We start from the raw sequence: 72089 nt of genomic DNA, 5'->3' as shown, positions 1-72089 counted from the left end.
GGCTAGTGATGATGTGGCGGTCAGCGGTGATGACGTGGCTGCCGATGGCAATGACGTGGAGGTCGACGGTGATGATGTGGCGGCCGGAGACGATGACGTGGCACCGGCGGTGATGACGTGGCATTGGTAAAGCCAATTCTTTTTAGGCATTACTTTCAGCGGCGACAAAAAAGTCGCCGCTGAAAGTGTTTTCGGCGGCGACATTTGTCGCCGCTGAAACTTCTAAAAGTCGCCACTGAAAGTATCTTTTAATGGCGACCTTTTTAGTCGCCACTGAAAGTTTTCAGCCACGGCTGCTACGGTAACGACTTTTTAGCGGCGACTTTTGTACTTTCAGCGGTGACAAGAAAGTCAATTTTTTTGTAGTGCTTTCTTAATATGCTTCAGTTAGTTGAAAATATTTTAGTCATTCTTCTGAAATAAACATATTGCTAAATGTTCATTCACAATTATTAAAGATTCTCAAGCGCTGGGAACATAAACAAAATGAATATAGGCACTAAAAATAGATTAAAAAAGTCCCCCTGAAACAGGTGTTGAAATAAGAGATAAAAAGAACTGGACATTAAACTATCTTCTTCAGTGATAATTTTATTATCCCGTGCAGCAACACGCAGGAACACACACACATATAAACATAACACATACACTACATAAGTTGGCAGCAAAACAAAAACCACTAAAATAACAAAATAACAATGCTCTTAATCCTGAAAACAACTCATGCAGGATACCACCATTTGTCTATTGCCGACAACAAGAGGCATTAATTGGCAGATACAGAGCAGCAGCAGCGACTTGTTCACTTCCTGTTATTCTTCTTACGACATTTGTTGGCAATCTTATCGGCAATCCAGATGAGAAAGCGCATTGTGTTAACAACACAAGTGGAAGAACAAACCCACAAGTCCAGAGAAGAAATGCCCAAACGGCCACGGGCCGTAAATAACCACCAGAGTAGACCAACATGTAGACGGCAATGTTGTATGCAACTGCAAGACTGAGGACAGAGAGAGACATGCTTATAGCTAGAATCCATATGGCGGCACTATTCCGCAAAGGAACTCCACTTACAAGCAGGAGGGTGACAGAAAGCGATGCATAGAAAGAGATAGTAATACAAGCCGCATACGACAGAAACTCTCCTTGTCGACGAAAGGATGAGACTGCTTGTCCGGGACAAAGCTCTTTATTATCATCGGTTGGCACGCAGTTGAGGGCCCCAGATGGTGAGGGGGCATCTTCTTGCTTTGCCAAGTCTTGTTGAATAAAGCTTCCTGGTGGATTAATTAAGGCTTGAAAGGTTACAGATGCCATAAAAATAGATGCCGCACTCAGATTCCCCCTCACTTCTTCTATCCAACTAGTATCAACCCCACGCTTCAACTGCCTTCCCATCCATTTTAAAATCATCCTACTCTTCGACATCGATGTTTCAGATTCTTCCGTGTCGGACTTTGTCAACATGAGTTTTATTTCTTTGATTTTCCAGTCTTTCGGACTACGTTCCAGGATATCCAGAGGCGTAAGGCCATCTTTGTTCTTCGTCTTTCCTAGTTCCCTTATTTCTGGAATTGACAGCAGATACCTTACAGCCTAAATACAAACACGTTAGTAAGGTAATGCGATCGATCAACTGCGATTTGTGAATGCCATGTAACTTTTTCTATGTTGTGTTCATAAATAATCACTTTCTTGTCAATATTAGAACTAGCCAAATGTTAAATGTTAGCATACAGTAACTCAAACTCCTAAAAGAGCAAGACAATAAAAACAATATTAGTGTTTCTTCATAACAGGATAAAGGGAAATAACAGCACACAAGAGGTCTTTGAACAAAAATTTATACATACATATTTTTGTTCTTGCTAAAAATTTGATAACACTTTTAAAGGTAAAACACTACTAAGACTCGCCGTTAAATAAAGTGTATCAAAGCCATTAGCATTAGATACTACTGGCGAGTTCATCAAATGGTAATAGTGATGAAGTGGCTTGTGAACAGGGATTTCATAAGTTTCAAGTCATCCTAATATAATAAAAATAAATAGCTAGTACATGCAAGCTTTCTTTCTTTTTTTTTGAAAAAAAAATTAAAAGAAAAGAATAGAAGAATAAAGTATTATGTACCTCATCTCGCTCATACATGATGGCCAAATGGAGAATGGTGTTCTCAGCGCGATCAACGAGCGCAAAGGAAGGAGCACGAGGTGCGCCTGCAGTAACATCGGTAGTGGCATAGTGCAATTTTACCAATGCTTGCAGAGTCTTGAAATGGTTGTATATGACACACAAGTGAAAAACACTGTTCCCTTGTTGGTCAAGACAACCTAGAGAATCTGGCCGCGCTATGACCAATGCTTCCACAACCTGTGGCCTCCCCCTCATAGCTGCATAGTGCAGAGGAAGTCTTCCTTCTCTGTTAGCAACCAAGCATGGCTCACCATTAAATTCTAGCAGTGTTTGCACGGCCTCCAGGTTATCCTCTGCAGAAGCCAAGTGGAGGGCTGTTCTTCCAGCAGAATCCTGTCTAGTGGCAAGGTCACGATTGCGATTGAGAAGAGCCTCAGTGAATGAAGCATGATTTAGCACTGCAGATATGTGTAAGGGAGTTTCACGGCCGTCATCTGGAATGTTGTCAAGGATTAATGCGTTTTGCTGTAACAAATGCTCCAAAGCCCGTACATCCCCACGGCGTGCTGCCTCATAGAGAGCACTCTGTTCATTCGTTTGCTTGTTACTTACGCTGATGACGTGTTCCATTTCTCGTGTTAGATAGCCCACTAGCTAGCTATATGGTACCCTTTATATAGAGATGGCTTATTATAACTTGTCTTAATCATACTCTTCATGTCCTAAATATAAGATCCATTTTATAGTATAATTTACACTACAAAGCCAGCGTTATATTTAGGACCGAAGGAGTACTACAATGTGGAATATTTTCTTACTATGCTTTAAATAGAATTGCCTTTAATATAAGAACACGTGAGCAATAAAAAAAGTTAAAAGTACCAGTGGAGTATATTAATAGTCCTGAGTTCGGGACCTCCAAATAGTCTTGGTTAAATAGTGTTTATTACATAAGCAGTATTGGTTTACAGTCACAGAGTCATGCATATGGTCAAAATAAAAGTTGCTGGAGTGGATTCCCTTGTTTGAGAAAAAGAATGTTAATTCTAATGATTCAAAATTCTAATGTTAAATTAAATAACAAGGTCTCAATTCCAATAAAATAACCTACAAAAACTAAAATTAAAGAAAATTCTAATGAGTTCTGTGTTAGTTTTTTTAAAATCTAAAACAAAAAACGACACAGGGATCATTGTCGATGAGTTTGTGCTAATTCGGATGATTATGAAATAACATCCAATTTCACATCGGAAAACGGGTCCCAGCAAAGATTTGGTTGTAGAAAGTTGAAAGATTTGGTCGCAAGAAAAGTTGGAATTGAATTGATAATCCTCAAATAATGGATTACCAAGTGAAAGGTCGAGATAATTAATGCTCATGAGGATGAACTCCAACGAAAATTTGCGCTCCTACAGTCTCTATTGTATTCCCGTGACCTTGCTTTTTTTATTAGAAATATAGTTTTGATAATGAAATAAATTGGCGTACATCATGGCTATGTGTTTCTCTTATTAGAAATATTCCACTAAATATAAGCACATCTCTTAATAAAGATTCAAATATTGATTTGTCATGCTATGAGAGGAATTTTACATGAAATAGTGACCAAATGATTCCTTGTGCTTGACTGCTTTCGAATTGGAAGCACAGCCTTTACTTAGCTTCTGCAGAAGGCCATACCACCATCGTAAAGAGTTATTGCTAATTTAATTAACATTATTCTTGATCTGTGGCAACCATGTTGAAGCAAGTTAACATAATTTTTCTAATTGTATAAATTATCGCATAAATTATTAACATCTATATATATATGCCGAAAATTTATAATGATAGTTTACGTTTTATAAATAGCACTTACCCACGCGCTTCTAAAGCTAAATAACATTCATTTTCATTATCCTACAGATAGCAACTGGCAAAGCTAAATAACATTCATTTTCATTATTCTACAGATAGCAATTAGCAAGATTATTCTTTTGGCGATGGCAAAAACAAAGGTTATTCTTTTGACGCGTTTGTGGAATATTTTTTATACTTTACTGCTTTACTTCTATAAATTCACAGTATTGTGGGTTTGTCTGCAATAACCCGCCCCGCCAAGTAATTATGGTAAAGAGATTAAGCAGGACAGCAACAAATTGAGACAACCATATAAGTATGCTAAACTTTTCATTCTTTTAAAAGTAAATTCTCAGTATTAGTACACGATTAGCCTCTTTATTATATGAAAGTAATTAACATTCTTTTTCTCAAACCAGGAATCCACTTCAGCAATTTATTGTGGCCATAATTTTCATAATGCATGATTCTGCGAGCGCAAAACATACCAATAGAACAACAACACATACACTTTATCGAAGAGTATTGGGAGGTCGTAATTCGAGACTATTTAATATCTCCACTGCTAGTTTTAAATCTTAACCTAATTTCCATACAGCAGTTTAAAAATTTTCAAGAAAAAGATATGTTAGGGACTTATCTCAAAGTTTGGATTCAATAATACATGAATTTGTATAATGAAACGTTTGGATCTCTTTTTGTCTGTGATTTTTCACTTAGACTTTCCTGATGAATTAATCCTCAAATTATATAATGAGCATGATTTCTCAATTAAACGATGAGTTTAAAGTTTTTTATTATAATTTTTTCAGATGCACGATCTGGTTACGTACTATACTAACTTCCTGTCCTTTATCATTTTGTGATTGAACCCAAAATAAGTTAGAATATGGCCCCAGCACTTTTCTTCATTTCTGGTTTTCTTTCCTTTCTTTTTTTTTTTTTTTGGTGATTTACTAGCATATCACCTTAGTTGCCACGTATCCCATGTTTTATTTTAATTATTTTTTAACTTATTAAACAGTACCAATGACTTTGTGATTTAGTAGCATAAACTTCTCCCGTAAATAAGAGGTCGTGAATTAGATTTGTAATCTTAAATTATTAGTGGTCCGTCTTTCTAATTAAAAAATTAATTTAATTGACGAGTTAATGATATAGTAATTTATTTATATTATTATTGTGGAGTAATGCTGTGGAGTCCCAATCATACGGGGTTTAGCAACCTTTTCAACCATGTGATTGTGCCGGGCAATAATTGTATTCCGTTGCAATTTTTTCATGTTAAATTGTCATTGGTAAATTTGCTCAAAAAAAAAAATGTCACTGGTAAGAGAAGAACAGGGAAAAATAGAAATTACAAATAAAGGAGAGTGAGGAAAATAAAATGAGTCAAAGAAGAAGAAGCAAAGATGCACTTCCCTCCAATTACACATTGATAATAAGCGTCAGTGTGTCAACTAGTGTCATTTATTTTCAATATAATTGAGGTGATGATGTCATCGCGCGTGTGAGTCATGTAGAGGATGTAATACTAATGAGCTAGTATGCTGTTGTTTATTTAGACTTTTCAGACCAACACTTAATTTGAAACGACTTGGGAGCATTTGAAATGGTTTATAAGTAATTTTTTAATAATAATTTACAAAATATGAAGTAAATTGTAAAAAAGTTTTATCTTAATTTATATAAATGAACTTATAAATACTTATATAAATGATAACAAAGATAATCTGAACTTTCATTAAACATTAACTAGCTATATCCAACAACCATATTCCTTCCACTAACAAACAGAGAAGACGACAAAGAAACTTGTTTTGTATTTTTGTGGGGTAACAGGTCATAAAAAGAAGGGTGATTGATATTATGACAGGCATAACATTGAAATCCGGATGGAGTTGGACCCAAAACCGGTCACTTGGCCGGTTTGGTCAGCCCCAATGAATCGGGAAAATATGACCCGAGGGTGACCCCCGGATCAACCGGGGAGCAGCCCAATTAATCCGACCAATTTAGTGAGTTAGCCTAGTGGCCTCTCTCTGTTTTTTTTTTAAAAGGAAAACTATTTTGATGAAAACTGTTTTTTTTTTCAGTTGTTAATAATTTTAGTTAGTGATTAAATGATTATAGGGAGAAATATTTTGTTATCATATATCTATTTTGATATTTTGCTGGGATGAATATTTAGAGATTTTAGTAATATAATATTATGACTTCAATTTGTCAAAGGAATCACAAAAAAAGTTGGAAAAATTATGAGTATATCATTATTTTATTAGTAACTCAAGGGATTAAATTGATATTTAGTCTTTAGATGGTATGATAAAAATTTAAATAATTTTTTAATTTTTAATTTTTTTATTTTCACTGGTTTGATTCTTGAATTGACTCAGATCTGACCTATTGACGTTTGTTTAGTGACCAGTCCAGTTTTTATTACCTTAATGATAGAACCAACCTAACTTTATACTTTCCATTACCTTATCCGATGAGGCCCCCACGTTGCCATGGACATCACCTTCCAATATGTTGGTACATAGGAATAATATTCTTTATAGAGGAATGGAAAACTAATTTTTAGATCATTAGCCCAAAAAAAAAGAAGAAAACCACAAAAAAATCTTAAAAATAGAAAAATTACAAATAAAGACCCCGTTACCATCTTAGTATTGGTTTTGATAACAACTGATAAGCGAATGACAACAATTTTTATGAACGGTCCCTATATACAATTTTTTTTAATTTTCAGGATTCTTTTTTTCCCCCCAAAAAACCCCATTGTTCTAAAGGAAGAATAGATAGTAGTCAGTTTTATTTGGCAAAAAAAAAAAAAGTAGCTTGCTATAAGTGTATGAGAAGACGCAAATTGGTTTTGTTAAGTTATCTTATTTATCCATTTGCATTAGAAATTACTCTTCCAATATTATTTATGTCACTTTTAACATGTTTTATAAAAAGAAAAAAATATTACCTTATTAATCTTGTTCTAAAATTTATAATTTCTTAATTTCACTCTTATTTAATATATACACTTTCTAAAAAAATAATAATCTATACAATAATAAATGAATGACAATATTGTGTATTAATATAAAAAATTTAATAGCGTGATTTATAAATAGAATTATTAGAGTATTCTATTGATGAAAACATTTACTAGACATGCGCAAACAATAGAAATAATTTAAGAGAAAATTATAATTCTGAAATGTAAAAGATTATTAGAATTTTATATTTAAGATTAAAGTAAATTTTTCAACTAAAAGCATATCCAACATTTCAAACGAGTCAATATAGTAAGGGCTGGGGCCTCTGTCTCCAAAAGAATTCGTGCCAAATAGGTTGTCGTAGGAAACTTGTAGAATAACAGGACTTAGAGAAGATGTCATGTCATATCATATCAAGGGCTCCATTACATAAAATAAAATGATATTAACATAGATATTCATTTTAATGATATTAATTATCAATTATTTATTCATTAAATTTCAGTTAACATAAATAAAATTCTGAAGTGAATGAAGATGCCTTTCTAAATCTTGTTGTTGTTGTTATTCTCTGAGTTTTACGCCAACTTGTTTCCTTATCAAAATTCTATATTTATAACACACAAAAATGTCGTGGGAATACAATAGAGACCTATACAGGCCCTAGAAAACTTAGTAAAAGAGACCTATATTGTGTAGATTTTCGTTTGGAGTTCATCCTTATGAGCATTAATTATCTCGAGTTTTCACTTATTCATTCTTTGTGATCTAGAGATTATTCCCCCTTTCTAATTATAGTTAATTTTACTTCAGTTTAATTAATTTTAGGTCTATTGTAACTTGCTTGGTCACCATTGAGCTCGTTTTGGGAAATTAGAATTGAACTTGCCGAAGGAAATTAGAGTAAAATTAGATTAATTTACACCTCATGTAATTGTGTGAGGTATTACATGATTAATTGAGGTAGAGTTATAAGTGGACTGACAGGCATTTATAGCTATTAAAACTCTAAATTAACTAATTAAGTTTAAGTATAACTAATTTAGTGGGGATAAGATCTAAGAAACAAACAATGGATTAATAACTCAGAGTTGTTCTTTTTTATATTTATGTTTGTTAATTTGATAACTCTTATTTATTTAATTTTAATTACACTTCACTCAATTCAAATCATTCCATCTTAATTTTTCATGTTAAATGAAAAAGAATTTTTATTATCTAATTGCTGGTTAGCTAAGTTGTCTGTGAAATCAATCTTGATTTATGACTATCTATTTTTAGGGCCTGTACACTTGTGGTATCTATATATATAGTTAGAACTTATGAGGAAAATGTGCCATCTTTTTAGCATTGTCCTATTACATTCAAATGTTATGGGAGAGTAAAATACACACAAACACATGTATTGTTGATGAATCACTGATATATATATATATATATACACATGATGGTTTTTCCATACCTTGTCTTGGGTTTTTAGCACTATAATACTATCTCTTGTCCTTAATATAAGAGATCATTTGATTTTTATTTTGGTCCTGAATATAAGACCCCAATTCACTCTATCTATCTCTTTTTTTTTTTCCCAAAATGGTCCTTATAATAATAGTAGTTCTAGCCAATACACTTAATTAGCAATGATATTTTAAAAAAGATAATACCTATTTATTACAAGTAACTAATGTAACTAATTTTCTTAGTCTATTCAAATTAGCTAACTAGTTTTTATATTAAGTATCAGAGATAGTATGGCTTAATTATAGTAATTAGAGATTATTGTACCTGAAAGACCAAAAGTGTAAACAGATGACAAGCCTGGGCTGATCAATCCGTGGCATACCCATTCATTTAGAGAGAGAGAGATATACATACATATATATATCCACTTGTTCGGAATTTCACTTGGACTCCCTCGGTTTTTCTCAGTTTCACACACATCTCCGTCTCGATCTTCGCCCTCTTTTTCACTTCTCCCATTCTATTCTTCGCCTTCATCTTCATCTTCATCTTCACTAGCTGTTACGGTAGAATTGCATCAGAGCCACAGTACGTGGAACTTCATCCAAGTCCATGAGTAGCTAATCGATTAAGCCAAGTGTTTCAGGCGAGCACTTCTCATAGGAGGGCATGCGAGGTTTAGCTATTGTAATACATAACTTGACCACTAGCGACAAGTGAGATCGCCATGTACTTTCTAAATGTGATCCTTTATTATTAAGAACTTTTGAAGGATTTTCTTAATCTTATTTATAAGGAAAAAAACTCCAGTTTAGATTATTTATTATTCTTTTTCATGAAAATGAAATATTTAGTAATTGGATCAATTATTAAAAACAACCACTCAATTATTAAATGAGAATATTCTGGTAAAAAAATTTACAATTTTGACATATTTATCAAACCCAACTGACCTTAAGGATGGCCTTAAACTCACAATTATGCAATCTGAATGCTGAATTTCAGAAAATTACTGTTCACTATGTGTTTTTCAGATTACAGTCCAATTTTAAAAAATTATAATTAATTTTAGAATCGTATGGAGGTGTTCTAAAATTCTACGGAAAGCTGTTTAAGGAAAAAAATATTAAACTAGATTTGTTTCATGCCAATTCATTTACAAATTAATTATTCTTCACTTATGAAATAAAAGTGGAGTATGTGCAGAAAATTAAGAATGAAGAAGTATTACAAAAAGACAGAAGTATAATTAATTCAGTTCTTTGGATAAAACTCCATTAACAAATACTTCGACATTCTTCTTTGGCCTCAGCCATATTATCCAAGAGCTCAAGATATATAATAATTCCATTAGCAAGAGTGATTAATTCGTTTTTTTTTGGGGCCATATGTAGGAGCAATGATTACCTCAAAACAAGCATTTTACTAAATTCTATCTACTCACACACGTGTGTTTGAATTAATTGTAGGACGAATAAATTTTGGATAAAATTTATTGGCAAAATAAATTGTCTTGAATTATGATTCATAAAATGATTATAAAATTGATTCATAACGATTATTTGAAACTTTTTTTAACAGCTTATGGCTAAATCGAAATTTTAACTCAAAAATAGATTTTATCATCAAGAGGGGTGGATAGATCATCTTTAACAAAAACAGAGTTTACTAGATCCAAACAGGCATTTATAAGAGTCAAAATTATGGTTTTATTAAAAAAAAATACCAAAAGTCTTCTACATGCTAAAATCAATAATGAACTCAAAACCTACATGACAAATTAAATATTAGTAAAAAAAACTATGATTATCTTATAAATTATTAAACATTTATATATGCCAACAATTAAATTCACATTATTGTGGGTTTGTCTATGAAAAGACCCACCAAGTAATTACGGTAAAGAGGTTAGGCATGGGAAGGCAATGAACGGAGACAACCATAAAAGTATGCTAAACTTTTTGATTATTTCAAAAAGTAAATTCCCAGTTTTAGAACACGTGCCACTTCTTTATTATGGAAGTAATTAACATTCTTTTCCTCAAAATCAAGGAATTCCACTTCAACAAAATTTATTTTCACCATAATTATCATAATGCATGGTCCTGTGCGAGCGTAAAAAAATAACCACCATTGATGGCAGGGAAAAAAGAAAAGAAGTAAAACAATGCCACTATTATAATAAACGCATTTTATCGAAGATACTTGGAGGTCCCGAATCCGAGACTATTTAATATGCTCCGCTGGTAATTTTAAATTTAACATAATTTCCGGACTATATATTTATTAGAAAATACAACAGATTAAAAAAATTTCAAGAACGAAGAAGATAAGTTGGATCATCTCTTTCTGTTTGTGGATTTTATGTTCACTTCAAGACGTTCCGGATAAATTAATTAATCCTCAAATTATATAGCGTAAATGATTTCTCGATTAAACTGCGGTGAGTTTCATGTGCATTAGATGATTAACATTATTCTTTGGTGGAAATCTCTTATAATAAATAGAAATATTTTGAGAAAAAAAATGAAAGACAATAGAAATTGAGATATTATATTTAGGATTAAATCCAACTTACAGTTAATTCTTATATTAAGTATTATATAGTATTATTGTTGAGGAGTAGTGGTGTGGAGTCGCATTCGTACTGGGTTTATTAGCAACCTTTTCAACCATGTGAATGTGTCTGGCAATAATTATATTCCATTGTATTTTTTTTCACGTCAAATTGTCATTGGTAAAAAAAAAAAAAAGGTAGGTAGGATGAGAAATAAGTTTTAAAATAAAAGATAACAACATGTTTAGGATAATCACTTGTCACAGAGATTTTCTGGTAATTAAATTTCTTTCTCATGATCTTTTAGTAATTCTCCCTATCATTTCTTTTCAACATGATTGAGGTGATGCCATCGTGTAAGTCATGGAAATGATGTAATACTAACGAGCTAGGACGCTGCTATCTATTTAGACTTTTGACAAAAGATCACTCTATGATCATTAATCAACATTTATAATTAGTTTGAAACTACTTGGAAGATGATGTGAACTTGCATTAAACAATAGTTATATCCAACAATTATATCCCTTTCACGCAAGAAACAGAGAAGACAACAAAGAAACTTATTTTGTATTTGCGTGTGACGAGTGGGCAAAAAAAAAGGTGATTGATATATGATTGATATCCTTCTTGCATGAGGCATGTGGACCCCCGGCGGCCATGACATGGCCATTGAATATGCCGGTAAGTACATGGGGATATTCTTTATCAAAGAAAAAACTAATTTTTGAGATCATTAACCAAGAAAGAAACCCCAATTATTCTCAAGGAAGAATTAATAGTAGTTAGTTTTATTAGGCCAAAAAAAAAGTAGCTTGTTATATATATAATGCGAATTGGTTTTGTTAAGTTATCTTGTTTAATCATTTGAATTAGAAATTAGGAAAATCACCCCAAAAAACTGTGAAAAGTGCAAAATCGCAAATTGGGACCCGTTACTAACACTTTCATTGGTTTTGATAACAATTGGATTGCAAATGACAACAAGTTTAAACAAAATACTGATTTGCAATTTCACAATTCCACAGTCTTTTCTTTCTTCTTTTCTTTCTTCTTGCAATTTGCCCTCGAAATTACTCCTCTAATTCTATTTATGCCGCTTCCAGTATGTTTTATAAAAATCATAAAAATCTTATCTTATTAATCTTTTTTTAAATTTATATCAACTTTCTAATTTTTTATAAAAATCATAAAAATCTTATCTTATTAATCTTTTTTTAAAATTTATCAACTTTCTAATTTCACCCTTATTTAACTTTTTTTTTAAAAATAACAATCTATACAATAATAAATTTCAATTAATATATATGAAATTCTAAAGCGAATTGAGATGCCTTTCTAATTGTTGTTGTTGTTATTATTCTTTGGTTACATGTAAGAAAGCAGACTTATAGCTTACGCTGCCTTGTTTTTTATCAAAATTCTACACTTTTTGCCATGTATAGGTATTCTTTTATTAGAAATAATCTTATTTGAGGTACAGTCGAGGACTTAATATGTACACCTCTTTTATTGAGAATTTAAATTTTGATTCTTCATATTATAAGAGACTAATTCCTTCTACCAGATCAAAAACCATTGGTAAATTTGACATGCCTTAAAAAAAAAAAACAAGGCCCTGGGAATACGATAGAGACCTATACATATAGTCCCTACAAAACTTAATAATAGAGACACATATTGTGTAGATTTTCAGTCTGTGGTTCATATATCCTTATGAACATTAATTATGTCAAATTTTCACTTAATGATTCATTCTTTGAGAATTATTAATTTAATCCCAACTTTTCCTAGGACCAAATCTTTCAACTTTCTTTGATTAAGGGGGTGTTTAGATATCCCCATAAGTGCTTTTTAAAATATTTTTCGTAAATCAAGACAAACTCATTTACATATTTACATTGTATGTTGTAAAATCACTTCTAAAATCATAATTTGGTTTTTGTCCAAACACCTCCCCAAATCTTTGTTGGGACCCCTTTTTGATGTGCAATACTGGTGGTTGTTTCATAATCACTCAAATCAGGACAACATTATAGCCAATCATACCTGTGTCATTACTTGTTTTATGTATTTTAAGTGATTATAATTTATATCAATTTTAAATCAAGTAAATCATAAACGCCTCCGAGATTAAGGTCAATGCGCAGGAATCTCCACCCCATCGGCCACCTTGAATTTACAAAATTCCTTCTCACTCACAAACCCAAACTTGCCCTTGAGTTTAACGTCCACGTTGTGAAGGAGTTATTGCAAGCTTGTGACCAATTCCACTGCATGATGCAGTTATAAGAGGGAGAACAAATATTGCGTTAGAGCTAATTAGTGCAAAGCCAGAGTCATTGTGGACCCTTGATCAGGGGAAAACTCTTTTCCATTTGTCTGTACACAGTCACTTAGATTTTGTATGAAGGATAAATTTTGGATAAATTTTATTGGTAAAATAAATTTTCTTCAATATGATTCAGAAAATGATTATAAAATTGATTTGTAACCATTGATTATTTGAAACTTTTTAATTAACAGCTTATGGCGAAATCAAAATTTTAACTCAAAAATAGATTTTATCATTAAGAGGGGTGCATAGATCATCTTTAACAAAAACAAAGTTTAGCTAGATATAATTTATTATAGACTCATTGGCAAAAAACCAAATTATAAACTCTATCCAAACAGGCATCATAGGAGTCAAAATTATGGTTTTACTAAAAAATATACCAACATTCTTATACATGCAAAATCAATTATGAACTCAAAATCAGCATGCCAAAATTAACTATGAATTAAAAAACTATGATTATCTTATAAATTATGATGCATTTATTTACTCCAAAAATCAATTATGATACTTTACTTTTATAAATCGGTACGTATACCCACGCGGTTCTAGAAGCTAACTAACATTCATTTTGATCATCTCATGGATAGCCAAGTTATTCTCTTGACATGTTTGGGGAATATTTTTTATACTCCTCTTATACTTAATATAAGACTTATTTAATTAATTTGGTTAGATTAAGGAAGTTAGGTAAGTTAGTTAATTACAAAAAATATAACATGTTTTTTCTAAAACACTATAATCATCTTTCTTAACATTCTCTCCCCTCTTTTACTTGATTATGGTTGAGGAAGTATCAATAGGAGTAATTTAGAAAAAACTGATAATATAAAAAATAAATCTTATAGTTAATATCAAAATCAATTCAATAATTAGATTCTCTATTAAGGACCGGAGTACTTGACTTTTATAAATTGACATTATTGTGGGGTTTGTCTATAAAAAGACCTCCCAAGTAATTATGGTAAATAGGTTTAGGCATAGGAAAGCAACGAATTGAGACAACCGCATAAGCATGCTAAACTTTTCCATTATTTCAAAAAGTAAATTCTCAGTTTTAGAACACGTGTCACTTCTTTATTAAATCCCACTACGACAAAAACAATACCCACTATTAAATCCCATTATAATACAAGCATTTTATCGAAGAATATTTGGAGGTTCCGAATTCAGGACTATTTAATACTACTTCTGGTTCTTAATATAAGAACTAGTTGATTCCTTTAAATAGATTAAGAAGATTAGTTAAGTTAGTTATTTATAATAAATAGGTATTGTCTTTTCTAAAATATTCTTACTAATCAAGTATACTGGTTAGGACTACTATTATAACAAGGACTATCTTAAAAAAATAGATAAATATAATAAATAAAGTGGATTAGGGTTTTATATTTAGGATACAAATAAAAGTCAAACAAGATCTTATATTAAGGATTGGAGGTAGTGTACTCCACTGGTAATTTTCATTTAACATAATTTCCAGACTATATATTTATTAGAAAATACGAAAGATTTAAAAATTTTCAAGAAAGAAGAAGATAAATTGGATCCTCTCTTTCTGTTTGTGGATTTTATTTTCACTTCAAGACGTTCCGGATAAATCAATTAATCCTCAAATTATTTAATGTAAATGATTTCTCAATTAAACCGAGGTGAGTTTCATGTGAATTAAATTATTAAAATTATTTCTTGGCAGGAATTCCCTTACAATGAATAGAAATATTTTGAAAAAAAAAATGAAAGACAAAATTAATTGAGATATTATATTTAGGACTAAATCGAACTCACAATTAGTTTTTATGTTAAGCAATGGGGTAATATTATTGTTGAGTAGTGGCGTGGAGTCCCAATCGTACTGAGTTTACCAGCAACTTTTTCAACCATGTGAATGTGTCTGGCAATAGCTATTTCCATTGCATTTTTTTCATGTCAAATTGTCGTTGGTAAAAGAAAAGGTAGGTAGAAGAGAAATCACAGATAAAGGAATGATGAGGACAACAAAATGAGACAAAGAAGAAGAAGAAAAAGATGCACATCCCTCCAATTACACCCTGATCATAATAAGAGTCAATGTCTTAGGTGGTATCATTTAAGAAGAATTAAAATCAGGTCTTAAGGAATAGATTTAATTACTCTAAAATCTATCAACAAGTGAAGAGTATACAATGACAAGTTTTAAAATAAGAAATGACAATAAGTTTAGGATAGTCACTTGCCATTAAGATGGTTTGGTAATTAAATTTTTTTGTTAGAATCTTTTAGTAATTTTTCCGGCCAGTTATTTTGAAGATGATTGAGGTGATGCCATCGTGTGAGTCATGTAAACAATGTAATACTAACGAGCTAGGATGCTGCTGTCCATTTAGACTTTTGACAAAAGATCACTCTATGATCATTGATCAACACTTACAATTAGTTTGAAACTACTTGGAAGATGAAGTGGAGCAGAGAAGACGACAAAGAAACTTGTTTTGTATTTGTGTGCGATGAGTGGGGAAAAAACGGGTGATTGATATTATGACATTACCAACCCACTTGTTCCTCCCCGAGGGCTCTTATCCAATGTGGCCCCCGTAGGCCATGGACATCGCCTTCCAGTATGTTGGTACGTACATAGGGATATTCATTATCAAGGCAGGTAAAACTAATTTTTGAGATCATTAAACAAGAAAAGAAACCCCAGTTATTCTCAAGGAAGAATTACATAGTAGTTAGGTTTATTGGGCAAAAAAATATAGATATATATATATATAAAATGCGAATTGGTTTTGTTAAGTTATCTTATGCAATCATTTGAATTAGAAATTAGGAAAAATCACAAAAAAATCGTGAAAATTGCAAAATCGTAAGTTGGGACCTGTTATAACATTTTCATTGGTTTTTATAACAATTGAATCGCGAATGACAACACATTTTTAACAAAATATCTGATTTGCAACTTCACAATTTCCATAGTCTTTTCTTTGTTTTTTTGGCAATTTTTCGTAGAAATTACTCCTCTAATTCTCTTTATGTCACTTCCAATATGTTTCACAAAAATCATAAAAATATTATCTTATTAATCTTGTTTTAAAATTTACCAACTTTCTAATTTCACCTTTATTTAACATGTTACACTTTTGCAAAACAATAACAATCGATACAATAATAAATTTCAGTTAACATATATGAAATTCTAAAGCGAATTAAGATGCCCTTCTAATTGTTGTCATTGTTATTATTCTTTGAGTAACATACTAGCAAGCAGACTTATAAATTTACGCCAATTTGTTTTATTATCAAAATTCTAAATTTTTTTTGCTATGTATAGGTTTTTTTTTTATTAGAGATCATCTTATTTAAAATACTATCAAGTACTAAATATGTGTACTTCTTTTGTTGAGAATTTAAATCTTGATTATGAAATACTTACTCCTTCTATCATACCAAAATCCATTAGTAAATTTTACATGCCTAAAAAAAAAAAAGAGATAAGGTCATGGTAATACAATAGAGACCTATACGGGCCCTATAAAACTTAATAATAGAGACCTATATTGTGAGCATTAATTATGTCGAGCATTATTAATTTAATCCCAACTTTTTCCACGACCATATCTTTCAAGTCTCTCCGACCAAATCTTTGTTGGGACCCGTTTTTGGTGTGCAATACTGGAGGTTGTTTCATAATCACGCGAACTAGGACAAAATTGTTGCCAATCATGCCTGTGTCATTAATTACTTGTTTTATGTATTTTAAGTGATTATAATTTATATCAATTTTAAATAAAGTAAATTATAAAGGCCTACGAGATTAAGCTCAACACGCAGGAATCTCCGCTCCATCGTTTCTCTTATCAAAATATGTACACTGCACATATAGTGAAATATATAACCAAGAAATTTTATATGGTTAATAACTACATGTCGTATCTGTACTCTTTAAACGACCACAGAAGAATGATGGAGACTTGATTTTTTTTTTAAAAAAAAAAATTTGTTGACCTGATCGAAAAAGGGACTTCCAAAAGAAATTGTTTACGGCTCACTGAAACAACGAAGAAGTTGACTCCATATACAGTGGGGGGAAAAACTTAGAAGAATATTCCGTTAAGGGGCACGAGACAGCAATTATAAATTGGAACACAAGGTTATCCTAAACTTGCATCACGCAGTAACTAGACCAACCATATAATGATGAAGCAGATTTTCTTTTTCATTGTTTTGAAAAAAAGAAAAATTAGCCCGAGGGTTTTACATGAAAAATCAATAAATATATTAAATTGATATAAAATTGGTTGATTGGCTTCAAGAAATGTAAAAGAAATTTTAAAAAATTATATAAATGAAGTATGCCAAATGGACTTTTCTTCCTTTTGGATAAAAGGACAAATTTTGTTTCCCAAAGCCGAAAAGATATAACCCGCATATATTATGGCACCGCAAGTAACGAGTCAAATGGCCCCACAATCACAGGCATGAGCAGCTTATCTCGTCGGGCTGCACGCTGATTTAATAATCATTTTCTTTTATTTAGTTTTTTTTATTATTCTTTTATTTGTTTTAATATTTTAGGGCAAATCTAGCAAACTCGTTTCCATCGAACGGTCAGACTTCGAGTCAACAGGTTTGAATATAAGTTGACAGCAGAACTTGGATTTGGATCAGTAATTTATAATCAAATTAAAATCTTGCCAAGTAACCCATTATCATATCCTTGCCCATCTCTTTACACGCTACCTCTATTTCAACATTCTCCCATGTACACCTAAAAACATATTTATTAGTTATGGCTAAAAGCTTACGCTTAAAAAGTAAAATTTTTTAAATTTTTTATCTAACTTTGATGCATGACTTATAACTTCATTTTCTTAAAGATTTATGCTATAAAAATAAGAACTAAATTCATTCTACATATACGTGGCAGCAACTTCTATTTATACAGATGTTACTTTGAAGACTTGTGATTTATGCTATAAAAAAAAGACCTAAAGGCATGACTTATATCTTCTAAATCCGCCGTAGTGCTTATCCCTGCACAACTATATGTTTTGTATTGTAACTTAAATTTTAACGTATATAAAAAAGAAGACTCGTGATTTTTGACTAGACTTCGACTTGGGGACCTGTTTGAAGAGTTCTCTGTTAGGATTTGGAGATTTTGAGACTTGGGAGCTTTAAGCTTGAAATTTGCAAGAGATTTGGAGTTTCTTTCTTTATCTTCTTTGGTTTTCTTCTTCTCTTCTCTTTTATTTATGTAATGATTACAAAATACCCTTGTATTTGTGGCTCTTTGCTGAACATGCCTAGCTAGAGTAGTCATTCTAGGATTATTTTGATCCATTGTGTGGATTAAGACTTGTTTTAACTCTTTTTTTTAGTGTTAATGTTAATGTTATGTTGTCTTTACCTTGAACTTAGTGCTTTCTTGTGATTGGCCACCACTTGGAGTGATTTGTTTGATTGGTTAAAACTTGAGAAAGTTAAATCAATTATTAAACTTGGATAAAAACATGCTAAATAGGAAGTTTATGCTATTAAATGGATGGTTTATTGATAGAATAGAAATATATCTATTGACCTAGTATTGTCCAAAAGAGTTTTGATTTTCAAAGTGTAATTTTTTCAACAAAAGCAAGAAATTGTGAAGTTTATTAAGATTACAAAATTTGGTTTTGACTTGAGAAAGTTTAATCAATATTTGTGAACCTCGAGCTAACTTAACTTATCATTAAAATACTAAATGAGAAGTTTGTAATCAAGTTTTATGAAGTACAACGGTGAAAAATAATCCTAGATCTTTATTTGTCTTAAAATCAGGTTTATTTTGCTTCGATTTTTAAATTTGCCTTCACAGTATCTTAGACAACTTCATTTGCACATTAATTTCACTTAATTCAATCATGAATATAATTACGATTTTTAACTCGGATCTTAATCTCTGAGGAAATGATATCTTTTATACTATTTGCAACCTGTGCGCCTGTGGTTAAGCTAAATGGTAGACAGTAATACAGCTTAATTATAGTAATTGGAGATTATTGTACCTGAAAGACCAACAGTATATATAGACGACAGGCCTCAGCTGATCAATCCGTGACGTACCCATTCATTTTATATATATATATATATATATATATATATCCATTTGTTCGCAACTCCATTGGACTCCCTCGGTTTTTCTCGGCCTCGCACACATCTCTGTCTCGATCTTTACCCTCTTATTTCACTTCTCCCATTTTTCACCTTGAAAAGTGTTTAGGTAATTTAGAAAGTGATATTAGAAAGTACTTTTTATAAATCAGGACAAATTTCTCTGTTTATTTACTTCGTATACCAAAAATGATTTGGTGTTCAACATCGTGTTCATCTTTATCTTCACTAGCTGCAATGGTAGAAATTAGAATTGCATCAGAGCCATAGCACGTGGAACTTCATCCAAGCCCATGAGTAGCTAATCGATTGGGCCAAGTGTTTCAGGCGAGCAATTCTCGTTGGAGGGCATGCCAGGTTTAGCTATTGTAAAACATAATTTGACCACCAACGCCGAGTGAGATCATTATGTACTTCCTAAATGTGATCCTTTATCAAGAACTTTTGAAGGATTTTCTTAATCTTATTTATAAGGGAAAAAACTCCAGTTTAGATTTTTATTATTATTTTCATTAAAATGAAATATTTATTAATTGGATCAATTATTAAAAACAACCACTCAATTATTAAATGAGGATATTTTGGTAAATTTTTTATTTATTAAACCCGACTGACATTAACTACATTTCTTAATTTTTATAAATCTATTATTCTTTTCTTATGAAATAAAAGTGGAAGATGTGCCGAAAATTAAGAATCAAGAAGTACTAAAAATAGACAGAAATATAATTAAAAGAAAATAGGCTTTTTATTTTTCAGTTCTTTGGATAAAACTCCATTAACAAATGTTCCGAGATTCTTCTTTGCCCTCAGCCATATCATCCTAGAGCTATAGATATATAATAGTTCCATTAGCAAGAGTGATTACTTCGTTTTTTTGGGCCACATATAGGAGCAATGATTACCTCAAAACAAGCATTTCACTAAATTCTATCTACTTACACACGTGTGTTTGAATCAGTTGTAGGAAGAATAAATTTTGGTTAAAATTTATTGGCAAAATAAACTGTCTTGAACTATGATTCATAAAATGATTATAAAATTGATTTATAACGATTATTTGAAACTTTTTTTAACAGCTGATGGCTAAATCAAAATTTTAACTCAAAAATAGATTTTATCATCAAGAGGGGTAAGTAGACGATCATCTTTAACAAAAAGAAAGTTTAGGTGGATCCAAACAGGCATATATAAGAGTCAAAATTATGGTTTTATTAAAAAAAACAAAACAAAACTCTTATACATGCTAAAATCAATAACGAACGCAAAATCTACATGACAAAATTAAATATTAATAAAAAAAACTATGATTATCTTATAAATTATTAAACATTTATATATGCCAACAATTAATGATGATACTTTACTTTTTACAAATCGGTACTTATACCCACGCGCTTCTAGAAGCTAACTACCATCCATTTTGATCATCTTATGGATAGCTCGGTTATGCTTTTGACACGTTTGTGGATAATTTTTTATACTTTACTGATAACCTCTCAAAATTCCTACTGAATTAAGCTGATTTAACGTTCTTTTATTGGGTTTATAAGTCAATTTTGCAGTAAACAAAGCCTGAGGAGAGTAAAGAATGGAGAAGAGCTAAAAAGAAGCCATCCGCCGCGGCCTCTGGAAGAAAATGCCGTGGCAGATCAAACAAAAAGGGAGGACTGCGCCTCTGTGAAATCCGCCGCGGTGCCCAAGCTACCTCAGAAGAAACCTATTCGGTGAAATCCGCCGCGGCCGATTATCACGTGCGCCGCGGTGCCTGAGTCACAATGCCATTCTGTAATAGGCACCGCGGCGCCTTGCTGAATCCGCCGCGGCACCTGGCCCCTCGCAGCTATGCGTTTTACTTGCTAACTTAAAAAATTAGGGCATATAGAGGGGGATACTGGGTTTTCTGAAAAGGGGTTCGACTTTTGGAGCAATTTTGGAGGTTGGCTCTGCTAGGGTTTGGAGTTTTGGAGGCTTGGAACCTTTGGGCTTGAAGCTAGAAGAGATTCAAAGCTTGTATCTTGAATTTTCTGGGTTTCCTTCTTCTTCCCTTCTTGTTTCTGCTATGACTACTAGATGCTCTTATAGTTGTAGTTTTTTACTCGATATGTATAGCTAAATCCGTTTTTCTAGGGTTATTTTGATCTATTGTATGGATTGAGACTTGGGTTTTACTATCTCTTTAGTGTTAATGATAATATTCAGTTGTTTTTACTTTGAGCTTAATGCTTCCTTTTATCTGGCCATCATTTGGATTGATTGATTGATTAGTTTAACTTGAGAAAGTTAAACTAATTCGTGAACTTTGGTAAAAACATGCTAGTCCAGAAATTTATTTGAGTGAATAGATGGTTTGTCGATTGATCAGAGATGTATATTGACCTAGCATAGACTAAATGGGTTTTGGTTTTTAAAGAGCAACCTTTTCAAACAGATGCAAGAGATTGCTGTATTTTAATTGTGTTTGCAACATTTGGTTTTGACTTGAGAAAGCTTAATCAATTCTGTAAACCCAGGCTAACTGAACTTATTGTAAATCACTACTTGAGAAGTAATTAATCCAGTTTCATGAAGTACTTTAGTGAAGAATAACCCTAGTCTTTTAATTGTTTCAAGGTCAATTTGATTTTATACTGCTTTAAACCATTGTTTTCTTAGCTTTCATTTCACAAACTCTTTTACAACAATTATTTCACTTAACCTAATCAAATACACAATTATGATTTTTCAACTCATCTAGCCTTAGTCTCTGAGGGAATGATACTTTTTATATTACTTGCAACCTGTCCACTTGCGGTCAAGTTATTTGGTGAACAAGTTTATAAATTCACTCTAATGTGGGTTTGTCTATAAAAAGACCAGCCAAGTAATTATGGTAAAGAGGTTAGGCATAGGAAAACAATGAACTGAGACAATCATATAGGTACGCTAAAGTTTTCCATTACTTCAAAAAGTAAATTCTCAGTTTTAGAACATGTGCCACTTCTTTATTATGAAAGTAATTAATATTTTTTTCCTCAAAATCAAGGAATCCCACTTCAACAAAATTTATTTTGACCATAATTATCATAATGCTTGGTTCTGTGCGAGCGTAACACAATAACCACCATTGGCAGGGGAAAAAAAATGGTAAAACGATGCCTCAATTATAATAAACGCATTTTATCGAAGATATTTGGAGGTCCCGAATTCGAGACTATTCAATAGGCTCCACCTCTAATTTTAAACTTAACATAATTTCCAGACTATATATTTATTAGAAAATACAACAGATTAAAAAAATTTCAAGAACGAAGAAGATAAGTTGGATCATCTCTTTCTGTCTGTGGATTTTATTTTCACTTCAAGACGTTCCGGATAAATTAATTAATCCTCAAATTATAAAACGTAAATGATTTCTTGATTAAACCACGGTGAGTTTCATGTGCATTAGATTATTAGAATTATTTTTTGGTGGAAACCTCTTACAATAAAAGGAAATATTTTGAAAAAAAATTGAAAGACAATAGGAATTGAAATATTATATTTAGGGTTAAATCCAACTTACAGCTAATTTTTATATTAAGTACTGGTAGTATTATTGTTGAGTAGCAGTGGTGTGGAGTCCCAATCGTACTGGGTTTATTAGCAACCTTTTCAACCATGTGAATGTGTCTGGTAATAATTATATTCCATTGCATTTTTTTCATGTCAAATTGTCATTGGTAAAAAAAAAGTAGGTAGGAAGAGAAATTACAAATAAAGGAGAGATGAGGAAAATAAAATGAGGCAAAGAAGAAGAAGAAAAAAATGCATACCCCCCCAATTACACACTGATCATAATAAAAATCAATGTCTTATGTCGTATCATTTAAAGAGAATTACAATCAGGCCTTAAAGAAGGAATTAAATTACCTTAAAGTCTATCGATAAGTAAAGAGCATTCAATGATAAGTTTCAGGAAATAACAAGTTTAAGATAATTATTAAGACTTTTTGGTAATTAAATTTCTTTCTGATCATCTCTTAGTAATTCTCCCGATCATTTATTTTGAATATGATTGAGGTGATGCCATCGTGTGAGTCATGTAAATGATGTAATACTAACGAACTAGGACGCTGCTGTCTATTTAGACTTTTGACAAAAGATTACTCCATGATCATTGATCAACACTTATAATTAGTTTGAAACTACTTGGAAGATGAAGTGAACTTGCATTAAACATTAGTTATATCCAACAATCATATCCCTTTCACGCACGAAACAGAGAAGACGACAAAGAAATTTATTTTGTATTTGCTTGTGATGAGTTGGGGGAAAAAAGGGTGATTGATATATTATGACATTACCAACCCACCTTATCCTTCCTGAGCCTTCTTACGCGATGTGGCCCCCGCCGGCCATAAACATCGCCTTCCAATATGCTGGTACGTACATAGGGATATTCTTTATCAAAGAATGAAAAACTAATTTTTGAGATCATTAACCAAGAAAAGAAACCCCAATTATTCTCAAGGAAGAATTAAAAGGAGTTAGTTTTATTAGGCAAAAAAAAAAAAGTAGCTTGTTGTATATATAATACGAATTGGTTTTGTTAAGTTATCTTGTTTAATCATTTGAATTAGAAATTAGAAAAAATCACCAATAAAACCGTGAAAATTGCAAAATCGCAAATTGGGACTTGTTACAACACTTTCATTGGTTTTGATAACAATTGGATTGCAAATGACAACAAAGTTTAAACAAAATACCTGATTTGCAATTTCACAATTTCCACAGTCTTTTCTTTCTTCTTTATGCAATTTTCCTTAGAAATTACTCCTTTAATTCTATTTATGTCATTTCCAATATGTTTCATAAAAATCATAAAAATCTTATCTTATTAATCGAACATTTTACACTTTTTTAAAAAAATAACAATCTATACAATAAGAAATTTCAGTTAACATATATGAAATTCTAAAGTGAATTGAGATGCCTTTCTAATTGTTGTCGTTGTTATTATTCTTTTAGCTACATATAAGTAAGCAGACTTATGGTTTACGCCACCTTGTTTTATTATCAAAATTCTACATTTTTTGCTACATATAAGTATTCTTTTATTGGAGATAATCTTATTTGAGATACTGTCAAGCATTTATTATGGACACCTCTTTTATTGAGAATTTAAATCTTGATTCGTCGTATTGTAAGAGACTAATTCTTCCAATCAGACTGAAAAAGCCATTGGTAAATTTGACATGCCTGAAAGAAAAACAAGGTCCTGGAATACAATAGAGACCTATATATATAGGCCCTAAAAAATTTAATAATAGAGACCCATATTGCGTGGATTTTCAGTCTGTGGTTCATCCTTGTGAGCATTAATTATGTCGAATTTTCACCTAGTGATTCATTCTTTGAGGATTATTAATCTAATCCCAACTTTTTCTAGGACCAAATCTTTCAACTTTCTTCGATTAAGGGGTGTTTAGATATCTCCAGAAGTATTTTATAAAAGTATCTTTTTACAAATCGAAACGCACTTCTCAACATATTTATTTTATATATCGTAAAATTACTTCTGAAATTATAATTTAGTTTCTATCCAAACACTTTCAAATCTTTGTTGGGACCCCTTTTTGGTGTGCTATCCTGGAGGTTGTTTCATAGTCACTCAAACTAGGACAAAATTATTGCTAATCATACCTGTGTCATTACTTGTTTTATGTATTTTAAGTGATTATAATTTATATCAATTTTAAATCAAGTAAATCATAAAGGCCTCCGAGATTAAGGTCAATGCGCAGGAGTCTCCACCCCATCTCCCACCTTGAATTCACAAAATTCCTTCTTACTCACAAACCCAAACTTGCCCTTGGGTTTGACGTCCACATCGTGAAGGAGTTATTGCAAGCTTGTGACCAATTCGATTGCATTATGCAGTTAAAAGAGGGAGAACAAATATTGCGTTAGAGCTAATTAGTGCAAAGCCAGAGTCATTGCGGACTCTTGATCAGGGGAAAACTCTTTTCCATTTGTGTGTACACAGTCACTTGGATTTTGTAGGAAGGATAAATTTTGGATAAATTTTATTGGTGAAATAAATTTTCTTCAATATGATTCAGAAGATGATTATAAGATTGATTTGTAACAATTGATTATTTGAAACTTTTTAATTAACAGCTTATGGCGAAATCAAAATTTTAACTCAAAAATAGATTTTATCATTTAGAGGGGTGCATAGATCATCTTTAACAAAAACAAAGTTTAGCGGGATAAAATTTATTATAAACTCATTGGCAAAAAAAATATTATAAACTCAATCCAAACAGGCATTTATAAGAGTCAAAATTATGGTTTTATTAAAAAAAAAAAAGACCAACATTCTTATACATGCAAAATGAATTATGAACTCAAAATCTACATGTCAAAATTAACTATGTACTTTACTTTTACAAATCGGCGCGTATCCCCACGCGCTTCTAGAAGCTAACTAATATTCATTTTGATTATTTTATGGATAGCCAGGTCATTCTCTTGACACGTTTCGGGAATATTTTTTATACTTTACTTTTATAAATTCACATTATTGTGGGGTTTGTCCATGAAATGACCCGCCAAGTAATTATGGTAAAGAGGTTAGGCACGGGAAAGCAACGAATTGAGACATACCAAGAATATTTGGAAGTCCTGAATTCAGGATTATTTAACATTATCTCCGGTCCTTAATATAAAAACTAGTTGACTAATTTAAATAAATTAAAAAAATTAATTTAGTTATTTTTAATAAATAAGGATTATCTTTCTTAAAATATCCTTACTAATCAAGTATATTAACTAGTACTACTATTATTACAAAGACTATCTTAAAAAAATAGATAAATATAAAAAATAAAATGGATTGTGGTTTTATATTTAGAATTAAAATAAAAGTTAAATAGAATCTTATATTAAGGATCAGAAGTAGTATACTTCACTGGTAATTCTCATTTAACATAATTCCCAGACTATATATTTATTAGAAAATACGACAGATTAAAAAGTTTTCAAGAAAGAAGAAGATAAATTGGATCCTCTCTTTCTGTTTGTGGATTTTATTTTCACTTCAAGACGTTCCGGATAAATCAATTAATCCTCAAATTATGCAACGTAAATGATTTCTCAATTAAACTGTGGTGAGTTTCATGTGTATTAAATTATTAGAATTAATTCCCTTACAATGAATAGAAATACAACAATAACAAACCTTATCCTACTAGCTGAAATCCGCTACATGAATCACACGACAATGAATAGAAATATTTTGAAAAAAGATGAAAGATAAAATAAATTGAGATATTATATTTAGGACTAAATGGAACTCATAAGTAGTTTTTATATTAAGTAATGGGGTAATATTATTGTTGAGTAGTGGCGTGGAGTCCCAATCGTACTGAGTTCACCAGCAACCTTTTCAACCATGTGCATGTGTCTGGCAATAGTTATATTCCATTGCACTTTTTTCATGTCGAATTGTCATTGGTAAAAGAAAAAGTAGGTAGGAAGAGAAATCATAGATGAAGGAGAGATGAGGACAATAAAATGAGACAAAGAAGAAGAAGAAAAAGATGCACATCCCTCCAATTACACACTGATCATAGTAAGAGTCAAAGTCTTAAGTGGTATCATTTAAGGAGAATCACCATCAGGCCTTAAGAAATGGATTTAATTACTTTAAAATCTATTAATTAGTGAAGAGTATACAATGATAAATTTTAAAGAAATAACTATAAGTTTAGAATAGTCACTAGTCATTAAGATGGCTAGGTAATTAAATTTTTTTGTTAGAATCTTTTAGTAATTTTCCCTGCCAATTATTTTGAATATGATTGAGGTGATGCCATCGTGTGAGTCATGTAAATGATGTAATACTAACGAGCTAGGACCCTGATGTCTATTTAGACTTTGACAAAAGATCACCCTATGATCATTGATCAACACTTATAATTAGTTTGAAACTACTTGGAAGATGAAGTGAACTTGCATTAAACATTAGTTACATCCAACAATCACATTTCTTTCACGCAAGAAACAGAGAATACGACAAAGAAACTTGTTTTGTATTTGTGTGTGATGAGTGTGGGGAAAAACGGGTGATTGATATTATGCCATTACCAACCCACTTTATCCTTCCCGAGGGCTCTTATCCGATGTGGCCCCCGCCTGCCATGGACGTCGCCTTCCAATATGTTGGTACGTACATAGGGATATTCTTTATCAAGGAAGGGAAAACTAATTTTGAGATCATTAACCAAGAAAAGAAACCCCGGTTATGCTCAAGGAAGAATTAAATAGTACTCATTAAATTGATAAAAAAAATTGGTTGATTGGTTTTAAGAAATGTAAAAGAGATTTAAAAAAAATTATATAAATGATGTATGCCGTACCCGCGGTCTCCCAAGTGGACTTTTAACTTTTAATTTCTTCCTTTTGGATAAAGGAAATTTTGTTTCCCAAAGGCGAAAAGATATAACCCACATATATTATAGCCCCACAATCACTGGCATAAGCAACCTAGCATGTCGCGCAGCACGCTGATCTAATATTCATTTTCTTTTATTTGGCTTTTTTTATTATTCTTTTATTTGTTTTATTTTTTTAGTGCAAATCTAGCAAACTCGTTTTCATCGAACGGTCAGACTTCGAGTCAACAGGTTTGAATATAAGTTGACAGCAGAACTTGGATTTGGATCAGTAATTTATAATCAAATTAAAATCTCGCCAAGTAACCCATTATCATTTCTTTACCTATCTCTTTACATAGTACTACCTCTATCGTAACATCCTACTGTGTACACCTAAATGAAAACAGATTTATTAACTATGGCTGAAAGCTTACACCAAAAAAGTAAAGTTTTTAAAACTTTTTGTCTTTGATTCATGACTTTGTAACTTCATTTTCTTAAAAAATTATGCTATAAGAATAAGATCCAAATTCATTGTACATATACCTGGTAGCAACTTCTATTTATACAGATGTTACTTTTTGAAAACTCTACTTTTTTGTTCCAATCATGCTTTATGTTGGGTGACATGTTCCAATCATGCTTTGTAAACTCTAAATTATATTATTCATGCCACAGGTATATTATCAATATGTACACATATATGCTAACTCCCCAACTATGCTAAGCTGCCCCCAATCACTCCTTATGGAGATACATACAAACATATAAGTAGAATTCACATAACCTCACAAAGGTGAAACATAAACATCATAAATCACATTATAAAAGGAAGGGGGAACATAACACATAATATATTCAAGGTTAATTAATTAACTAAGCACTAAGCTCTTCTCTCCTTCCACTTTAGCTAGGCTTCCACCAGCTTCTCTTTTCTTTTGGATGAACTGGCTCCTATGATTAAATAGAAAGGGAGGGTGAGATTCAAAGAATCTTAGTAGCACCAATCATATTTTATATATTATGCAGAGTATAAACTTGAGCATGCAAAATAAGCCATGAAAAACAATACCTTACAAAATAACTAAACTAAACTAAATAACTAACTGAGGCATATTTACTGTCATTTAATTGAATCTCATATAATTGTTGCACCTAACCAAATAACTCAACAACTGCATAACTGATTAACTAAACTACATAATTGAGTAGCTGCTAACTTATTACTAATCATATGCATAACTGGATATTGAGCATATGCTTAAATGCATAATTTGAATAACTGAGTAATTGTGCAGCTGCATAACTAAGTAATTGAATAAATATACAGCTGTTAACTGATTAATTATTAAATGTGCATATACTGGATAGCGAAATGCATACATATAGTCATGGCAATAATTGGTAAGGCAATTTATATGTTCTCCTGCTTAACTATAGTATAAACAGATATGCAACTAAAACAAAACATACAAATAATGAATAAAACTACCTTCTGCCTACCAGTGTGGGTACATAGCTCTGGGTTTCTCGTTGATCGGATAGGACACCAATTAAATCCTAACATTACAAATACATATATGACATAAGTTAGAACTAGGATTATGGTTAATCCATAACTAACTAATTCTCTCTATCACCCAACAACAATTCTCTGCCATTTATTTCTTTAAATAGATGTATAATGATATATCTACTATGTATTATCCACAACCATCTACAAAAATACTCAAATGAATAATTCATATATTATTAAGAGATTCTATTCTCCATAACCTTATTAGCAGAGAACTTGAAGGCATACAACCTAGAATAATTTTCAAATTAAATCTTACAATATATGTTCAAAATGAACTAAAATATTTTCTTATTCCTTTCCCCCATATTTCCCATGGCCTACTTTCTACTAAGTCTGGACTTTTTTTCCTTCAATTTCAAAGATATTGCTTTCATAGTCATTTGACCGAAGCAAGAAGGGGAATGAATAGGCCTGATTTCTTCATTCTACTTCATCAATTTAACCCAATAAAGCATTGAGATAATGCATTTCTTCCAAGATCCTTGTCAATCTTCTTCATTATTTAATTATTTCTAGATTAGAAACAACGTTTAATGATCAAATCATCATATTAATGTGTCCACACACCATCAAACTATTTGGAACAGTTACTATACATCTAGAGGCATAAAACAATAAACTTCAGTACACTATCAACCCCAAAATATTGAGACAGCTATTTATTACAAGGGAGCATTAAACGCGCGCGCGCGCGCGCACACCCACAAACCGTCAATCTCATGGAAGTGGCATATAATCTATCCACTTCAACATTTCGATTCAGTAAGCTCATTATCATACACGTATAGACTCCGATATATCAAAATTTTGATCATTTAGATATTCCCTAATTCCCAATAATACTTCAAATAATGTTACTTCCAATCTGAAATTATTTCCCAGATTCAAATAATGTTTAAATCATTATCTTAATGCTTCCCTTATTTATTCCCGCTAGGCAATTTTATCTCTCTTACACTGTCATTTAGACTTAATATTAGTCCCATCTCTAACAATATGGTTGTCTTCATAAGTTTCACAGCAGCACACATATAAAGGCTACTAAAACAGTGGAAGAAAGGTATACTTGGTTTTAATTCATCAACTAATTCGGTCATTTTGACAGCATCACTTATAAATCTGAAATTCCATCTTTATGAATGTCACTTCAACTATCATCTTAATGCCTCCAAACATAAATTAATCATCTAAAATGGTGGTCTAGCATTTAAAGTCACTGAACTGTAGCATGTATATTTCAGCTTCAAGGGCCCAATTAATTAAGCCACAACGTCACACAACCATATACAATACCAGTTTTCTTTTTCTTAGATTACTTTCCAGCTTTTAAATAAAAATCAGCATTCCAACACTTACAGCACAAATTTAACCATTTAAAAACACTTGCTAAACATTGAAGAATAGCAAAGAGCAAGTCCTTAATAATTTCCCATCTCCAAAGCTTTAATTCATCAATCACCATCCAACCACACACTTACAGGTAAACATATGTTCATTCATATATCAGACTTATGAATCTTGCTTCTTTCACCTTTTCCTATGAGAACACAAACCCCTATTTCAGAGGTCATCAATCAGACACAATAATCAACATGCAGTCATATATTAGGCATCAAAACAGCCGCAGGTAGCTGATTTTATATCTATTACTAAGCTACCGTTTTCCTTAGCGCTAGATTCACAGAACCCGAAACCACACAGATTAGAACAGCAAATTGGAACTGACAAGAATTCCTTGCTTCAAACAATTTCATCATGCAGCAGTATGTATGTTTATATACTCCTCCGGTCCTTATTATAAGACCCAATTTGACTTTTTATTTGGTCCTAATTATAAGACCCAATCCATTTTCTCTCTTATATTTATGCATTTTTTTCCAAGATAATCCTTCTTATAATGATAGTTTTAGCCAATATACTTAATTAGCAAGGATATTTTAGGAATAACAACACTTATTTATTATAAATAACCAACTTAACTTACTTCCTTAATCTCCTTAAATAAGTCAATTGGGTCTTATAATTAGGACCGGAGGAGTATTATTTATATATATATATATAAACTTTTTCAGTTGCTTCTTCCTCTCAACTCTGTACCCAATTAACAGAACTAGGGATAGAGGACACTTAAGGAAAATTAACTTAACCGACTTTCTCTCCTGTCAGCGCAAGTTCCTCCCCTCTTCGCCTGCGTCGATATCCACGCCTCACTCATAGCGTTTGCTTTCTCTCCCGGTTTCTCTCTCGTTCCAATCTCTCAAATCTCTTTTTCCCTTGATCTGCTTTCCCCATCTTACTCCATCTATTCGCCCTTCTCCATTATGAGTATATCACGGCTTAGCTTCTTTGATAAATGTCGTATGAGAGGGAGAAGAGTGCGTGTTCGCATTGGGCAAGGAGAGGAGCATAAGGGCGGTGGCTGATGACTTGAGGGGAGGAGAGGACGTGTGTGATGTAGGTATATACCGTACTTATCATTCTTATGGGCATTTTATCAAAATTCTACACACAGTGAAATAAATTACCATGATGTTATACTGGGAAAAGTATTTCACTAAATGCTATAGTTAAACTCGTTTACTACAAGAACAAGTTTGAATTTTTAAAGAAGTTGTTCATGAGGAGAATAAGTTTCATGTTTGACAACTTTTCTTAACAAAATTGAAAGCTCGTTCGAGGCATGAACTAAACTAGTCTCTCAGAGCACATAGTAGCGCACATAGTGGCGCCACTGTCACCACCGCCTCTTCTTTTTCTCTTTCATTTCAGCGAAACTTACAAACAAATACCCATTTTATCAACACTTTCTCCCTTTTTCTTTAGACTTTGGAGAGAATTGCAATCAATGATCCCAGTCCTTTCCAACCACCTCTTTCCTTTTTTTTTTCCTTTCCTTTCATTCTCTGTTTCCAACAAAATGAAACAATACTATTAGATTTTATATTTTACAAGATATAAAAAAATATGAATGAATTTTACGTTATATCCTAATAATTAAATTTTAAAAAATATATAAAATAAATTTATTGTATATAAATTATCTATCAAGATGATATGATATATGCAAAATTTACATCTATTTAATATAGCCAATGGACGGATCCAAGGTCAGAGATTATGAGGGAATGAGTGGTGTTAAAACTTATTAAAATTAAACACTAAAATAATTATGTACAACCCCCTTGTAGCATTGTCGTATATAAAATTTTTTTTACAGAAAGTATGTACATTTATGGAACAATTTATGAAAAATAACAGAATATGCACATGTTTGGTTTCAAATTTGCAAGTTTAAATTAAACCAAACATAAGTTTATTGAAATGTAATTTATATTTGAATATTTTTTCTTAAGAAAGTCAGTTTAATTTGGCATACTGCGACTTGTTTACATATATGATGAATCAAAATAGATCACATTAAGATGTGTAATTATTTAGTAGGGGCCCAAATTTTAACAATATTCATAATCTAATTTTGGATCCGTCTATTGGCTAAAAATTAAACGTGTTTGAATTAATATAATTAAATGTTCATTAAATCATGACAAGGCTGTCTTGATACATGAGGCATCTAAGTATATATTGTAAACATTTGTTTACAAGACGTAATTTTAGCCAGTATCAATTTCTAAGTTTCCTCTAAAAATTTATAGGTTAACCAGCCAAATCTGAAATCTTGAAAATATATTCACTAACGTCATTAACGTATCTTAACAAAACTGCTGAGGATTAAGTGCAATAAAATGACGACATAATTACTTAACCCTTTAGTATGATTAATAATGAAAGTAACAAACGATTTACTAACATCATTTTTATACAATCCAAAATAAAATGGTCAATTCAGTTTTATTGAAAAATATTTTGAAATTAAAATAACTTATCTTACTACACAGTACCCACTAATTACCGAGCCACCTGAAGCAAGCTAGCTCAGTTGATAATGGCTAAGAATTCAAAGTTCACATCTTTTTTTAAAATTTAATTATTAGGATATAAAGTAAAATTCATTCATATTTTTTTATATCTCGTAAAATATAAAATCTAACAGTATTGTTTCATTTTGTTGGAAATATAGAATGAAGGGGAAAGGAAAAGAATGAACGACGTGGTTAGGAAGGAGTGGGGTTATTAATTGCAATTCTCTCTAAAGTCTAAAGAAAAAGAAAGTAGCTGTTGATGGAATGGGTGTTTGTTTGTAAATTTTGCTGAAATGGAAGAGAAAAAGGAAAGGCGATGGTAACAGTGGCAGTATGTCCTCTGACAAGCTAAACTCGTTCATGCCTTAAACGCGTTTCCAATTTTGTTAAAAAAAATTGTCAGACATAAAACTTGTTCTCCTCCTAAACAATTTCTTTAAAAATTCAAGCTCATTCTTGTAGTGAACGAGTTTAGCCATAACATTTAGGGAAATACTTTTCATAGTATAGCATCATGGTAATTTATTTTACTGTGTATATCATTTTGATAAAAAAAGTCCATTCTTATCTCAACTTTTTTTTTGTTCCGATCAGCCATTCTTGTCTCGACTTTCCCCTTGGTAAATTTCTCAAGAAAATAAAACTTTAATTTAGAAACTTGCTTTTAATCTATTTTTACTATCTTTTTTTGGGAAAATAAACTCCCATGAACTCCTTTATCTCTCAAAGTAATTATCTAGAAATTTTCTTTAATTATTCTGAGCATTTATATTTTTAATAATTATTATTTTTTAATTTTCTTGAATTTCTTACTCAAAAATAGGCTTTTATTGAATAATTATTTCTTTAGGCATTCCCATCTTCAAAATTTGTGATATTACATCTATATCTAAGGGTGTGTTTGGATGAAACCAAACCGTGGTTTGGAAAAGTGATTCTGGAGAATAGATTCTGGGAAGAATAGATTTTATGAAAAAATGATTTTGAGAAGTGAGAGTGTTTGGATAGTTGTTATCAGAAGCACTTTTTATATATACAAATTACTAAAAAAAAGACATAAGTTAATATGATAATTACAGAAAAAATAGATTTTATGATATATTTTAATTTGAAGGAATAAAATTGTTAATAATATTTTTTTTTATTAACATAATTAATAATACATAAGATAATATAATTAATAAATAATTAATATGCATATATATTTATAAAATATAAGATTAAATATGTTTATAAAAAAAATAACAAGATACATATCCTATAGGCTCTCACACTCTCCCTTTTTTCTCCAAAAGCAAAATTTTTTTGCTTTTTTCAAAACCATGGTTTTGGTTTTTGGGTGGGTGTTTGGGTGATTTATTCCCCAAACCATGGTTTGGGGTGTCACCCAAACACAGCCTAAATATAAGAAGTAGACCAAAAATTAACTTTGATCCTAAATACTCCTCCAGTCCTAAATATAAGACCCATTTTGTAGTACAAATTGTACTATAAAATGGGTTTTATATTTAGGACCGGAGAAGCATAATATCTTAATTTACTTTGCCTCTCAAATTTATAACTTTTTATCCAATAATGCTTGATATGATCTCAATCAATTCATGCCTCTTAGCTGTGCGCCAAGGAAATGGGGAAAAATTAAATATTTGTTAATTTTCTTACTAAATCACATGTTTTAGGCCAAAATATCCTTATTCGCATGAACATTGTTTAAAAATTATTTAGGAAGAAGTGGAGAAACTAACTTCTTAAAAAACAGACGCAGAATAAAGTAGAAGTGGGTAAATTGACTGCTTAAAAACCAGAGATTCCACCAGCCATGCATGGATTCCAATTCCATCGTATAATCCAAGTTTGACATTTGCTACTCCACTTGCAACAAACTCGCCTGAGTTTCAAGCTATCGAACTGCGGGGCAAAAATGAAGAGAGAAGGAGAAGAGAATAGGAGTAAGGAGAGGCAAGGAGCTTTCGAATCCCTATCTTTCATTGGAAATCTAGGGATTAATGCTACTTTCTTTTCACAATCTTCTTATTTCTGCCGTCTGTATACGAGGGAAATAGAGAGAAGGGGAGAGGATAACAATTTTAATGAGTTTAATATAAATCATTGACGAAGTGAGATTAAACACTTTTAGTCAATTTTTATCATTTTTTTATGTTACATCGTATCTTTATTAAAATTTTATAACTCTACTTCTTCAATTATTTAGATTGAATCCATTAAGATTTTTTCTTCTCTCCCCTTCGTTTCATTTTTCTCGTACTAAATATAGGGTAACTGAAAATTTTGTGAGGAAAACATGCTTGTTTGGCTTGACAGGAGGGAGAGGAAGGGAGATATCTTGATAATCCTGATGTTGACTAGATGAAAGGATTGATTGGATGGAAAGAAAATAATTTTAATAATATCTTGTTTGGTTTAAAAAGAAAGCAAACGAAGAAGATTAGAGTATTTTATGAGCAACATGTCAAATTTATTATAATTAAACTAACTTACATAATTTTCTTAATCTAAGTAAATTAATTAAATAAGTCTTACATTAATAACTAAAAGAGTATCTAGTTCGGAGATCACCACGTCCCGCTTGCTCGAGTATATCACTTTGCTTTATTAATTAAACCCTCTTAGGAATTGTATATGCAAGATGCTAAGTGCATATTAAGAAAGTTGTAAGAACGAGCGGGGATATTTTACATTCGGAGGGTTTAATTCCTTAATCTCTGTTCACTCTTTAATTTACTTTATTATTTTTGCCTGAACTAATCCTAAGTGATCGGTTGTAAGTAGTTCTATAAAATTTACTTTTGATTTTTATTACAAAGAAAGAAAATGTATTCCTTTAGAAAATTACAAGTCAACGGTAGAGACAATTTAGATCCCGTTTATTTAGTATTAAAATATAAGTGATTTTTCGATTTTTACAGTTAAATTTAATAAAAATGATTTGTAGTGAGCGATTTATGAAATTAATATTTAAACTATTTTGTGTTTAGTTATAATAATAGTAGTAGTAAATAAGGAAAAATGACACAAAAATGATTGTTGAATTTTGAAAAAAAATTCTCAAATAGTCACCTGAATAAGAGAAATTTTTTTAATCATATATAACCAAATGAGAATTTTATAATTTGACAAAATAATTATGCTGTCCCTATGATATTTTTTGTTTTGAAAAAAATCTTAAGTAAAATCTTAAGGTCCCCTCACCAGAGGATCAGCTTTAAGATGATAATAGTAAAATGCTCGTCTGTATTTATTTTGCCAACCTCCTACACGCGCGCGCGCACACACATTATTTCTAAATTTAAAAAGGATTTATTCAACAAAACGCTCCCAAACATCTTGTTAATTCTGCAACCGGAACCTTTCCTTTACGACTTGTCTTCATTTCACGTAAAATAATTGCTTTTATAAGCATTTTTCCTAAAACTAGCTCAATGTAAAAATGAGATAAAAGATAATATAATATCTCAATTTATTTTGTTTTTGAAATTTATAGTTTTCTCTTCAAAATATCTCCATTGATTGTACTTGTTAAAAGTTTCCATCATGAGATAATTCAAATGCTAATAATTAACAAGGGCATTTAAGAAAAAACTAATATTTATTTGTTACAAATTACTAACTAATTTTTTTTAATATCCTTAAACTCCGGAAATAACTCGATTATTGTCATAAGTTTCCGAAAGTAGATTTTTAAATCAATTATTTTCACGAAGCAAACTCTCCACTTAGCTACTGCAGAAGGCCACGTACATCGATAAGGTGTATTTGCATAAACTTTAAAAATTAAAGTCAGCCGTGTCCAAACTACCATATGTGTATTTGCATATATTCAACAATTATAGCCTTGAACTTGTTTACAGATCTAGTGAATTTGAGTTTGCGTCTGCAATATTATCTCATCTCCCATTCTTGTGTGTGTGTGTGTTTCTCTTGAATATTGGCTATAACTGACTGTTTTGGGGGGGGGGGGCAATTTTGCAGTACGTTTGTAGGGATTGAATACTTGCGGAAGCAAATAAACAAATAAACAAGGATGACTATTATTGTCACATTATCAATTTGTCTGTCGTTAAAACTCTGCATGATTAATGATTATAACTGGAAGTTGTAGGTGCTAGCCATTTACTACCTCCGGTCTTTAATATAAGAGCTAGTTGACTAATTGAATAGATTAAAAAAATTAGTTAAGTTACTTGTTTGTAACAAATAGGTATTGTCTTCTCTAAAATACTGTTGCACATCAGGGTCATTTGATGAAATATTTAATATGTACAACTATTACAAAAACTACCTTAAAAAAATAAATAAATATGTAGACAAAGTGAGTTGCGGTCTTATATTTAGGATTAAATTGAAAGTGAGACATCCCTCCATAGCGCATTGGAAGCATCTCAAATTATCATCTTTAAATCGTTGGGATTGATTAAAATATGTTGTAGCTTCTTCACATGTAATATGTGCCAAAGCAGAACTCTTGAATTAAATAATCCCATTCAGCAAATCCAAACTGTACTCCTGTTCTGACTTCTGAGGACAATTATTAATTAATATTATTAGTATAAGCGTGAAAATAATTAAACTCTTGACAATTTTAAAACCGGTGGATAATTTAAATCGATCCGTGTATGATGTAATAAGTGAAAAACGTCACTACTTTTAATATGTTTATCCTCTTCTACAATTTTTTTTCCTAAGAAAAACAAACGTCGAATTTGTCCGAATCGGCCTAAAGAAATACAGCTCCAGGCGTCATATATTTGGATTGAAGGTTAATTCGGTGATGAGAGTATTATTTGTGTAATGATGAAATTCACAGGTGAAATTTTGGAAAACGATATATTCAAATAGCATTGCTGATAAAGTATTGATTTATTGTTCATATCATGTGATGTTACTTTCACAAACTGAGTCGTGTGGACGACGGTTTTACATAATTCAACACAAAGTTGAACATTAAGCAATCGTAAGCAACATATTTTGACAGATTCTTTCAAAATGATGTGTCTATATATAATGAAGAATGCTTACAACTCCCGCATTCACGCAAGAGAGGCCATAATAATCAAAGTGGGGACTTCTCATGGTGAAGAACAGATTGAGCATTCTTTATGGAGCATCACGCAGAGGGTCTGTATCAACTTCGAACTCATATTTACAGAAAGAACCATTAATCCTCCACAGGATCTCACAAAGTGGCTTCAACGAAACTCCCTTGCACATATCAGCTTTGTCTGGCCACCTTGAATTCACCAAGGCGCTTCTCGCGCACAAACCGAAACTAGCCATTGAGGTTGACTCTTCCCAGAACACACCCCTCCACTTGGCTTCTGCGGAACGTCACATCGACATCGTAAAGAAATTTCTTGAAATTAACAACCCATGCTTGTTTCCTAATGAAGAGGGCAAAATTCCTTTGCACTATGCAGTTATCAAAGGCAGAATAGAGGTTGTGAAAGAGTTGGTCATGGCGAAGCCTGAGTCTGAGTTTTCTTGATAATGGAAACACTGTATTTCACCTGTGTGTGATACACAATCATTTGGAGACTCTCAAGGGTTTGGTGGAATTGGAACTTGCCATTTATGGGGGGCTTCTTAACTTTACGATTTCTGATGGAGTGGGCAACACCGGTTTCCATTTAGCAGTCGCGTACAAGCAAGTTGATGTACGATATTCTTGATATAAAGAGTTTTCTTTTTAGGTAAACGGGTTATAATTTTCGTGAATTATTGGGTCTAATTTGTTTTACCCCAAAATCATGACACTTTCCACAATATATTAACATGCAAGTTTATTATTTCAGACTACAAGGTACCTCGTATCAAATCCCAAAAGTAATAGAAATGACAAGCTTGAAGAACAGCATAGGTCTCACAGCCTATGACATCCTTAAACGTAGTGCAAAACATTTTAAAACCATAGAAATACAAGTCATGCTGACGGATTATTCTAGAGTCAGAACGGAGAAGAACGAAATCCACACGCATTCACACTCGTCAACACCAATTGCAAGACCAAAACCTTGAAATCAAAAGAAGAGAAACTGCTTCCTAAGGATTTCGAAATGGATTGGGGGTTGGTTCAAACAAAAGGGTGATTGGGTAGCAGAGGGGAAATCTGACTTTAGTGTCTACTGTTATAGCCACCATAACATTTGAATCATTAATTAACCCACCTGGTGGCTTCGTCCAACAAGGTTTATCTCAAGGCTCATCCAATATTGAAGCCCTAAAGTGCACTATCCTTCCGAACAACGTGTCCTATCGTCCTGGGGAAGCTGTCTTATCTTTTAGTTTCCAAGATCTGCTTTTGGAGTATGTAATTTATATCACTATCTCTTTCATTTCATCGCTTAGCGTCACCCTCTTGCTTGTGAGTGGAGTTCCTATGAAGAACAACGCTTTGCTATGGCTTTTATCCATAGGCATGTGTATCAACTCTCACAACCCTAGCCCTTGCCTACTTAACTGCTCTTTGTATGGTGATGCCAAGCCATTTTCTCTGGAATAATAAAGCAGGTTGGACCACCCTTGCAGCCTCAATTTGGCCCTGGTCTGGATTGCTTGTGCTGATTGTTGTGTTAATCATACTGCGGTTTATAATTTGGATCGTGAAGAAATGTGCCAGACTAATCAGAAAGCTGTTGACATGTGGAATTAGAGAAAGTTGATGCTGTTTCTTTATATATCTCATTTCAACTAATGCTATTTATTGTCTGGCCGGTTACAAGTGGCATGGGTTGCTTTTAGGATCATAATTCATGGTATATCATGGTTACATGTTTCTCTTATATATTTAGATCTGATCTGTTCTAAGTTTGTACTTTGTAACAAAATTATATTTAGATAATTTAAAATTATTGTCATCTCAATCTACTGATTAATTAAAGTTTTCTGTCAAACTAAGATGTGTTTGTGTAGAAGTCATGTTTAGGAACCTTTGGCATCAAAATAGGGAAGAAAGGAGAATTGATAAAACCCATACACGCCCAGTGCCGGAAACAAAGTGCCAAAATGTTGAAAGAGAAATTGTTTCATAAAGATTTTAAAATAAATAGGAATTTGGTTTAAATATAAGGATGATTAATGGGTATAAGATATGCGAAGAAATCTGAGTCTGGGGATCAACCGTTATATCAATTACCTTTTGAAGTTCACTTGCCCTTAATTTGTCGCTGGGGTTACTCTAAAAATTAACCTAATTAATGCAATATAGTGCACAATCCGGGTCGTATTCACTTTGAGGAGTCAAAAACGAAATTAAATCATAGTAAATAAATGCAAGTAACCTAAACTATAAAAAGAATTTTTGATTTTTGAAAAATTGCTAACTAAATGCCTTGAATTAAATTGAAATTAAAATACTTTTTTTTTGTTTGTTATTTTTATATAAAAATGATTAAAATAAATTGAAGATGAAAGAACTGAAAATGAAACACACAAATAACAATGATAATAATTAATCCTACAATTCAACAACGCAGGCAATCATCACTCTAAAAGATGTGAGAGTTAAAAACAATGAATTAAGAATTATAATTAAGCTTTTAATCCAACAACCGAGCCACTTCGAATTGTCACAAAATATTTTCCTAAAATCCCAACTTACTAACTGCAACCAGAATAATAAAATAGAATTAAGGATGCTAAAAACCAATGCTTAATTAAAATTCTTAAATCCAAAATAATATAATTAAAGCTAGCAAGAGATAGTATGATCCAAGATTTCAAGCCACCTCAGAAAATCACAATATATTAACTCCAAAATCAATACAAATGTCATAACCACAATATCATAATTGAAATCAAAGCTATAAACAACCCAATGTCAAATGCTAAACAATAATCCAGCCACAAAAATCTCCACAGATAATCAGATTTAACAATACAAGTTTTTTTAATAATCAGAATAACTATCCTAAGACCTAGGAATTGTTAAACAATTATTAGACAGAAATTAAAGTAACTAAACTCCCCTTTGATGATCCGAGTTTCTGCCATTATTGTTGAATTAGAGAATTACATAGCTTTAGGCACGATTAGTCGTGAAAAATGCCGCCATATTCAGAACTTTCCTACAGGATCCCATGGAAGAACACTGTTCACGCTGGATCCCTTCCTCCCCCTCTGCTGTCGCTGTTCGTGCCCAGGAGAAGAAGAAGGTGAAGGCGCCGTCGCTCACTGGTCCTCCTCTGGTTGCTCACGCTCTGTTGCTGTCGCTCTCTTTCACTCCAGGTCCGTGTGCGCCGTCCAGCTCCTGTTTTATTTCTCTCTGCCGCCGCTCAACTCATGGGTCGCGTCTGTTCTTTGTTTTTGGTCTTCGCCGCCTCCAGCTCCTTTGCGTCTCTGTATCTCCGGTCCAATATGAAGATGATTATTGGATATTAGGTTGGGGGAGCAAAACGCAACGTTTTGCTCCCCTTTTTTTTAATTATTTTTTTATTATATATTTTTTTTAATTTTCATTTTTATTTTTAAATCTTCCAAAAACTTGCAAACAAAATTTAAGGATAAGGTAGCATTAATTGTCCTCAAAAATCAATTAGTCACAATTAAACCAAAATATGACAATTTTGCCCCTAAAAATAATAATTCAAAATAAAACATATTAAATCAATTAAGGTTAAAAAGACTAATTAAGTTGACAAAACCCATATAAAAGATATCAAAATATATAAAAATAATTGAGTTTGTCACCTTTCAAGCTTTAATTAACCCACTTCGTTGCTTCATTGAATAAGTTTATCGATCTCATCGTCAAATGTTTGTGCTAGAGAAGAAATCTCATCCTTTCGTTACCCGTGGTGTTATATGGCCTGAGCTGTATTGCTTGTTCTAATTATCCAGTTGCAATCGTGAAATTTGTTTTTTTATGATCTTAAAGCATATAATGATCAGAGTATTGTAATTTTTGTTTTAAGGAGTTGAAATTCACATAATAAGTACCTAAGTTATTTTTCATCATAATAATGTGCGTGTATATATAGTAAGTAGCGTATAAACGAATCATATGTGCAAGGGAAATGAGAACTTTATGTGATAGCGGCAAAATGAGAGATCTTTGAGAGACATCACTTTTTTTTTGGGGGGGGGGTTATCAATTTCGAACTCATTGGTACAGCAAAACCCGTTAATCCTCTTCAGGATTTCAAGAACTGCCTTCCGTGAAACTCCTTTACACATATGATCATTGCTAGGTCATGTTTAAGTCACAAGGGCCCTTCTCATGCACAACTCAAAACTCGCCATTGAGTTGGACTCTTGTCAAAGCACAGCCCTCCATTTGGCTTCTGCAGAGGTTCATGTCTACATTATTGTGAAGGACTTCACTTGCTTCAAGTTTTTGACGAAGCATGCTTGGTTCGTGAATCGTGATGAAGACGGAAGAATTCCTCTACAGCGTGCAGTTATGAGAGGACGATCGAATAGAGATTGTGAGAGTTGGTAAAAGCGAAACCAGAATCCGAGTTATAATGTGGAAACTGTTTTTCACTTGTGTATAAAGTAGAAACATTTTTTTTAAGCCAAAAAAAAAAAAAAACCATTTGGAGACCCTCCAAGCTTTGGTGGAACTGGGGTTGGCCGTCACCGGAGAGCTTATCAACTTCACAAGCTCTGATGACGCCGGCTTTTTATTACACGGCTTTGTTTTGAATTACTCTTTAGAATTTGTTTTTCTTTTTTCGTCTTGAAAGACGTGTGCCTCAAAACCTTCAATTTTAAGTCTAGGGCTGGCAGCGGCAGGGATCTCTTTGGCAGGGGTCTGTTTGTTTTGTTCGGTATTTTTTTAATATTTTTTTCTTATAGGCAAATGAGAAGTAAAAAAAATTGTTGTAAAAAAAAAATTCCGCTTTGACCATATTGACTGCGACTTGCTCCTTAAATCCAAGAAATTCGATCGATTAGAACATGTAAATTTTACCTTTCTGTTTTGATACTTAATAGTTACATCGACTATATATATTTTAGCTAGACTTTTCACAACTCGGGAAGACGCGAACCCAATTCTTGCCCAACGAACCTACACCCAAGCAATACACCGACTTGTTTTTATTTTTTTTGGTTTAGAGCGTGAGGTACCCCTTTTAATTCGTACTTGAATCGAACACGAAGATGTATAATATTATTCATCGTGTTTTGTTCTTGTCGTAGTGGAATGCAATAGGGTTAATTTGCATGCTTTATTATTTCTAGAATGCTCTGTTAATTAGTGTCATTTAAATTTAAATCTGCAATAAAGATAAGAAAACAAAGATGGAAAAAGAAAAGAAATATTAATGTTCCTATCTACTTTCGCGTGCTTGAGTTTTCGTTGATGGCGGAGGAGTGCAACCATTGGTTATATTCATAAATTAGGGAATTGATGCTGGTGATCAAATAGGGTAGAACATTATATTTAATAAATTATATACAGTTGAAGTAATAAACATGGTTAGTATTATATCAAGTCATTGTATTCCAAGCTATCTATAATTGGAAGATTTAATCTAAAATAATAATAGTAATAATAACATATAGGAAAACGATTACCAACTGCAAGTGCTAATTGGGTTACACAATTTTTTTGCCCCCAACTGGCCTGGGTAACATAATGACGAGTGTTATATTTTTGGACGTTTAATATGTATACATTTGAATTGGTCCACTTGAGACACGAGAACTCAGCCCATAAGATAAAGACCATCGATCTTTTCGTGTTATACTACCACTATGCTCAATATTAGTATGATTTTTAATTTGATTCAAAATATAATATGTTCATTTATTTTATTTTGCATATTTATTTATTTTTTAAAAGTAATTTCTACAATTGTTCCACATAGTAAATATCTTATTAAATGATAGTTTTAGTCAATGCATATTATCAATATAGATGTTTTAAAGAAGATAAAATATATTTACTATAAATAACTAATTTAACTAATTTTTTTAAATTAGTTAATTAAGTCTTATAATAAGGACCGGATGTAGTATAAGAACTAGTTTGACATTCAATTTGGTCCTAAATATAAGGCCCTAATTTATTTTATCTCTCATATTTATTCACTTTTTTTAAGGTAATCCTGATAAAAGTTGCACGTGTTAAATGTTTCACTAAATAGTAATTCTAACTAATACACATTATTAACAAGTATATTTTAGAAAAGAAAATATCTCTTTATTATAAATAACTCACTTAATTAATTTTGTTAATTTACTTAAATTAATCAGCTAGTTTATCTGTTAAGGACCGGAGGAGTATTAGGTGTGGTTTTTGACTAAGCCATCTAACTTCGTTAGTGTTTTTTTAAAGAATATTTTGTTAAATATTTGCCTTTAAATTGTCACAAAAAAAGAAAAAGACGTCAGAGAAAAAAAAACAGAAAACTGGATACTCTATCCATAGATCCAATTTAATCGCAAGCCGATGTATGTGATTAAATTATATTGTTGGCTGAGCCACGTACTCATTGCTTGTCAGAATCTAGCCATTACAAGGAACATTTCGGATATAACATCATTATGTATTGCAATAAGCATATACATATACACACACACACGCATTTGCATGTTCTCCTGTTTTTATATTGTAATTAATAGTAATTCTAACTAATACACATTATTAGCAAAGATATTTTAAAAAAGACAATATCTATTTATTACAAATAGCTTATTTAACTAATTTTTTTTAATTTACTTAAATTAGTCAACTTACTCTTATATTAAGGACCGAAAGAGTATGATGTATGGTTTTTGTTTGAGCCATCTAACTTCATTAGTGTTTTTTTTAAAAGAAATATTTTGTTAAATTAATTGAAACAGTCACAAAAACGGGAAAAAAAAACAACAGAGGGGAAAAAAACAGAAAAACTGGATACTCTATCCATAGATCCACTTTAATCCATTATATTGTTGGCTAAGCCACGCACACATTACGTGTCAGAATTTAGCTACTACAAGGAACATATCGGATCTAACAACATTATATGTTACAATAAGCATATATATAAATACTACCTCTGATCCTTAATATAAGATCCTGTTTAACTTTTATTTTGGTTATAAATATAAGACTCCAATCCACTTTATCTCTCATATTTGTGCATTTTTTTCTAAGATAGTCCTTCTAATAATTGTAGTTCTAACCAATATAGTTGATTAGTAAGTATATTTTAGGAAAGACAACACCTATTTATTACAAATAACTAACTTAACTTTTTTCCTTATTCTCTTTAAATTAGTCAACTGGGTCTTATAATTAGGACCGGAGGTAGTATGTACATATTTGTATGCACATCAACTAAATTATATCTCTCCTGTTTTTATATTATTCATTTTTCTTTAAACTGGGTCATTGTATTTAACTTTTATCGAACCGTACAAGTCAACATGTGAGGATACTGTTTTTAATAATAATTTGCGTGTGGTGTACAATTGGAGGCCATCGAATTCGGGCAAACTTCTCAACTTATTAAGCTCCAACTTGTTACTGATGGAAGGCCCAAAAAGAACTTGTTCCTGATGGGTCAGACCATGAAATTACAGTAGTACTGTTGTTCTAGGCCTTTCATTTACGTTCGTGTGGAATTATTAACTAATCTTAACTACGCGCATGTGACATCAACCTGATGTGTCGGACAAATTAATTATATGAAATGTTGGCCTAGAGGAACCATAAAAAAATATTAAACTAGACAACACGGAAATACTATATATAGAGGTATTAACGAGAAAGAAGGTATGGTTAAATAATTATCTCTCTCTTCCTCTCTTTTTTTAAATGACAAACGAAGAATGTTGGATGGATTTTTTTTTTTTGGCCAGAAAAGAATGTTGGATGGATCAAACATGCCCACAGAAAAAGGTCTTCCGAAAGAAAACTAAGTGCATGTGATTGAAATAACGCAGAAGTTAATTAGTTAATTCACATATACATTGTAAAATACAAATCGAATAAATTGAGGGGCCAGAGATCAACAGCAACTATAAATTGGAGAATGAGTTATCCTGAACTTACGTTTCTAAGTATATTCTTCTTAATTTGGCGTAAAGCAAATAGTAGATTCTAATAATTTGCCGCGAGAGATGGAACTCGTGAAAATTGAAACTGCTCATCATCATCAGGACGATGAGAGAATGAGAGTTCTTAACGAGGCATCATACGAAGGAAGCGTTTCAACTTTGAACATGCTAATACAGCAAGATCCATTAATCTTGCACAGAATTAACTCGCGAACTATCCTTATTGAAACTCCATTACACATATCAGCTTTACTCGGCCACCTTGAATTCACCAAAGCTCTTCTTGCTCATAAACCTAAACTAGCCCTTGAGCTTGACTCCTTCCGAAGCACACCTCTCCATGTAGCTTCTGCAGAAGGCCAGATCGACGTTGTGAAGCAGTTGTTACTGTAGTATGACGAAGCGTGCTTCGTTCGTGACCAAGAAGGCAGAATTCCCTTGCACTACGCTGTTATAAGAGGGAGACTAGAGGTTGTGAAAGAGCTAATTAGAGTAAAGCCAGAGTCTTCGAGGATTCTTGACAAAGGGAAGACTATTTTTCACTTGTGTGTGGCGTACAACCACTTGCAGATCATGAAAGCTTTGATAGAGTTGGCAACTGATGACACCTACGAACTCCTAAATGAGAGAGACTTGGACGGAATGAACACTATTCTCCATTTGGCTGTCATGTTGAAGCGAGTTGAGGTACTTCTGACTTAGTTTTATAATATAATTCTGCAGTACTATATTAATAGCTTGAGTTTATATATACAGCTAGACGCAAACAAAGTCTGCACTAAATTAGAATTTCGCATAATGAAAGAAGGATCATAACAAATATTCTCAGGGACCAAGTATCAATTATTCTATTCGCCAATTTTGTCGAAACAAAAGACTGTGATCTTAATACCTGATAAACCACTTCAAATGCAAGAGCTTACTATTACATCTCATGAAGACCGCATATATCTGCTGCCCTATTCGCGTTTATATATATTTCAATCTTTTATCTGTACTGTCATACCTCAAAAGCATTACAAATATTTATATATATTCATTTGATTATTGCCTAGACTGTGAGGTACCTCATGTCAATTCCTGAAATAAGAGAAGCAACAAACTTGACGAACAGCATAGGTTACACTGCCCACGATATTCTTCAGCGAATTCCGCAGGACTTTAAGTGCCTCGAAATCCAGGTTTTACTGATGAACTACTCTGGCATCAAAAAAAATGGAGGAACGAACACTCCTGCAGCACTGACGAATAATACTAATGTTGTCGGCCAACAACAAAGGAGACCTCGGAAGAAGTTTTGGAGAAATATTTTGAAGCGTATGGGAAAATGGTTCGATCATAATAGTGACAATAATTGGTTAGAAGACATGAGGGGGAATTTAAGTCTGGTGGCCACTGTCGTGGCAACCATAACCTTTCAAGCTGTATTTAATCCTCCAGGAAATGTGATTCAACAGGGTATATTAGTCAGTTCCAACAGCACCATCAATGAAGAAGACAAAAATTTTACTGCTTTTATAGAATCAAGTCCCCTCGGCTGCTTGCCATTCAAGAGTAATGATGGTCACAACGTTACTCCGCAAACATGTCCTGGAGAAGCTATGCTTGCTTCTCGTAATCCAGATGGCTTTCAGGATTTTGTATTTTGCAATACCATGTCCTTCATTGTGTCTCTTTGCATTCCCTTTTGCTAGTAAGTGGAGTTCCTCTCAAAAACAAACTTGTTGTGTGGATTTTGTGTATAGCCGTGTGTGTTGCAGTCACATTCCTCGCGTTTGCCTATTTTGACGCCCTCCTTCTGATCACTCCACACAAACCTTGGTTTACTCCCACTGATTTAGCGGCTAGCATAGCAGGTGTCACTTGGGAAGGATTGCTTTTACTCGTTAGTGTGTACATCATAACCCTCTTGGTTATCTGGTTAGTAAAGATTAAAAAGCATCGGATAAGAGCAACAGAAACGGAAACAGCTTTTGCTTGATATGACCTCAATCAATGCGTGTGTTGTTGAGGGAGTACTACTATCCCGGCAACAGAGGTTTTTCAAGATTATTGTAGTTGGTGGTGTGTGTTTGTATTGTCTGGGATGCTTTGTTAATTAGTGTCATTTAAATTTAAATTTGTAATAAAATTTTGTTTCTCTGCCGCAAGAGAAAACAAAGATGTAGAAGAAGAAGAAGATATTATTGTTCCTGTATCTACTTACTTTTCGTTTGTGCTTGAGTTTTTATGGACGAGAGAGGAGTATAACCCCGGCTTTCCCTTATTATTTTATCTTATTATATTATTATATTCATAATTTTGGAAATGGATGTTGGCGATCAAATAGAATAGAAAATTATATCTAATTAATTATTTGTAGAGTAATCTAATTAAGTATACTTGTAATAAAACAAAAAAAACAGTTGAAGATTAAACATGTTTAATATTATATACAGCCCTTTTATGGTCATAAGGATTATAATACATCCAACTTGATTATTGCGTGCATTACAAGCTTTCTACAAGTAGAGGATTTGATACAAAATAGTAACAAATACTCCCTCTAGTCCTATATATAAGCTTGACTTTTAGAGATGGATTTGGTCCAAAATATGAGTTTTATTTTTTAGTAGTTATTACTTTTTTCCTATTTTTTCTTTAGTTGACTGTATTTAGTACACACTCTCTCTCATTAATATTACCCCCATATATTCTCTTTCATCGTGTTTGTATTTATTGCCTCTCATTTACTCTCTTAATAAATAAGGCAAATTTGGGGGGGGAAAAATCCATTTCTGGCCTATTTATTATTTTTAATTAACTTTAACTGTTAGTTTGTTGAATGTGATTCGATTATCTGAAGCTTATATATAGGATTAGAGGGAGTAGTACTAATAAAACCTCAGCTCGCTAAGAATTTAAAAAAATGATATATAAAAGAATATTGCTAACGTACGCATTAATATAATTTACGAACACTAGGGTGACGCAAGTGGTAATTTAGTTAATCAGGTAATTTAATATTCAAAGTTCGCTTTCTGGGCAAGACGTTTAATAATATTGCGCATTATTGTATTTGCCAAATGCAGAAAAATCATCCTATGAGAAAAAAAGATCATTGTCCTATTGTGTGGTGCCACTTTAATTTTGAGCCATCAAACAATACTAAATTATTTAAATTAGAAAAAAAAAGTATGGGCTCTATGCTTCTATGCTTAGATCCGTATTAATCACAAGTCAACTCTCTCTCTCTCTATAAATGTAATTAAGCTATTGTTTGAATTCTAAAAATTATACATACAAACCTATGTGCTAATTAATTTATATCAGTAGGTAAACGATGTTAGTGAAACTTTAACACTTATAATGTGTTTTCCCCCTTTCTACAAATTTTCTTTTCGGGGGGGAAAAAAAAACAGAGGTTGAATTGGTCAGAATCGGCCAAAAGAAATACAGCTTATGTCTTTGGATTGAATGGTTAACCGGCTGAAGAGGACATTATTAGTGTAATGATCCAATGGACGGGTCAAAATTCAGAAAACAATATATTCAAGTAACATTGCCGATAGAGTATAAATTTATTATTCCAATGGTGTGATGTTATTTCACAAACTGAGTTCTGGACAATGCTTTCACATAATTCCAGAGGATTCGCCACATCAAATTGTTTTAAAAAAATACATAAATAAAACTATTGCAACATCCCATTTATGGTTTAGTTTATTAGCCAAATAAATTCCGTCTGTCACTAAATAAGAACTCAATGAATGTATTCTTTAAAATAAGATGATGAAATATAAATATATTTATTATATCTTTTAATTTTCGCAACCCTGAAGACTATTCAACTACACACCTGATTAGAGTAATCAACGATTAGAACATTAAGAAATCAACGCAACATACTTTGACAGATTCTTTCAAAATGATTTGTGTGGGTGTATATGTATAATGAAGCATACCTACACCTTTGGCATTCACGCAAGCGAGACAATCAATAATCAAAATGGGAACTTCTCATCGTGAAGAAGACACATTGAGCGTTCTTTATGAAGCATCTCGCAGAGGGTCTTTATCAACTTTGAACTCAATCTTGCAAAAAGAACCATTAATCCTCCACAAGATCTCACAAAGTGGCTTCACCGAAACTCCTTTACACATATCAGCTTTGCTTGGCCACCTTGAATTCACCAAGGCGCTTCTCACATACAAACCCAAACTAGCCATTGAGGTTGATTCTTCCAAGAACACACCCCTCCACTTGGCTTCTGCAGAAGGTCACATCGACATCGTGAAGGAACTTCTTAAAGTTAATAACAAGCCATGCTTGTTTCCTAATGAAGAGGGCAAAATTCCTTTGCACTGTGCAGTTATCAGAGGGAGAATAGAGGTTGTGAAAGAGTTGGTAAAAGCTAAGCCTGAGTCTCTGAGCTTTCTTGATGACGGAAACACTGTATTTCACTTGTGTGTAATACACAATCGTTTGGAGACTCTTAAAGGTTTGGTGGAATTGGAACTTGCCATTTCTGGGAAGCTTCTTTACTTCACAAGTTCTGATGGAGTGGGGAACACCGTTCTCCATTTAGCTGTCACGTCCAAGCAAGTTGAGGTATGATTGATATTATCCTTCCTTCTATATCTTTATATACATACCATATATATATATATATATAGTTTTCTTCTTACATGAAAGGGTTATATTTTCCGAGAATTATTGGCTGAAACGATAAATCTGGAGTATTGGTGTGATTTCATTGTGTCATAGAGTAAGACAGATGCAGTTTATCACATGACGATATTTTACGGAGTGAGATAAAAATTGAATAAGAAAATCCGAACTTTACCATATAGCTAGCTAGTTTGGTTATTTAATTTAATAACCATTATTAATACGAAAAAATTGGTTGTAATGTTCAGTTTATAATTTACTCCCTCTAGATAGTTTGCTGTTTTTTCCCGATAGTCGAATCACCGGCAAATTAAGCCATTAGCCGCCTGGTCGGATGGATGACAGCGTCGATGGAGGAAAGATCAAAGAAATTTCGGGTTAATGGGTTATAAGGAAGGAAATGGAGCCCCATCTTCAAATGACCCCACCCCAGCCGGTTATAATATTACTCAATAATTCATTTATTATTATTATATTACAGAAAATTTGACTTTATGCTCAAGTTTGAAATATTTAAATAGGAGGAAAAGATGAAGATGAAATTGAAATGCAAAGCTTCGACTCATGTGATTCGTTGGCGAGTTTGGATTTTTACTATTCTCTTCTTTTCGTCGTTTACTTCTCCTTTTTCTTTTTTGTCAGCCAAACTCTATATCCTCTCTTTCTTGTTTTCTTTCTTTCTAATTATTTTTGTTTTAGCAAATTAAGAAATATGAACAGAGATATATATATGTGTGTGTGCACGGGCGCGCGCCCACTCGCTTCGTCTTCCAATTTTTTCTTGTCATGAGATGAAAGAAAATTACCGCACAGGGAAAATAAGCCACTTCGATCCAGCTGATGAGTTATGAGTTTATTGGGCAAAATAAGCAAACTAAAGATAAATTATAAAATAAAAAAATATTTTAAAAATATTTGGGTCTAATGTTTTTGCCCCAGAATCATATGACACCTCCATAATATATACTAACATGCATGTTTATTATTTCAGACTATAAGGTACCTCCTATCAATTCCTGAAGTAACAGAAATGGCAAGTTTGGAGAACGACATGGGTCTCACTGCCTATGAAATCCTTAAACGCAGCCCGAAATATTTCAAAACCCTAGAAATTCAAGTCATGCTGATGGAATATTCTGGAACCAGAGATGATGAAAAGAACAGAATCCACACTCCTTCTCACACGTCACCGCCAGTTGCAAGACCTCGAATTCGAAAGAAGAAGAAGAAGAAGAGAAACTGTTTGATAAGGCTTTTGAAATGGATTGGAGGTTGGTTCAAACACAAGGGGGACTGGGTAGAAGAAATGAGGGGAAATCTGAGTTTAGTGTCTACCGTTATAGCCACCATAACATTTCAATCATTAGTTAACCCACCTGGTGGCTTCATCCAACAAGGTTTATCTCAAAGCTCATCCAATATTGAAGCCCTAAACTGCACTATCCTGTCTAACAACAAGTCCTATTGGGTTTCTCTTAGGATTATAATTCATGTTATATGAGGGTTATGTTTCCCTTCGTGTAATAATATTATTCTGTTTTGAGTTTCCACTTGTAATAAAATTATTTTCCGATAATTTAACTATGTTATGTCTATCTAATTAAGATGCGTTTGGGTAGAACTCGTATTTATGACCGTTGGCATCAAAATAGGGAAGAAAGGAATCGATAACACTCATCCACACACCAACCTCGGGAAACAAGTACCCATATGTTGGAAGAGAAATGACATTGTTTCATAAAGATTAAAACAGGAAATGGGTTTAAATATAAGGATGATTGAGTAGAAGAGATGAGAGGGAATATGAGTCTGCTGATCAAATTTTATATCAAATATAACCTTTCAAGTTTTAATAAACCCCCCTGGTGGCTTAATTCACCGAGGTTTATCTCAAGAATTGATTTCATCATCACATGTTTTGACGGTGGTGATGGTTCTTTAAAAAGTAGAAGGAGAAGAGATGACGAACAAAAGTTGTGCACTATATCTTGGAGACGTAACACTTTTCTTTAATTTATTTCATCTCCACCTATTTCAATCTTTGGTTAACAAATCTGGAAAAAGTCATAAAATGTTATTTCATGAAGATTAACGTCCTCCTAATAGTATGTAGAAATTTCTTAAAATAAGACAACATTTTACCAGTTGTAACTCTCTACACAGCCTTTTATATAAATGTCTTAATTTATAAAAACATGAACTTTTAAAAGCATATCTCTTCACTAAAAACATGAACTTTTAAAAGCATATCTCTTCACTTTAAAAACATTCCAACATGTTTCATTTCGTATGGCCTGAGCTAGATTGCTTGTGAAGAAATGTGTCAGGATAATCAAGATCTCTATGTAAATGACCCAGTAATGAGAACGTAACATATGTGTTTCCTATATGATTTATTTCTCAATTAATTTGTTTTGTTGTTGGCACTGAGTGACAAACAAGGTGGATCAATTTTACTGTTGACTGACTGACGAACACTTACTTTATTTGTGTTTACATGGTTTATTTCGTAAGCTCTAAGACACTTATCATGATTATATGGCTTAGTGATATAAGATTTGATTTAATTATTTTTCATGTGATAATTAAAATTTCGGGCAGGTTAACTCACTTTGCACTAGAGAGAGAGAGAGAGTTTCTAACAGAACTAAAATTTCATGGAATTTTCATTCCGCAGGCTTGCAATTCCTTTCCATTTAACCTACACCTATTACCAAACACTTTTTTAGCTATCCGTAAACTACGTTGGGAGGTTGCTAAGGTTAGGCGACGATTAGAAAAAGCGGGTTGTGAAACAGCGAACAGAAAAAGAAGAAAGCAGAAGAGGAAGTCGCAAGCTGCAGAAACCATTAGGCAATCATCCTCATCTCATCTTCATTCACACCCAACGTCCCATCCACACCGTTTTCACCGTCCTTCTTCAGCCTCCGTTAAATCATCTTCATCTTCATCGCATTCTAACATGGCTGAAGCTTCTCACTTGATGGTGGCTTCTGTGATGATGCATAGGTGTGGCTGAGCGTCCCTTCTTCTGAAGCAGTGAGAAATTGTCCAAAAGCTCTTCCCTGCGTTATATTGTCTTATTGTTATTCTTTTTGAAGGCAAGTTCAATTTTTTTCCACACCAAAATAAAGTTTGAACCAGGCACTTGGTTCAACTAGCAAAGAGTTAAGTTGTGACAGTTTAGAATCCTAAAAATGCAGCCACGTTAAATACTTGGGGGGAAATTATTTGCCTTTTTTTTTTTTAACAATGAATAAAAAACTGTATCGGACGGGATATCCGAAACAGCAGCCGAGGTAACTTCCTACTTGTTTCACATGGTTTACCTACATATATGACTACAAAGTTCTCTAACTCAGTATACAAATTAATTTGGGCCCAATTAAGTTCTCTAACTAAAAATGGAGCACATCGAAGATATCAAGTAATCCAATTCAAAATAAGGTCAAAAAAATTGTAAACCGTTAGCCTCTATGAACTCACTACTACAGAGTGAGGAATACTTGACGCTAAATATTTGACGGTTATTAAAAAAACCGTCAAATATAGTTCCCCTGGGAGAAAACTTGACGGTTTTAATAGGAACCATCAAGTTTTATGGATAATACTTGACCGTTTTTTAAAAACCGTCAAGTAAAAAACCGTCAAGTATTTTCCATAAAACTTGACGGTTATATTATAACGGTCAAGTATCTTATCATAAAACTTGATGGTTTCTCCTTAAACCGACAAGTTTTATAATACTTGACGGTTGTTGCTTAAAACCGTCAAGTATTGTTTTAAGATACTTGACGGTTATTAATAGAAACCGTCAAGTATTTTGTTTTAAAACCCCCTTCCCTGTTCATTTCGCTCTGCCCAGTTCAAAATTTCTAGCGCCCCCTTCTGCTTCGAACTCTCTAAGCCGCCATACCCACCTTATTTTCGGCCCTTCCCTTTTGTTTTTATTGATCGTCCTCCATCATCGTCCCTCTCTGTGTCCTCCTTCATCACTGCGGCGTCCTCCTACATACTGTTGTCACGCATTGTTCTCCACATTGACAGCTTCAGTTTGTCCTCCTTCGTCACTCGCTCCTCTTATTTCCTTTAGTGCTTCGTTAGAAATAATTGTAGTTGAAAGAGGATGATAGGATGATGTTAGGACTGTTCACAATGCGCACACAGAAAATGGGTTTTTCAGTTTGGCCGAATGGGTTTTTCAGTTCAGCCGAAGGGGTCTTTTGCATTTAGATCAGTTTTTGGGTTTAGGGTATTTTCAATTTTTGTTTTCGCCATAAATTGTTTGGTAAATAATCGAAATTGCTAATGTTTCAATTTTTGTTTCTGTAATTGAAATTGACTGACTGCTGGTTTTCTGCCATAAAGCCTGGGGAATGCTAAGTTATAAGCCGTTATGCTGTCAAATTTTTTTCAAATGGAATAGCACATCAGTAGTAGTAGAATATTTTTCAAACTGAAGTGAAAGTGAATTTTTGTTGAATTACTAGTTGCTAACAACTAGAATTACTAGTTGTTAACAAGTAAAATTAAAGAGGGATAAATGTGATCAATAGTGCCTCATGTGTTTACTTTCTATTTTTGTTTAATTCTCACAATATCTTTGAGTCGCTAATCACATTTTTTCTCTAAATGATTCATCTTAGTCGGGGACTATGGGCAAGAAATGGATGTCCACCAATCGTCTATCATAAGAATATTGGGATGGGGTAGAAGATTTTATTAAGTTTGCGATTGAGCACGCCGATGATCGCAACAGGATTATTTGCCCCTGTCTTAAGTGTTGCCTTCTGAAGTGGGTTTCGCCATCTGATTGTGAGAGCCACTTAATTATCAATGGAATTGATCAAAGTTACAAGTGTTGGACAAAGCACGGAGAGACAAGAGATGCAAGTAATAATAGTTGAGGGCATAGTGAAAGCTGTGGATCATCTAATCTTGACATGAGTACATGTGAAGCCGATCGTCTTAAGGAGATGACAAATGCGATTGAACGGGAACTTGACGATTGTCCTGAAATGTTTGACAAATTGAAGTATGATGCTGAGACACTTCTATATGAAGGTTGTACTGATTTTCAAAAATTGTCTGCAGTGTTGAAATTGTATAATTTGAAAGCAAGAAATGGGTGGAGCGACAAAAGCTTCACAGAACTGCTGTTGCTTGTTAAACAAATGCTACAAAAAGAAAATGAGCTTCCAAGTAAAATGTATGATGCAAAGCAAGTGTTGAGCTTTGTCGGCCTCAGCTATGAGAAGATACATGCTTGCCCCAACAATTGCATTTTGTTTAGAAGGAGTATAATCACTAACTGAGTGTCCTAAGTGTAATACATTGCGTTACCAAGAGAATGGGAAGAGCCCGAAGAAGGCATTATGGTATTTTTCCATTGTGCCAAGATTCAGACGTTTCTATGTAATGTAGAAGATGCGAGAAATTTAAGTGACATGTGGGTAAAAGGGTTAAAGATGACATGCTTCGCCATCCTGCTGATTCTCTAGAATGGAAGAAGTTTGATATTGAGTATCCTGAATTTGGGGAAGAAGATAGAAATCTAAGCGTTGCATTAGCCATTGACGGGATGAACCCGTATGGGATGCAAAGCAGCACCCACAGCACATGGCCAGTGATTTTGTTTATATATAACCTTCCTCTATGGCTATGCATGAAACACAAGTATTCAATGATGTCTATGATAATCTCTGGGTCAAAGCAACTGGGAAATGACATAGATATATATCTAGCTCCATTAATTGAAGACTTGAAAGTATTGTGGGAGAATGGAGATGAATGGAGTGATGTATATGATGCATATAAGAAAGAAACATTCAAGTTGAGAGCTATGTTATTTGGCACAATTAACGACTTTCCTGCGTGTGGTAATCTCTCAGGGTATAGCATTAAAGGGCAACTTGGTTGTCCCATTTGTGAAGAGAGCACAGATTCCATAAGGTTGAAGTATGGAATGAAAAATTCATATATGGGACATCGTAGATGGTTGCATTGTGATCATCCTTACCGGCAATTCAAAAAATATTTCAATGGGAATTCAGAAGAAGGTAAGGCACCTACACCGTTGATTGGGGAGGATGTATTTCAAAAGGTGAAAGATATAGATTGTGAATTTGGAAAACCTTTCACGAAGCATGTTAGGACAAGTGGGTGAAAGAAGAGGTCTATTTTCTTTATACTGCCGTATTGGATAACCCTGAATGTGAGACATTTTCTTGATGCTATGCATATTGAGAAAAATGTATGTGAAAGTTTGTTTGGCACATTACTCCATATTCCCGGGAAGACTAAAGATGGCATAAATGCCAGGCTAGACATGGTTGAAATGGGGATAAGGGAGGAATCGGCACCAGAGGATAAGGGAACTCGTACATTTCTTCATCTGGCAGCTCACACCCTTTCTAAAAAGAAAAGTAGTTTTAATGAGTTTCTTGCTTCAGTAAAAGTGCCGGAAGGTTACTCTTCTAACATTAGTAACCTTGTTTCAATGAAGGATATGAAGTTAAAAGGTTTAAAATCTCATGACTGTCATGTCTTAATGGAAAACTTTATTCTAGTAGCAATACGGGCTATTTTACTTGATAAGGCACGAGTTACGATCACAAAGTTATGTTTCTTCTTTAAGTCTCTTTGCAGCAAAATGATTAATTCCAGTAAATTGCCAAGATTGCAAACCCGAATCATAGTTACATTATGCGAACTTGAAATGTATTTTCCTCCGGCCTTTTTTGACATCATGGTCCATTTATCTGTCCACTTAGTTAGAGAGGTCCAACCGTGTGGCCCAGTGTATTTAAGATAGATGTACCCAATTGAGTGTTACATGAAAATATTGAAAGGGTATGTGAAAAATCGATGTCCGCCAGAGGGTTGTATCGTAGAACAATATATTTGTGAAGAGGCCACTGAATTTTGTACCCATTACTTAAAAAATGCAAGTGATATTAGGGTTCCAATGCCTCGTTATGAGGGAAGGACAGATGGAGAAGGGATTATGGGAAAGAAAGTTGTAACTATTTCAAACCAACAGTGGGAGCAGGCACATCTATATGTACTGCACAACTCCGAAGAGATTGAGGACTATGTGCATGAGCATATTGATGAACTAAAGAGGGATAATCCCAATAAACTTGAAAGTTGGTATACCAAAACACACAATAAACAATTTACAGCATGGTTAAGAGAGCAGGTGCATGGCAAGTATAATAATGATCCTAATTCTGTTTTGAAGAAATTAAAGTTGTTGGCAGATGGACCGAGCAAACATGTGATTTCTTTCATAAGCTACCTTATCAATAGGTTCACTTTCTATACTAAACAGAAAGATGATTGGAGTAAACAGCAAAATAGTGGCGTAACTCTTGTAGCTAGTACCATGCATATATCGAGTGCCAAAGATAAAAATCCTATTTATGCACGTATGTCATACTTTGGAGTGATTGAGGATATTTGGGAGTTAGATTACATTGAATTTAGAGTTCCGATATTTGGTTGTAAGTGGGTGGATAATAATAATGCATTGAGGATTGATGACTTAGGGTTCATACAATTGAATTTGAATAAGGAAGGATACAAGAAAGAGCCATTCATTTTGGCTTCTCAGGCTACACAAGTGTTTTATGTCCCTGACCCGGATACTAAAAGATGGTCTGTTGTTTTGTTGACTAATAAAATGAATATTGAAGAGACGGGGTATGAAGACAATGCAATTGAAGATGGTCCATTTCAAGGGACATCACTTGATTCTCATTTAAATGAAGATCAATCCATGTACATCAGGCACGATCACAACGACGGAATAAGGATTTCAAAGAGGGGGAAAGTGTTTCGTAAGAAGATCAAAACAATTCAAACCAAGAAGAATATACAAAAACATAAGAGTAGAAAAAGAAAAAGATCTTCTTAAACATGCATGTAAATTCTCTTATTATTTTCTTTGATTCTTTTATTTGTTTTAATTTTGTTCAAGTCAATTTCGTCATTAATGACTTTATTTTCATTTAATGGATTCTGATTTATTTTGTTTAATTGAATTTCATTGCAGATGGCAAACGATAGCAGATCTAGCACCGATAATCCATCTCAGCCAAGAGATGCCTCTGACCAAGAGAGACAGTTGCAAGACGAGGCAGCATGCATACAGAGGGGCCTTTGTGTCATGCAAGAGGTCATGAAAGCTCGAACGGAAGGAAAGAAATTTGTCGTACATTGGAATAAGAAAGGCCAAGTTGTACGGTCAAATAAATTTATCAGCTATATTGGGGCAGTGGCACGAAGCACCGTGCCCATTACAGTGCAGCACTGGAGGAGGGTTGATCGTTCAGTACGAGACGCTATTTGGACAGATGTATCGGTAATATATTATAACAACTCAAATTTCATTTTCTTACAAGCTGCGTGACACTAATGTGTTGTTTTATATGTTTTGCAGTCTGCATTTGATATAGATGAGAGCAGGAAGAAGTTTATGGAGGGGAAGGCTGGGAGGGTACTACGCTCTTTTCGATACTTTGTGACACACAAGTACTTGAAGGATCCTTCCACAGTCGACGAGTCCGAGGTTCCTAGCTTGATACGGGACTTGGTCAAACCATCAGATTGGGCTGCTTTTGTGACGTCACATCATGATAGTCAATTTCAAGTAATAATCCTTGCTCTTTTTGATATTAAATAGTCTATTTTGTTTAATCTATATACTATTGAATTGTGAATCGACTTTGCTTTTGCCGGAATTAAGTACCCAAAATAAGGAAAGGGTAAAGAAGAATGAGTATCCCCACCGAAAGGGGCACTTGGGTTATGCAGGCCTCAAGCAAGAGGTGACTCAGAAGGAGGGATCAGATGTCACTATATCCCGTCAGATGCTGTAAGCATTGGCCAGGCAAAATAAAGATGGCCAAATTGATAATCCTCGCGTTAAGGAGGTCGTGGACAGGATGGTGAGTATTATTCTAAATTAAATAATCCTCACATTATTGTCAAATATCTTTAAGCATGAATAACTATGTCAATGTTTGTTGCACAGGAGAGTTTGTCCCAGGAAGTTTCACAGGGGGCATATTCTGCAGATGACAAGGATATATTGAGGAGGGCATTGGGGACTCCTGACCATCCTGGTCTTCTTAGGGGCGTCGATTATGGAGTCACCAAGAGGGATTACTTTGGGTACCAACAAAAGCCCTCTTCATCGTGCACGCCTTTCTCTGCTGAGTTCATGGAGTTGAAGGAAGAAATACGCTAGTTAAAGGAGCAAGTTAAAGCGCAAGCACTCCTAATCGAGTAGTTGATCAAGAATCAAGCACCACAGTCGGCTCTAGAGCCGGGAAAACGGGCCGAGCCCGTCGGGCCGGCCCTTTTAGGCCCTGAAATTATGAGGGCCGGGCTTGATATTTTTCTCTTAAAATGAGAAATAAGCCCTGGAGGGCTGGCCCTAAAGGGCCGAGGGCTTAAAAGGGCCGGCCCTGGAGGGCCGCGGGCCGGCCCTTTTAAGCCCTTTTATAATTTTTTTTATTTTTAAAATTTTTTTATATAATATTAATGTTATTAATTTTTTACATTGTTAATAATATTTCAAATATTTAGTTATTATTATCATTTTAAAATTAAATTTAGTTTTAGACAATAATTTATCCAATTAAATTTTTAAAAAATGGGTTAATTTGGACTTTAATAATGATTTGATTTATATTATATGCGTCGATATTTGTAAACTATATATATATATATTTGATAATAGAATATTTTTACACTTATCTAACTTGTGATTCTATAATTTGAATTAGAAATTCATGAGTTTTAACAACAATGTTTCTCACATTAAAGTAAAATAATAGTTATATTGCAAAATGTAAAAATAAAATTCTTATAAAGAAGAAAAACTTGATATTTTTGTTACGAAAGAAAAGCATACTTATGAAGAAAAATAATTAATTATAGTGATGATGAAGTTTCAAAAGATTAATGATAATGTTTATTTATTGCACAATTGCATTATAGATAAAACTTTTAGATGTTGTTATCTTGTTAATGAATGTTTTAGATGTTCTTAGATATTGATGAATATTTATATATGATAATATTTTATATTTGTGACTTAATTTTATTCATATTTATGTCTTTTATTAATAATTTCATTGGTTTATTTTTATATTTTTATAAAAAAATATGATAAATATAAAAAAATAGTATTTTTTCTTAAACGGGCCAAAAGCCCGCGGGCCGGCCCTGGCCCTGTAACTTAAGGGCCGGGCTTAACAAATTGGGGTATTTTTAAAATTTCAGCCCTGGAGGGCCGGCCCTTTTAAGCCCGCCAGTCCTGATTCCCAGCTCTAGTCGGCTCCGAATCTCAGGCCAAGTAGCAAAGACAGCTGCACATTCCCCTTGCTACCTGAGGTATGATACTTGTGTTTATACAATTACATTCAATAATTTATATGTCTAGCTACCTTGTCTCTCATGTTAAATCAGGGTGAAGTGGACGTTCAATGTATGGCAGATAGCCCTAAACATCACACTGTTGCAACGGGCCGCATGTTCAATTTACTGGGGGAGAGTATGATTCATAATGTGCCTCTCCCTGCTGATCATGTGAGGGTGCAGTTGAACACTGCTATTGATGCAAATTATGCCCTCCCAATGCCCACCCCAGATGCAAAGATAGTGGCTCAAGCAGTGGGTAGCTTTGTTGCTTGGCCTGGCTGTCTTCTTACATTAGGACATCCTTCAAAGGTATATATGTATAGGTCTACACATTTAGCTGATTTAAAATAAACTCTATTTTAATTACTAACAATCTATTTGTCAGTCTAAGGGGAAGAAGAGCCTATTGGTTGATCACTCATTATCATTGCCACAGAAGCAGCCCTCTGAGGCCGTTCAAGTGGTATCATCAAGATTCCAAATATGTCTTAAGGAATATGCAGTTGGGGCTAGATTAGAACATAGTGAGGATTTCATGATTCCCTTAGAGTTTGAGCCAGAGGTCTATGGTCGACCCTTGTCAGATTTCGTCACAAATGAAGCATTAAAAAGAAATTCTGACGCATGGAATGGCCAGCACAAATGCCTGTAACTTTTATATCAAGTATTTGTTAAAACCTTAACTAAATACTTAAGTACTTGAGCATTTACATATTGATATCTTTGTTTGTTGATTTAGATATCTTTTCAAGAACTTTATAGCCCCCAGTGGCCTTGATGACAAGTTCAAGATTATCAGCCCCCACACTTTTGCTGGCCACGGACCTAATATGAAGAAAGACTTATCCAGAGACTTGTTGGGTATCTTCATTTCTAGGGCAGCACCGGGGGCTCAGACTTTGTTTTTGGCGCCTTATGGTCAAGGGTACATACGTAGTATACTGAACTTTCCTAAATTCTTTCATTTTCAAAATAACTTGTAATTGTTCTAATTGTCTTTCTTATCCTTAGGGGACAATGGACGCTGATTGTGGTCAATTCCACAAAGCCGAGGATTTGGTATCTTGATTCTCTTTATGGGGATCCAACCAATCGACCATTTATGGTTTTATTGTTCAACAAGTAACATTTATATCTATTATTTAAATTTAATTTAATTTCTTGCTTCAATCTAATTTTTGACAATCATTAATATTCAATTTATTGTCTTCTCAGGGCTTGGTGGCTATACCGCACAAATCAAGCCTTACCCTGCCCCCCGGTAAAAAACAGCCAATTTGACGATACTTTCCTGTAGAAGAAAGTGAAGGTATTCATTACCATTATTTACTATTATACTAAATATGGTTTATTTATATGATTGACTAATATTATTTCCTTTTCCATTCTTTACAGTGCCCACGTCAGCCCAAAAAAAGCTCCCATTGTGGATATTGCGTGATGAAATTTATGAAGGAGATAATTATGCACAATGCTGACACAATCCCTACGCAGGTAATATGCATTTGTTAAAGTTCAATTTATATATTTAAGAATTGTACTTACTGTACCTTTACATTTATATCTAACTTATGTCATAATTTGTGGTTGCATACAATACTTTGTCAACACATATTGCACAGTGTATTCATCCACTCAAATGGAAGAAATCGTTGAAGAGTTGGCGATAGCCTTATTCTGTCAGTGGGCACAAAATAGATCGGGAAGTGTACATTAAGACAATGTATGTACAGCTTTGGTTTCAATTTTGGTTTTGGTTCATTTTTTGCTGTTGGTTAGTTTTTGGCATTGCACAACTTTGGCAATTGGCTAATTTTGGAATTGGTTCACCTCTTGTACTTGTCCAGAATTTTTATATTACTTTCCTCAAACACAAGTTTTTTAAATATTGCAGTTGGTTTTGGTTCATGTATATATAATAATGTAAATTATTTTTGGTTCATTAAGATGTATATGGCTGAATTGGTTTGAATGCTGGCCTGCATGGTTCTGTTGAATGAGCCTTTGTTCGGTTTCAAAATTGCAGGGGAGCTGTTGGCAAAGCAGAACGCGTATATAAAAATAATGCCAATAATACTTGACGGTTATTACTTAAAACCGTCAAGTATTCATATAATACTTGATGGTTCCACAAGGAACCGTCAAGGTATACTTGACGATTTTTCAGAAATAACCATCAATTTTTTTTAACAATACATGACGGTTCCCAAAACCGTCAAATATACTTATAATTGTTTCAAAATAATTGACGGTTTTTAAGAAATAACCGTCAAGTATTCAGCACATAGTTTACAGTTTTTCTCAAAAACCGTCAATTGTTTGAATAATAATTAACAGTTCTTCATTTAAAACCATCAAATATTATTGAAATATTCGTTGTTGAAATATATGATGCCAGTATACTTGATTGTTTTTAACTGTCAAATATGACTGAAAATAACCGTCAAGTATTTGTCATTTTGTAGTAATGACTCTTCACTCTCTCGCCCTCTCTAATTATCAGTTAACCTAAATTTAGATGACTAGAATCAATTATATTCTTTAAAATAATTATCCTCCGATTCTTTTTATAAGTTTCAAATAATTAAACTACACAAGTCAAACAATTAACTAAAATTGGTTAAAAATAATACATAATTAAAAAACATGCAACTTATTTTCTCGCAACATCCTTATTTATCAAGAGTGTGAATCTCAGAGAGAATAGGTGAAAAGGGATAGAAAAGAATGAGTTAAAAAAATAAATAGAAAATATATAATTAATTAAGAATAAAAAATAAAAAAACACATTAAATATTAAACACCTTCAAAGTTTCATTTTTTAAAAGGATTAAACCGTTCAAAAAATTCAAGTATATAAAAAGGGACAAGGTAGCATTAATTATTAAGTACGAATGGGAAAGTTTATGCGGAGCCCACGTTCAAAATTTTAAGTGGAGCCCAAATAGAAATAAATAATTTTAGGGAGGCTTTAATTTGGGCCCTGACTTTAATTCCGAATATTGAAAATCAAATTATTGACAAGGAAAATCTCGCCGACATTTTTATAGTACAATAATAAAGGTGCCTCCGGCGCAAAAAGCACAAAAGGTGCCGCATATAATTACTGTGATACAAGAAATCAACTTAATTAGTAGATAAAAGATGGGAAAATGACATTAAGGTCCCATGGAGAAGAAAATACATCAAATAGGTCTCCTGAAATCTCATAATTTTTCTGAAGTCCCAAAGAGACTTCAGTGCAATTTTCAGAATCCACAAATTACTGTCTTGCCCTGCCCCTGCCATCAGAAACAAAACAGGAGAAGTTCATTTAGGTGAGGAGTTCCTGCGCAATATGCTTGAGAGAGAAGACATAGGGAAAGAGGAAAGGAGCCATTGATGATGAAATATCTTCTCCGTTACTATTAGTGAACTCCAAAGAGCTTCCATGTGAATCTCCACAAATGTTCAGGTATGAAACTTTCTTTCCTCTCTTCTCCTACCTTTCTTGACAGATTGTGCATTTGTTTGGGAATAGAAAATCAGAAAATCATTTTTGTCTTTTTGGGTTGCTTGTGGGTGGTTTTGGAAATGGGATTCACAAGTTAATCAATATAAAAGCTGTGTTTTTTGTTGGTGTGTGTTAGTGATTTAAGCTGGGTGTGTAAGATGATCATGGGTGCTCTGTTTTTGGGTTGCTTGTGGGTGGTTTTGATCTGTTTTGATATTAGTTCAGTGGCAAAGGAAGAAGAAGATGAAGGTTAGTGTGGGTGAAAACCCTCAGGACAAAATGGGATATTGTGTTGTCAATCAGGCCGCGATAGTTGTCAATGTGTGCCGCGACACTTGTCAATATAGCTCCTTCAGTTGTCATTGACAGTTGCGTGCTTCTTGATGCAGGTTTAAGTTACTGATGGCGAGTAAGTCTCAAAAACATCTATTTTGCTTTGTTCACATAGGGGGAAGTTTATAAATGATGGAGAAGATGATATGAGATATGTGGGAGGTAGTGTAAGAACAACCAATGTAAAGGAGGGCACAAGTTATGAAGAATTGAAGGAAATTATATCATCCATTGCTGGAGAAGAAAGCAACTCATTTCTTCTGAAATTCTTAGTTGTGTTAAGGGAATTTTTTTGTAAATAAATACACACCACTAGTTAGTTTTGTAATTATATGCAACCCCTATGTTTTTTTGGGGATAAATTGTGAAATAGGTGTAGTTTTATGTATATAAAGGTATAAATGAAAGTTGGCTATGAATTGGTATATTAGATTCTGCTATCATTTCAGTTGTCATTACCTGCACCCTGTGTTGTCATTAGACCTGTTATGACTTGTCAATAGAGCACTGTGACTTGTCAATTAATTTGCTGATATAAGTTGTCAACAATATGAATTCAAGTTACTTAACCTGTTTTAGTATTATATGATATTTTCAATCACTTTATCATATTATACTTTGGTTGTATTGTCATATATAATCATTATTAATGAAGTGTCAATGGTGAGACTATGACTTATCAATAGTCGCACTGTGAATGGTAGTGCTATGACTTGTCAATAGTGGCACACTAACTTGTCAATGGTAGCACTGTGACTTGTTGTTCGCTGAATAACTTCTTAAAATGGTTGGGTACTGCGGCGAATATGATCAGGAGCCACGGCACCTTACACAGAATGACAGCTACTTGGGACAGATGGGGGAGCCGCGACGGATATGGTTAGACGCCGTGGTGAATTATCAGTTGTCAATGGTGGCACACTGACTTGTCAATTATGGCACACTGACTTGTCAATGGTGGCACTATGACTTGTCAATGGTGGCACACTGACTTGTCAATGGTGGCATTATGACTTGTCAATGGTGGTACTGTGACTTGCCAATAGAGCACTATGACTTGTTAATGAAGGCACTGTCCCTTATCAATTGTATATAAATTTGAGTAACACCTGCTTCTTAATAATTATATTTTAATGCAAATATTACTTAACATTATAAATAAATGACACGCTCAGTTGTAAAAATTTTGAATATCAATTGTTAATATTCACACATTTATTTGTTATGAAATTGTTAATATCACTTGTCATTAACTCCTGTTATATTAATTGTTATTTTGGATAACTCAGGTTGTTAATTTCTACGCTGAGTGTTGTTGAGCTATATAGAATTGAGAATTTCAAAAGAAATGAGTTACTTTCTTCTCCAGTAATTGATGATATAATTTCCTTCAATTCTTCATAACTTGTGCCCTCCTTTATATTGGTTGTTCTTATACTACCTCCCACATATCTCATATCATCTTCTCCATCATTTATAAACTTCCCCCTATGTGAACAAAGCAAAATAGATGTTTTCGAGATGTACTCGCCATCAGTAACTTAAACCTGTATCAAGAAGCACGCAACTGTCATTGACAACTGAAGGAACTACATTGACAAGTGTCACGGCACACATTGACAACTATCGCGGCCTGATTGACAACACAATATCCCATTTCATCCTAAGGGTTTTCACCCACACTAACCTTCATCTTCTTCTTCCTTTGCCACTGAACTAATATCAAAACAGAGCAAAACCACCCACAAGCAACCCAAAAACAGAGCACCCATGATCATCCTACACACCCAGCTTAAATTACTAACACACACCAACCAAAAACACAGCTTTTCTATTGATTAACTTGTGAATCCCATTTTCAAAACCACCCACCAGCAACCCAAAAAGACAAAAATGATTTTCTGATTTTCTATTCTCAAATAAATGCACAATCTGTCAAGAAAGGTAGGAGAAGAGAGGAAAGAAAGTTTCACACCTGAACATTTGTGGAGATTCACATGGAAGCTCTTTGGAGTTCACTAATAGTAATGGAGAAGATATTTCATCATCAATGGCTCCTTCCCTCTTTCCCTATGTCTTCTCTCTCAAGCATATTGCGCGGGAACTCCTCACCTAAATGAACTTCTCCCGTTTTGTTTCTGATGGCAGGGGCAGGGCAAGACAGTAATTTGTGGATTCTGAAAATTGCACTGAAGTCCCTTTGGGACTTCAGAAAAATTATGAGATTTCAAGAGACCTATTTGATGTATTTTCTTCTCCATGGGACCTCAATGTCATTTTCCCAAAAATGATTGTGGTATGGGAGGTTTTTATTTTACCTAGTTTTTTATCAGCAAGAATATTTAATCTTTAGATATTTCATATTTGTTAATACATGAAACACTTTAAATATGCGATATAACAACAAAAATATAATATCTGTTATTTTATAATTGTTGATACACATGTCATTTAAATTTTAAAGTGGGATCTGGGATGAAAATAACAAACGAAGAAGTGGCGATAAGATACGAAGGCGTATCTCTTGTTTATTTTATACTACCTCGAATATATGGCCCCCTCAATGGCTTTTGTAAATTGTAACACCGTTAGTTAAATGTTAAATTTTTTTATAAATTTTCAAAATTACCTTTAATTAAAATAAAGTCATTATTTAAGTTAAAAGTCATCAAAAGGATAAGAGAATTTTCAAAAATGTGTCATTATAAAGACCAATAATTAAAGTCGTACAAATCACATCGAAAGGGAGGGACATCGAAAGGTGCCCAGGTTCCTATATTTCATGAGAAACCAGCAAAAGCATATGTATTCTAACATTCACTCATCGATGTGTTTCATGGGATGGAATTTAAGCCATTGTTGTTACTTTCTGCCTTACCTTATTGGTAATCTCTTACTTATATGTGTGTTTTTCAGACTTTTATCTGGGCTTATTCGGTTTGATCAGACTAAAGAACTAAACAAAAAGCACCTTATAATTGTCACTAAACCGTGAAATGTTTAGTTATATATATATATATATGCATATGCTTTTCAGATTCCAGCTTCGTAATTCATTTAATCAGACCAAAGTCCTTCAACTAGAGGAAAAACCATATCATACCAGATAATACGCACAATCCCAAAAACAATTCATCAAGCATGATACTATTGAATGTCACTAAAGATGAATAAAAAAAAAAAAATCCTGCTGAAATAATTGTTAAAATAAGAGACTGACAGAGGTTAGCTGAACACTAAACGATTTTCTTCACTTGAAATTTTATTATCACATATGCAATAACGCAACGTTAGAGGAATATATATAGAAACGTAAGCACAACATTAGCTTGGCAGCAAAAATACAAAACCAAAAACATAACAAAAATAACAACAATCCTAAAAACAACTACCCATGCATGATACTATTAATTGTATGTCTCTTACTGGCCAACGACACAGAAGGCATAAATTGGCAGATACAGATCAGCAGCAAAGACTTTTTAACTTATTGATAATCTGGCAACATTTCTTCACCATCCAAATGAGAAAGCGCAGTGCGTTAAACAACCCAATTAGATGAAGAAACTCACAAACCCAAACAGCTAATCCGATATTACTGAGGATGAACACTACGTCTTCATAAAGATGATCTGGGACCATAATTCTGACGGCAAAGTTGTATGCAAGTGCAAGAAAGAAGAGAGTGAGAGACATTCCTATGGATAGAATCCATATGGCAGCGCTATTCTGCAAAGGAACTCCACTTACAAGCAAGAGAGTGACACAAAGTGACGCATAGAAAGAGAGAGTAAGAAATTCCACATACAATATAAATTCATCTTGGTGACCAAAGGACGAGACTGCTTCTCCAGGACAATAGTCTCCATCATCAGGATTCATGCAGTCGAGGGGCTTAGATGGTAATAAGGTGGTTTTGAAGTATTCAGATGATGAGATGGTATTATTGTCTTGAGATGATGATAAGCCTTGTTGAATGAAGCCTCCTGGTGGATTAATTAAAGCTTGAAAGGTTATAGTTGATATGAAAATAGATGCCGCACTCAGATTCCCCCTCATCTCTTCTAACCAATTAGTATTACCCCCATGGGTCAACCGATTACGCATCCATTTGAAAGTCTTCTTAAAGCAGTCTCCAATACACTGCAACATAGTCGATGTTTCTGAATTTCCAACGTCGTCCTTTGTCAACATGATGAGGTTCAACTCGGCGGTTTTCCTGTCTTCTGGACTACGTTCGAGGATATCGTAGGCTGTATGGCCTTCCCGGTTCTGCGTCCTTTCCAATTCTCTTATTCCTGGAATTGACAGCAGATACCTTACAGCCTAAATACAAACACGTAATTAGCAAGGTATTCGGATCGATTTATGGCGATTTTTGAATGCGTTGTGTTCATAAATAATCATGTTCTTATTAATATATTATCAGAACTAGCCAATTGTTGTATATTTGCATACAGTAACTCACAAAATCCTAAGAGAGTAAGAAAATCAAAACATTTGTTTCTTCATAACAGGACAAAGTGAAATAACAGCACATAAGGCGTCTTTGAAAAAATAATTATACATATATATGTGCATATTGTTCTTTTAAAAAGTTTGGTAAACACGTCTAAAACAGTACTAAACTGGCCGGTTCCAATGATAAGATTAAGCTTCAAGTCATCCTAATGTAATAAAAATAAATAGCCCATGCAAGCCTTTTAAAAAAAAAAAAAGAAAAGAAAAGAAAAGAAAAGAGAAGAAAGAAGAGAAGAATAAATTATTATGTGCGACGTACCCCAACTCGCTTAAACTTGACAGCTAAATGGGACAGCTAAATGGAGAATAGTGTTGCCAGCAGTATCAGGGTGCGTAAAGAAGTGGGAAGCAGGCTCTCGTTCAGTGATCTTGGCAGTGGCATAGTCCAATTTCACCAAAGTTTCGAGAGTCTCTAAATGGTTGTATTTGACACACAAGTGAAAAACAGTGGTTTTGTCTCGGTCACGGGGGCGTAGAGACTCGGGCTCTGCTTTGATCAACGCTTCCACAATCTGTGTTCTCCCTCTCATAGCTGCATAGTGTTGAGGAATTCTGTCTTCGTTATAGCGAACTAAGCATGGGCCATTATTAAAGCGTAGCAGTATCTGCACGATCGCCAAGTTACGCTCTGCAGAAGCCAAGTGGACTGTGGAGGGCTGTTCTTCCAGAAGAATCCTTTCTAATGGCGAGGTTGTGATTGTGATTGAGAAGAATCTGTGTGAATCCAACATGACCTAGCCGTGCTGATGTGTCTAAGGGAGTTTCACGATCTGGAATGTTGGCAAGGAGTGTTGGTCTTGCAGCTAACAATCGCTGCAAAGTTGGTTCTTCCCCATATAATGCTGCCCGATAGACAGCATTGGGGTCTCTGTTCATTTGTTCACACGCCTGGCCATTCTCTTGGTTTGCCATCACTCCTGTTAGATAATAATGCTCATGAGCTATACGGTACCCTTTATATGGAGATGGCTTATTATAATCTTGCTCGTCACCTCCGCTTTTCTTATCATACTGCATATCATGCACTGCCTTTTTAAAAAGGAATAAAAAATGGAGAGTCAAAAACATGTGTTGATTTTTTTTTTTTTAATGATTTGCTTTAAAACTATCCTATTCATGGAGGCCCCTTTTCAAAATATACGTGCCAATCAATAAAAATAATTTGTGAAAAAAATTATAAATTTTAGAGATAAAATACTTGCGCAGAAGTTTTTTTCCCCCCTCAAAAAATATCATACTTGACTATTCTCTCATTTTAACCGCATTAGAGACTAGTTAGGACTGGAAAAAATTGCACCAAACCGCAGAAAAGATTAGGGTGTTGGGTGCAAGCGATGCCATCAAGCCCTTTGGCCTAATAAATTATATGAAATTTCTTGAATAGCAAGTGCGTATTAATAAATGTATTTGCTGCTCTCTTTTGGTGTCAGATGTGTCGGGGCTCAACCAAAGGAAAAGTAGTTTCATAGTGCATGGTATTTAATTCGAGTTGAAAGTGTAATTAATAATACTATACTTCATTGACACTTCATGATTATCTTATTTCCAACCTGTGTTTTTTTTTTTTTTTGGGATATGCCAACCTCTCATCTCTCATCAACTAAATATGAGGAGAGAAATGATTGCATATAAAAATATAAATAATTAAAACATGATTCACTCAGTCAATCTTTGGTCATGGGAAATAAGTGAGATCCCTGTTTACATTTTCATTTTCAGAACTCAAGGACCGCGTCACATCATCACGGAGGAAGTCAAGAAGATATTGTTACTTTTGAAATACGGTTGACTCAGTCAATATATGGGCCCAATATATAGTAACATTGGCTCCATCCTATCACTGGTTTTTCCTCATTGGACTATCCACACAACTAAATTCGTTTTGTCCATGATGGTTAGTTTTTCGTAATATGACTAAGCAAGGTTCGAATTTTTGTTAGAAGAAGTATCCATATTTAATATTTGATAGTGTTTTAAACAAAATTATTATCAATAAGAGAATATTTGTGTCTAAGAAAAACTACATTCGTCTTCTTTTTGAAGTAAAAAAGGGAACTTCGTATGAATACTTGAAGGTAAACGATCCGCCTTGCAGACTTGTGGCTTCCTGGAGAGGGTGCTACCTTGTCTAGCAAGTCGCGATCGAGTTTGAATAGGACAAGGATCGGAGGTAATATATGAGCGTAAACGATCCAAAATACTCTTACAGGGAAAACAAAAAAGGGTTCCAAAATACATCTATAGAGGAGATGAGATGAGATGGAATCAAAGAGGCATTAACTTTCACGAAGAAACCGTTTCAAA

The 72089-nt window shown here is 33.3% G+C and overlaps 6 protein-coding genes across 6 annotated transcripts in view; 3 read left to right on the top strand and 3 right to left on the bottom strand.

Annotated features, from left to right (window-relative positions):
- Positions 1–744: 744 nt before the first annotated feature.
- LOC114748905 (ankyrin repeat-containing protein ITN1-like) lies at positions 745–2763 on the bottom strand. Its single transcript, XM_028937369.1, has 2 exons — positions 2131–2763; positions 745–1596 (listed from the first exon to the last, which is right to left on the bottom strand). The coding sequence occupies exons 1-2, from the start codon at positions 2761–2763 to the stop codon at positions 745–747; spliced, it is 1485 nt and encodes a 494-aa protein (XP_028793202.1).
- A 44166-nt stretch (positions 2764–46929) lies between these two features.
- Positions 46930–48050, top strand: LOC114748904 (uncharacterized). The gene is made up of 2 exons (XM_028937368.1): positions 46930–47043; positions 47412–48050. Exons 1-2 carry the CDS (start codon positions 46930–46932, stop codon positions 48048–48050), a joined length of 753 nt encoding a protein of 250 aa, XP_028793201.1.
- A 2294-nt stretch (positions 48051–50344) lies between these two features.
- On the top strand, positions 50345–52508 carry LOC114748903 (ankyrin-1-like). Its single transcript, XM_028937367.1, has 2 exons — positions 50345–50947; positions 51999–52508. The coding sequence occupies exons 1-2, from the start codon at positions 50345–50347 to the stop codon at positions 52506–52508; spliced, it is 1113 nt and encodes a 370-aa protein (XP_028793200.1).
- An 8999-nt stretch (positions 52509–61507) lies between these two features.
- Positions 61508–65334, top strand: LOC114748901 (uncharacterized). Its single transcript, XM_028937366.1, has 6 exons — positions 61508–61747; positions 61824–62086; positions 62178–62363; positions 62450–62497; positions 65068–65180; positions 65321–65334. The coding sequence occupies exons 1-6, from the start codon at positions 61508–61510 to the stop codon at positions 65332–65334; spliced, it is 864 nt and encodes a 287-aa protein (XP_028793199.1).
- A 3395-nt stretch (positions 65335–68729) lies between these two features.
- On the bottom strand, positions 68730–70315 carry LOC114748900 (uncharacterized). The gene is made up of 2 exons (XM_028937364.1): positions 70061–70315; positions 68730–69590 (listed from the first exon to the last, which is right to left on the bottom strand). Exons 1-2 carry the CDS (start codon positions 70313–70315, stop codon positions 68730–68732), a joined length of 1116 nt encoding a protein of 371 aa, XP_028793197.1.
- Positions 70316–70406: 91 nt separating this feature from the next.
- Positions 70407–72089, bottom strand: part of LOC114748898 (inversin-B-like) — a 4397-nt gene continuing 2714 nt past the window's right edge. Inside the window, exon 4 of the mRNA XM_028937362.1 lies at positions 70407–70814. Within this exon, the coding sequence (XP_028793195.1) occupies positions 70407–70814 (408 nt within the window). The remainder of the gene's footprint in view (positions 70815–72089) is intronic.

This window comes from Neltuma alba, unplaced genomic scaffold, assembly GCF_004799145.2.
Source record: "Neltuma alba isolate B1F8T4 unplaced genomic scaffold, ASM479914v2 tig00005857_pilon, whole genome shotgun sequence".
NCBI lineage: Eukaryota > Viridiplantae > Streptophyta > Magnoliopsida > Fabales > Fabaceae > Neltuma > Neltuma alba.
The sequence above is the reverse complement of the archived record's forward strand: the minus strand, read 5'-3'. Positions and strand labels throughout refer to the sequence as shown.

What these genes read in the sequence shown, in the direction of transcription:
- LOC114748900 (XM_028937364.1), bottom strand. Translation starts at nt 70,315, where the DNA reads ATGAGAGGGAGAACACAGATTGTGGAAGCGTTGATCAAAGCAGAGCCC. An exon ending in CTGTCCCATTTAGCTGTCAA is followed by an intron (nt 69,591 to 70,060) that starts GTTTAAGCGAGT and finishes GTTTGTATTTAG; the next exon opens with GCTGTAAGGTATCTGCTGTC.
- LOC114748905 (XM_028937369.1), bottom strand. Translation starts at nt 2,763, where the DNA reads ATGGAACACGTCATCAGCGTAAGTAACAAGCAAACGAATGAACAGAGT. An exon ending in TCATGTATGAGCGAGATGAG is followed by an intron (nt 1,597 to 2,130) that starts GTACATAATACT and finishes GTTTGTATTTAG; the next exon opens with GCTGTAAGGTATCTGCTGTC.
- LOC114748904 (XM_028937368.1), top strand. Translation starts at nt 46,930, where the DNA reads ATGAAAGCTTTGATAGAGTTGGCAACTGATGACACCTACGAACTCCTA. An exon ending in TCATGTTGAAGCGAGTTGAG is followed by an intron (nt 47,044 to 47,411) that starts GTACTTCTGACT and finishes ATTATTGCCTAG; the next exon opens with ACTGTGAGGTACCTCATGTC.
- LOC114748901 (XM_028937366.1), top strand. Translation starts at nt 61,508, where the DNA reads ATGGCAGATAGCCCTAAACATCACACTGTTGCAACGGGCCGCATGTTC. An exon ending in CATTAGGACATCCTTCAAAG is followed by an intron (nt 61,748 to 61,823) that starts GTATATATGTAT and finishes TCTATTTGTCAG; the next exon opens with TCTAAGGGGAAGAAGAGCCT. An exon ending in TCCACAAAGCCGAGGATTTG is followed by an intron (nt 62,498 to 65,067) that starts GTATCTTGATTC and finishes GGTGTGTGTTAG; the next exon opens with TGATTTAAGCTGGGTGTGTA.
- LOC114748903 (XM_028937367.1), top strand. Translation starts at nt 50,345, where the DNA reads ATGGGAACTTCTCATCGTGAAGAAGACACATTGAGCGTTCTTTATGAA. An exon ending in TCACGTCCAAGCAAGTTGAG is followed by an intron (nt 50,948 to 51,998) that starts GTATGATTGATA and finishes TTATTATTTCAG; the next exon opens with ACTATAAGGTACCTCCTATC.